This window comes from Clytia hemisphaerica, unplaced genomic scaffold (genome assembly GCF_902728285.1).
Source record: "Clytia hemisphaerica strain Z4C2 unplaced genomic scaffold, Clytia hemisphaerica genome assembly, whole genome shotgun sequence".
NCBI classification, from domain to species: Eukaryota; Metazoa; Cnidaria; class Hydrozoa; order Leptothecata; family Clytiidae; genus Clytia; species Clytia hemisphaerica.
In genome coordinates, this window is record NW_027103994.1 from 410,175 (window position 1) to 471,122 (window position 60,948).

The following is a 60,948-nucleotide window of genomic DNA, read 5'->3' on the forward strand; positions in this document are numbered from 1 at the left end:
GGTTGCTTGACCAAGATTGGGGAGGCAAATCAAAAAAAGGCAACCCACAAGGATTGGAGAAATACTTTAACAAAATTTAAGCAAAATATTTGTGCTAATTTAGGTCCGCTATTGTGGCTAAGAGTGTGTTGTGTTTTGTGATGTGAAATGAGGGAAAGGGATTCCAGATTGGTTTAGTCCGTCCACAGGTCCATTTGAATTTGGATCAAATTCTACTCTAATAAATAAACTAGTCATAGCTTTCACTAAATGCCCACGCAGAAGATCATGTCATGCACTTATAAAGCTTTTAATGCTTTAAAGATTAAAGTAGTAAAAATAATCAGAAATAATTGATTGATTTAATTATTGAATGATTCATTAATTGATTGAGGCATATGCTTGAAAAAAAAAATATATTCCATTAACACAATACTTGAAGAATTCATACAGCTTGATAATTTGATCAAATTTAAGGAAAAGCTTCTCAAAAATATATTTCAAAAATTATGGTATCATTAGCTTACTGGTTTTCACATCTCCTGTTTGTTTTTTTCTCCCAGTTTCTTTCTTACAACAATATATGTCATGATTATAATTCACAATAGACCTTTTCTGATAATGCCGCAGACATCTTAGATTGTAGGCAAAATATATAGCGGTGAATAAATAAACAAGGCAACCAATCAGAAATAGCTTGCTTTTTTCATTGACTGCTATAATTCAAAAATTCTCTATTTTGCTACTTTGCCTAATAAACAATAGTCAAGAGAATACTACGTATAAAATTTATCAAAAAGTTCTGCGCCATCTTAAATTGGGTGAAATAGAAACCAATCCTAGTTAAGGCCCGGGCTCCTCTTGTGTACGCTGTGATTGCACTTCTCAAGCAAAATCTTCTATGTTGTTGGTCAAAAGAAAAATAAAGGAATGCCATAGACCGTTTTTTAAAGAGGCAGCCATGTTGAATAATTATGTACTCCAGCATGAAAACAATGATACAGTCATGCATAATTATGCATGATACAGTAATTATGCATGGCTGTATCATTGTTTTTATGCTGGAGTACATAATTATTCAATATGGCTGCCTCTTTAAAAAAAGGTCTATTGTGGTCTATTCAGACTTGCAGTCGAGAAAAGTTGAAATGCGCTTCAATTTTTTTTCAAGTGCATATAACTTTTTCATGATGCAATCTTTTCTCCAAGCTGAAAGGATCGAAACCATTAAGATGATCGCAGCGCAGACAATGAAGAGACGTGCCTCCAGGAAGCTAGACTTTATTATGTTTCCGTATGAATGTCTGTGTATCTAGTCTAACCACCGTTAAATGCCTTCGGGAAGGTCCCTCCTAACTTGGAAAGCCAGAATTGGAGCTATTTCACCAAACCACTGGAGCGTAAGTTATTTAGAAAAAGTTGAATATGCGCCTGTATGCGCATATGTAAAGTTAAACGATTGTTAACAGAAACTTTTTTCAGGTTTTTGAAATAGATTTCACCAAACTGAAAAAACTCTAAGTGACAGAGTGATGTAAATCTATTTTGAAGACCAAAAGAAAAAGTTTGTTTACATTGATTGACATTCAACTAAACATTCATTCAACCACTTTTGGATTCAACTTTACATATGGCACCATAATGCATACATTCAACATTTTTGTACTTTGCCGGTATCTTGTTTTACAAAGTTAAGAAGGACTTTCTCGAGTTATGACCATATGATGGTATTTAAAGCTCAAGAAGCTCTATAAACAATAAAGCTAGTTATTGATATAATAACAGACAAAGATAAATTACAGTTTGAACAAAAATATCAAATGTACGTACATTAAAAAACTTGAGCAAATTTCTTTAAAGATTCCAGAAAAAGAATTGAAATCATTGCTGAAATGAACTTCTGACTAAATTACAGTATTTAGTATTCAGTTTCAAAGACAAGAAACAAAATTTGACATACAAAACACTTTTTCCAGTCAATGAAAATGAATCAGCTCATCATCATAACCAGTCTGCCATTTTATTTGTTTTGATGATTTGCACGCAAGTAATATTGTAATTCGTGTTATATCATACACTATTATAATTTGCATTTATAACACTCGCTTCAGCTTTTCAAAGCTAAATCAAAGCTAATAAATTTGTAATATGTAATAATGGTAATAGCATATAACGTAATATGAAAATATGCAAAACCGAACATTTACGGAAGAGACTAACTACGGGGATGCTTGCGCGACAAAACACAAAAAAACAACAAAATTTCGAGATTCCAGTCCAATATGTCCAATATCTATGCGTGAAACTATGAGTGCCTCCTCGTCGCTACGCTCCTGCGGGGGCAATGAAACTATGAGTGCCTCCTCGTCGCTACGCTCCTGCGGGGGCAAAAAGACATTTGAAAGTGCTTGAGAGAAGGTAGCACTTTTTTGTAAAAAGTCATTTTTGCCCCGCAGGGGCTTTTGTTGCTTCACGTAGTGGGCTGGTTCGCCAGAAAATTATTCATGTTCATGTTCATGATGTTGTTTCTTTCGATTCTAAGCGGGCCGCCGCGGTTAAAGAATGGTCGCGCGCATCTATCGTTTTAATTATTTTGTTGCGACTTGTATTGATTCTCACGTTTTAGTTCTTACAATTAAGTAAACAATGGATGGCGCATAATATGAGCATATTTATTTTTCTTATAAGCACCTACTTTATAAGAATCAAATCAATAACTCTTGATAAATTCTTTCGGTAATTAGCTCTTACAAAGTAAACAAGGGACAGTGTACAACTCGGTGCACAATATGAGCATGTTTATTGTTCTTATATTATAAGCATCTAGTTTATAAGAATCAATCAATAACTCTTGATAGACAGCCATATACTTTTAGGTAATTAGTTCCTACGAAGTAAACGGAGATATCAAGATATTTTACAGTGTGCGCTAAGCTGTAAACTTCGTTCTTTTTTGTCAGCCAATCAGAGAGAAGAAAAACATTTGACTTTGGTGTTTTTTTCTTGTGTAAAAATATTTTCGATATTGTGTTGCTCACAATGGTTTCAAAGGAACGAGACAAGCGCTCAGCGAATAGAAATTTCTAGCTGTCCACTTATTGGATTGCGCTCCAATGAAACGATCTGGTGAAATGTGGCCTTCATACGTTCATGTTCGATTATGAATGCGTTCGCGGGGCATTCATAGCGACAGCTACTTACTAGTTTAAAGGAAAGTGGATGGACTATAACCACAAACAAGTTCCAAATAGACTGACTAGAGGTTGAGCTGTTTCTGACCCCATGTCACCATACACTACTGTTTGGGAGCTAAAGTGGTATATATATATACTGTGTCAAAACTGATCGTTTGAAAAACATGGGTGTAGTTTTCTAAAATTTAAGAAAGTTTAGCCGAGAGTTAAGCACCGCAGACGATTTTTGGAAAGTCTCTTTATGAAGAAAACAGCTTGGAAAGGTTTTAAAGTTACAAAACTACCAAAGTTTTACGAGTAAATATCGAAATACCGAAGCATTTTTGGGCAATTTACAGTCACCGGCAGTATTTCAAATACCGGAATACCGTACTTTTTTTCTTAAAATACCGAAATACCGGACAGAAAAAAGACCGATACCATGTCACCGTAAACCTTGAACCCCCCCTTCTTCATTGTAATTTTTGAATCTTCAGATTCAGAAATATGAAATGTGAAAAATTCACTATGATCAGAGAGAGCTCTGAAGCAAAACACGTAAACATGATACTATAGGTTGGGGCGTACGGTATTTTGGAATTGCGGAAATCGACCCTTTTTTCTTCGGAATTTCGGTAATCGGGCAAAATTCCTTGGTATTTCGGAATGCTAAATTGGTTTCGGTATCGTAAATCCATGAATTTTTGCTTCGAAATTTCGGTATCATAAAGTATTTATCCCCATTTTTCGGAATTCATAAATGAAAAATTTAATTTGAAGAAATTAGTCAAAACGAGGAAAAATACCTAAAAAATCGATATCGGAATTGCAAGTATTTTCTTACGGAATTTTGGAAATTTGGCAAAATTACTCGGTATTTCGGAAATTGCAAACCCCGTTTGGGCTTATTTTGGGTTTTTCTGTTTTTGTATGATGGTAGACAGGCAGCTGACGACATCTAAAATCTGGACGACTTTTGGACAAACGTCGAGTTGATTTTTCTTGTTCCCATATATCTACTGATCCTAAAAATTTTACTCGGCGTCCGAAAATTTATTTAACGGACATGTCCGTTAGTAATTTGTCAAATGATGACGTCACCACCAAAAGTGAAAATTTGATTTCAGCATATAATAATGATATCTATACCATTCGACGCATTTTTCGATCTAGATTCTAAATCACATCAGTCTAAATAGGTAAAAATTTAGATTTCAAAAGTTATGACTTAAATTTGACATATGATTTTGGTCAATCATACCCTCTCACCCCCTAAAAATGTCAAATTTCAACGTCATCAAATCGAAAAATAATTTACACCATTCGAAAGCTCATCAAAAACTATATAGAAGACAATTAAACGGGTATATTCGATTTCTCAGCCTAACTCGAGAAAATTGAGATCGTAATTCCTTATAAAATGAGGCATTTTTTCAAAAATGACGTCATAGAAGAGCTAGGGACCTCAATAACTTTTAATATTCAAATTTTTACTTATTAAGATTGATGTGATTTGAAATCTACATCAAAAAACGCTTCGAATGGTATGTAAAACTTTGAAATTTTGCAATATTAATTTTTCACTTTTGCTTGTGACGTCATCAATTAATAAATTATTCTCGGACACGTCCGGTAAAGATTTTTAAACACGCCGAGTAAATTTTTCTGACTCTCTAAACTATAAAGATTTCTAAATAAGTACTCAATATTTGTCCCTCGAATTTTCACTGATTCACTTTTTTTGATGTCATCAGCTGCCTGTCTATATTACTTGTGCAAATCAAAACAAACAAAATGGCAGACTGGTTATGATGATGAGCTGATTCATTGACTGGAAAAAGTGTTTTGTATGTCAAATTTTGTTTCTTGTCTTTGAAACTGAATACTAAATATTGTAATTTAGTCAGAAGTTCACTTCAGCAATGATTTCAATTCTTTTTCCGGAATCTTTAAAGAAATTTGCTCAAGTTTTCAAATGTACATTTGATATTTTTGTTCAAACTCTAATTTATCTTTTTGTCTTTTATTTTATTAATAACCGTTATTGTTTATAGAGCTTCTCAATCTTTAAATACCATCATATTGTCGTAACTCGAGTCCTTCTTAACTTAGTAAAACAAGATACCGGCAAAGTACAAAAAGGTTGAATGTATGCGTAAAGTTGAATCCAAAAGTGAATGAATGTTGAATGTCAATCAATGTAAACAAACTTTTTCTTTTGGTCTTCAAAATAGATTTGTCTCACTTAAAGTTTTTTTTTACTGTTTTTCAGTGTGGTAAATCTTTTTCCAAAACCTGCAAAAAGTTTGTTTACATTCGTTTAACTTTACATGCGCACATTCAACTTTTTCATGCAGTTGTGATAGCCTAAATAACTTTCGCTCCAGTTTGGTGAAATAGCTCCAATTTTGGCTTTCCACAAGTTAGGATGGACCTTCCCAAAGGCATTTAACGCTGGTTAGACTAGGTACACAGACAGTCATACAGAAACACCATAAAGTGAAAGTATATATAGCTATAAACTCAAAAAGTCTAGCTTCCTGAAGGCACGTCTCTTCATTGTCTGCGCTACTTGGAGAAAAGATTGCATCATGAAAAAGTACTGTGCACTTGAAAAAAAATTTAGGCGCATTTCAACTTTTCTCGACTGTACGTCTGAATGGACCACAATGGCATTCCTTTATTTTTCTTTTGACCAATAAAATAGAAGATTTTGTTTGAGAAGTGCAACCACAGCGTACCCAAGTGGAGGCCGGGCCTTAACTAGGATTGGTTTCTATTTCATCCTATTTAAGATGGCGCAGAACTTTTTGATAAATTTCATACGTAGTATCCTCTTGACTATAGTTTATTAGGCAAAGTTGCAATAGAGAATTGTTGAAATATAGCAGCCAATGAAAAAAACAAGCTATTTCTGATTGGTTACCTTGTTGATTTATTCACCACTGTATATTTTGCCTACAATCTAAGATGTCTGAGGCATTATCAGAAAAGGTCTATTTAGTGAATAATAACCACGATATATATTGTTGTAAGAAAGAAACTATGAGAAAAAAACAAACAGGAGATGTGAAAACGGGTTGGTGTAATTTAAGATGCACGATCTAACGATTTGCGATTCACGATGCGCGATCCGTGCATAAAATATGTTAATTCATGCGTAATCATGCAAATTATGATTAAATATTTAGACAATTTACAAACTTTCATTCGCTGAAACTCAATTATTTTTGAAAACATCATTTATGTAAGATTATACAAATTATATTTAAAGGGACCCCTCGCTTGTTTGTGATCTTTAGGAAATCAAACTATATTGGTCCAAAAACCCCTAACAGCATATTCAAAGAACATAAAACTTACTGCTAGTTCCTGTAGAGATATCGAAAAATCCCTCTGAAAACAGTATGGCGTCTCCGTCTGACTGAAACCAACACAACCAGGGCTCATTGGGAGTTCTGAAGCCGATACCGATTCTCCATAAACCCGCAACTCGACACCAAGCAAAGGGTTTTTCTTAGGAGAAGAGCGCGGATTCTAGACTGTTCGAACTAGAGCTGGCCTCTACACTCGTACTGTAATTTTCCGGTGCATTTGTGTCGACAACTTGGTGCGACAAGAGCGCGAGAAAATTCGAAGGCCTTCAGAAGTCATTTGAAATTTCTGAAAGTTGAGTGAACATCAAAATTTATAATTTGTAATTATGGAGCGAAAAAAGAGTTTTGCGTGCTAATACTTTGGGAAGTTGCTTTTCATATGATTATGAAGTGAGTGTCTTGTTATCATTTTTAAGCGAGGGGTCCCTTTAAATCAGTCACAGATTAAAAGAAAGTGAAAACCACGTGCATTCACTTTCCACAGGAAAAAGTCATCAAATCACACCGGTGTGAAAGTGAAAATCACACGGTGTGAAAGTATACATTTCACACTGCTATCCCACGCGTGGGAATCGGTTCGTTTTTACACCGGTGGGAAACGCAAAATCACACCCCTCAAAATCACACGTGTATAATTGAATTTCCGACGTGGTTAACGCAGGTTCACACGCTTTAAACATTGTGTGCTGAATCGAACAATACACGTGTTCGTCGCGTGTTAAATCGAAATTCCCACGTCGAATTTCGTACTTCAGGCCCTCTCTCCTCGCGTGTTAAATTGAAAATCCCACGTCGGATTTAGCATTTTACACTCGCTTATCTTATCGAAAACCACACGCCGAAATTTTGATTCCTCACCAAGTTTTTGGATAATGGCTTTGATTTGTATTTGATAAATTGTTAAATGTATTCGATCATTCGCGAGCATTGGCTCAATAGCTCCCATTCGTTCTGTTATGTATTTGCGCTACTTTGAGAATCCCGGCACTTTTGTCACAACAGTGGAGCTGCACTAGAGAGCCAATTTAATGACCTCAAACTCGTCTCACCGATCCACTGAGCCCTTGCGACGCAAGTCCATTGCGAACGAATGAGGACGCCCTTGCGGGACGCCTCACCTTTAGCGTTGTGTTACACACTGATCGAATACACCCTTATAATGTTATGATTTGAATGCAATCTGAACAGTTTTGGCCCAATTTTCACTTGTGGTTTTCTTTACGCATGCGTAGTACAAGGGTGGGAATTGTACCTTCCCACCGTGTTAATTTGACTTTCCCACCCGTGGGAACTAATGACTGCGATTTCTTGTTTCTATCTTGTCCTTCTGCGTTTTTAGAGTTTTGTATTGTAAGTTTTATACTTCTTGGACTATAGTTGCCAGCGTTTGACAAAGTGTTAAATTGGATTTCACACACCGAAAATTTATAGAGTACAACATACTGAAAAATTTTATTTGCCTGCGGAAATTAGAAATCACACGTGTGATTTCGATAAAGCCTTTTCAGTGAAGTTTAAAAGTGTTAAATTGGATTTCACACGCCGAATTTAAAAAAATAAAAATAACTATTTGAAAAATTCCGCAGTGTGATATCGGAAATCACACTGTCAGAAAAATGACACCTTATCAGTTTATAAAATCACAAGCAAAAATTGATTTTTGAAAATTACGACGTCGGAATTTAAGTTTTCCCACCCGGGTGATCTGGTGACTTTTTCCTGTGTTCTGTACTCTTATCTCTCTCTTTTTCATAACTTGAATCAATAGGGGAATTGTTTACCGAAAGAAAATTCTTTCTCTTAATAGAGCACCAGTTTTTTGCTTCGTACATTACGGTCCGCAAAACATTTGTTTGCCAATATATTCTTTTATTTGCTTTAAGAAAGAAGTTCCTATATTCGATTAAGAGAGATCAAAAATATTTCTTGTGCATTGATTACTTACACTATCTGTCTATTGTAAGATTATGTTCACAAGGTAGCTTCCATTATCAACATTATGATTATGTAAGTTAGTTTTTTTCAGAATTTAACGGTCGTAATTATTCGTAGTTCCATTACTTACTCATTTATTTTTTGTTGCATAAATTTACCGTGGTAAACAAAAGCGAAAAAAGATTATGCATTGTTTTAGAACTATGTTATATAATTTTGTTTTATAATAATTATTAGGAATAATCAGCATACTTTATGCATGGATCGCGCATCGTGGATCATAAATCGTTAGATCGTGCATCTTAAATTACACCAACCCTGTGAAAACCTGTAAGCTAATGATACCATAATTTTTGAAATATATTTTTGAGAATCTTTTCCAGCTTTTCCTTAAATTTTATTAAATTATCAAGCTGCGAATTCTTCAAGTATTTTGTTAATGGAATATAATTTTTATTCAAGCAAATGCCTCAATCAATCAATCAATCAATCAACCAACCAATCAATCAATAATAAAATCAATCAATTATTCCTGATTATTTTTTAATGTTTTAATCTTTAAAGCATTAAAGCTTTATAAGTGCATGACATGTTCTTTATGTGGGGGCATTTAGCGAAAGCTATGACTAGTAATAATAATATAATGCATGATTTTTTAGATGGAGCCCCTCTATTAAACCTGGGTTTACACTTTGTTCCCGACTTTGTTAGTTATTAGCGAGTTTATGTATGTGTGTTTTTCAGCGACGGAGACGGTAAGGTTCTAATTTGAGTAGATCCTGACCATCTGAGGACGACGGTAAATCAGCACTTTTACCGTCCTCGATTTTGCGGGACGGAATACACGTATTTCCTATTAGCACATAGCGGATTCATGTAAAAAAGTCACGAAAAACGTCGAGAAAGTCTCTGATTGGCTGAAATATTGCATATACAAGCATATTTTTCAAAATGTCCAGAGTATGAGGTAATCTTTGCATGCCTCCGCCAATCAAAAGTTTGTTTACTCGACGTTTTTTCGTGACTTTTGCATGAATCTGCTAATAGGAAATAGGTGTATTGCGGGTTAATCCAAACCGCTTCAGTCACTCTACCGTCCTCAAAAGTGCAAATACATAAACTCGCTATTGGCTAGCAGCAGATAGAGCAGTTAGTAGGGGGAATTTTGTTCGATTTTTTGGAATCGCTTGACTGTTTTGTTAGAAGCACTTGTTATACATTTTTGGAAAGCTAAGGGGTAGGGGAATCGAAATTACTATGTTTCCAATTTTTTTTCGGACACTTTGGTGTGATTTTCGGACAAATATGACGGTCTCAGGCAAAAATCATAGGGTTAAAAATTAATGAAAATTTTAGCTCGAGAAAACAGAGACCTGTTGTATATTTTTGGAAAGCTCTCAAAAAATTAGAATTAGAGATATATTGCAAGTATAGGTGATTTCTGTACCTAACTCGAGATATTAACCCTTGAAAACCGTGTTTTCAGCCAGAAACAGCTATTTATTTCACCCAGTTTATGCGCTTTTTAAAGCTCAATATCTCGAGTTAGGTACTGAAATCACCTATACTTGCAATATATCTCTAATTCTAATTTTTTGAGAGCTTTCCAAAAATATACAACAGGTCTCCGTTTTCTCGAGCTAAAATTTTCATTAATTTTTAACCCTATGATTTTTGCCTGAGACCGTCTTATTTGTCCGAAAATCACACCAAAGTGTCCGAAAAAAAATTGGAAACATAGTAATTTCGATTCCCCTACCCCTTAGCTTTCCAAAAATGTATAACAAGTGCTTCTAACAAAACAGTCGAGCGATTTTACAAAATTCCCTCTACTAAGTGTCAATTTCTACAAGAACATCATCAATAGACTTCGTTTGACGTCATTGACGTCTGGGGCCGACGAAATATCGGATCATACATGCACAACACGCAATTTTCACACAGTTGGGCCCAACTTGAATACAATCTAATATTTGTAATTCGTTTTATAAGGACTGACCTACATCCATAAAGATGATACATAGCCCTAAATATAATATATTACGATCAGATTGAAGCCGACTGCCAATAGTTTCAGTTTCTGTCTGCAAATTTTTTGAATATAAAAGCTTCCTTTCTGATTTTGCTGAGTTATTGGAATGAAAATGATGACAGTGCAAAATGTATTTAGATACTTGTAGCTTTAACTCACTGTATGTACAATACTTGTTGTTGTTGTAATGTTTATTGTTGTTTATTCATTATGACACATTGTAAACTTCCTTTTACTGTACATAGTATTTTCATTTCATGTCCTTTCGAGCTCGAAAGCCCTTAGGGTTATTTTTCGTTTAGGAGATTTTTAAATGTACATAGACCTGAAAAAAGAAAGATATATCATCATCATTTCCACTCATTTATTGATGGATGGGATGGCGGTAGGTAAGAAGATTGATTGTGTTTTGAAAGGCTGAAGTAGTGTGAAAAGGCAGGACCCTGCCGACGCACCGGACTGTCCGGTGTATATTAATCCGGTGTATTTTTCCGGTGTTAAGAAGTATCCTTTCGTTACACCGGACACAATAAGTCAGGTGTTAGTCTGGTGTTGTGCATACAGCCGGAATTTTGGACGCCGGACATTATGAAACAAAAATTAAGAAACACTGGACGCACCGGAGTCATGTCCGGTGGGAAAAAAATATCCTTCTCCGACACCGGACATCCTGTGTAGAAATTGTCCGGTGGTAGAAAATTTCATTTTACACCTCAATTGAACGGAATTACGATCAAACCAAATCGAACGCAATCGACCGATTGAAATTTGATTGTCGAACGCAATCGAATCTCATTCGAATATTACCGCAATTTTCAGATTCGATTGATATTCGATTGTGTTCGATTGATGTTCGATTGCGTTCAATTGCGTTCGATCGTCGATTCATTGACCCCCGGATTGTTCATCGCATAATTTCTACGGGAAATCAAAAGTAATTTCATTCGGCTTGTGATGTTTGAGAGCTTGGATGTTGGAAAGCTGCAAGAATAAAGCCAGACATTCTCAATCGAACGGAATCGACGATCGAACCAGTCGACCAACAATCGAACCAATCAAATATTACCCAGAATTTTGACGTTCGATTGCGTTCGACAATCGAATTTCAATCAGTCGATTGCGTTTGATTGAGATCGTCTGGTTAAGTCCGGTGTGCGCCGCGCCGGCAGGGTCCTGTCGTTTACTAATTGATAAAATCAATTATCGATTAAAATGGATAGCTAATTGATAATTAATCGATTGATTAAATATCAATTAAAAACGATAATCGATAGCTAAGCGATACTCACAATTTTTCAGCACTCAATTAAATTATCACCATAGATTTTAAATCGATAATACCGATTAGGGTGGGAAGGTGATGGCGGACAAGATTGGAGGAAATTGTGTTTTTGAAGATGTAAAAGTTGGATTTGAAAAATTTTGGCCGATAAGAGCAAGGGGGGGAGGGGGTCTGAAGCTTATCGGCCCAATGCCGATAAAAATTTTGAAAGTTTTTTGTCAAAGACCCCTTACAAAGTTAATAATTGATATAATATTAAGCAGTTATTGGACAAAGTGGAAACCAATATGTAAAAATATTGCCAATATTTTTCATATTGGATGAGACTGCGTCCAAATAAATGGTTTATTATCTGTTCATCGCTAAAATACTTCTAGTTTTCAAACATAATTCCAATCTATGATCTATAAAGCTCGTGAATCTGGCTTCTTGGTAGTTTTTTATTCAAAAGTTTTATTTTTATTTTTATTTTGTGACGTAACGTGTCAAAAAGAAGATGCTCAATTGTCATCATTGAACTCGTTGTGTGAAGTCAATTTTTGAAATATATAGCCTCCATGGAAGCTATATATTCGAAAATATTGGGCAGTAAAGAAGCCAATCAAATGTCGCTATTTACCCGTGTCGGATAATAAATGATTAATATCGACATAATCAGATAATTGACAAATTGATACCTTGGCCCTATCGATTTTTAATCGATATCGATTTTTAATCGATAATATCGATGAAACTTCTAATTGATATAATCGATATCTTATATCTGGTCGATATAATCGATGTACTCACAATTTTTTAGGCGATTAGCTACCGTCAACTGCTCCAACTTGGGACGAGTGGTTGCAACATGGGACTTGTTGATATCTGGCCTGTATTTTTACTTACTATTAAATCTCTTTGACAACAAATTTGTTTTGATAACTCCACCAAGTTTATCAATCATACTTCATACTTCACATAATCTGTCATAACATGTCACGATAACTTTCACTGATAGCGCGCCCTTTTTAACTTTTGTTTTCATTCAAAATGACCTGACGCCGAATGGAGAATTAGAGAATGACCGCCGCCTAACCGCCTTACGCCTACCGCCCACCGCCCACCGCCCACCGCCCAATGGGATTAACAAATAGCGAGTGTGTAACTTGTCGCGCGAGAGTGACGTCAAACCCTCCATCGTTTTGCCACTAATTTGGTCTTCTTTGTTCCAGACACTTGCGCGTGTTCCACTACGGATTTTTTCATATTTCAATTTAAAAGCCTACTCGGTGCGAAAGAGAGATTGTGTATTTTTTAATACGCGATCCATTAAACTCAAATCCAATGATTTTGGTGGAATGGCTGTCCCATGTTGCGTCAGATAGTCCCAAGTTGGAGCAGTTGATGGTATCGATTATCGTTTTTGATCGGTATTTAATCAATCGATTAATTATCAATTAGCTATTGGATTTTAATCAATAATCGATTTTATCGATTAGTAACGTCTGGTTTTGTCTTGTGTTATTTTTAGAATGAACTAGATTTCTTGAGAATAGATTGAATTGTCCTACAGTGATAGTGATAGTATCTAGCTAGCTAGTATCCAAGAAAACTGGTGGCAAATGCCACCCCCCCTCGAGTGGAAGTTTTTCACAGGGGTGCCCCCCTCCGAAAAACAAAGGGTGCAAAAAGATGCCTTTGGTTATTAATTTTGGCGCCCCTTTGCTCTTTTACAGCTTAAATGGGTGAATTGCAGAAAAGTCATACAATGTCCCGTCCGCAATAAAAGCACCATTTATGCTTACAAATCAACATCTAGGAACTAGAGAACCCCCTTTTCTTTGTTGTGACATATTGAATGCCTTCTTCTGTTAAAGACATTTTTATTGCCTTCAAATAATCTATTCTGAATTTTTAAACTGGTAAAAACTAATATGGTCCAAAAATTTGTCCTGTCCGCAAGGGCAGAAAATTCTTTTTTAATTTCTCATTTTTTGAGACATCTTTAATGTTCTAACTGTATCAAGCCAATAAACTATAGGGAACAGCGACCGTAGTACTGTGGTAGAGCATCCGGCTAAGGTTCGCAAGGTTGTGGGTTCAACCCCCAGCCGGGTCATACCAAAGATTCCCAAAATTGATGCCTCTCTGCTTGATGCTCAGCAACTAAGAGAAGGATCAAGGGAAAGTGGAGAAATCCAGGGAGAAAGAGTGGCGCCCTCCCCTACCTTCAGGTAGATAGCTATCAAAAGAGTAGCCTTCGGGTCGCCTCCGACTGCGGTCGCAGACTTACTTATAGGGAACTACATATGCTTTTTGCAGCAGTATATATTCCTTTTCTTGACATTACATGTACTGGCTATGAATTAAAAACTTTTTGTCCTATCCGCAACAAAGTGTCTATAACACTCCAAGGAAGGCTATTTAGTGAAGTTCACAAAAATGTGCTACCGGATAACGGTAGCAGAAACTGAATCTTTTTAATTGAGTTTTTAATTGAGGCTACCTTACCACCAAGAACATTATTTAATCTGTCTTATATAATGTAAAATTGGATTTTAAACCTTTTTTTGATGTCCTAAAAGGCATTTTGCATTTTTAAAGTCATTACTTCAGTTCCAGCCAGTGCAGTGCTATAATACTTCATACGCCTACTTGATTTTGAATGTCATTTTTTTTAGTTTTTTAAAACATATAGATACAACTTCAATAAACTAGAAAAATTCATCAATCATAAAATGACTGGTAAGAAAAAGATCTATTTTTTGAAATATTGTTACTTGTTGTTCATGTATAAACTTTTCTTATTTTTTCTCAATTGAGAGCATTTCTAAAATGCTACTAAAGTAACTTACTGTATCATTAGTATATCTAATTTCTTATATATTTTATTTTTGAAATATGTTTTTTTTTCTTCAATAATTTTCTTTTTCTTATCTTATCCATTTCAAATAGAAAGAACACCACAACATATGACAACATCTGCTGACCGATTCTGGTTGCGCATTACAAACACATTGCCTGCTAAAGAAATAGGATCAGAAGTCTCGTAAGGACAAACTTTTGTTTTCAAGTGTTAGTTGAACAACGAAACCATTGAAGTTTTTTTTTTCAAGATGCTTTTTGGCATAGACTTGGACCAAGATTTTACAATTTAAAAGTTATTCTAAATAATGGGATCTATATTCTAATGTGCCTTCTTTCTTAAACTAGAGACTTTTTTCATGATATCTCTCAGATCGATCAATTTTCAATTTTTAGTGTAAGTAATCCAAAAATGCATCGCAAATTGCGAAATACGATACGCTAATTCGATCCCTGTTTCTAATGAAATAGCACTTAATTATCCTGTTACGTTTTGTAATTTGTTTTATAGATTGGGCATAATGGAAAAAGCAATGAACAGGAGAAGAGTTGGCATTAACGTAGGCCTCATTTTGTTTTCATCCATTGCTGCTTTTGCGTATGGACGTCAATTCAGCAAAGAACGAAAAAGTAGAGCTCAACAAATCGAAGAAGACCAATTCAAATAGATTATTATTTTTTTTGAAGTATATGGAAATAAGTACAAGATTTTTAGCTACCAGACACAGATTGCTAGCAATTCAAAAGAATTTTAGCTGACTTTGAATGTTGGAATTTTCTTAAATCAACGAAGTAAATCAATAAAAATATTATGTACTATGTGTAATTCAAGTTTTAAACATATTATTTTTCTTGTATTTTTAAATCTTTAAATCAAATGCAGAAAAATGATAACTGCGGTGTGAGTTTTTTTCTTTTTTGTAAATACGGACTAATTATTTTTACATTCAGAAACTTAGAAAACAGAATATTTCAAATATAGACTCTGGGTTGTTTTTTTACATCCCTTTTTCTTTCAAAGATGCTCAAAATTAACTAAAACTTGGTTTTCATAGAAATAAGCGTTCAATTATTATGAGCCTGACCTATTTCCATTTTTTTTTTTCAGTTGAAAAAATTAAACTAAAAATAATAATTATTAAAAATAATAATTACTGAAATTACATATGTCTCTTAGATCAAAGGTAAGATCATCATTCATCTATCATCTTTTAGGAAAACACTACTCCAGCAGATGTATAACTTCTTATGTATTTCAATGTTTTTTTTTCAGGTTTTAGGTGCTTATCGTACTCTTTTACGCACAAGGCAGATAGTGTTTTCAGGCGATGCAGTCGCATTAACAAAAAGTAGAGAGAAAATAAGAGACAGCTTCCTGGCTAATAAACATTTAACCGCATCAGAGGATATTTTACAACAGATTCAATGTGCTAATGAAACAAGTGATTTCTTGCTTCAAGGAGTTGTTCAAGGGAAGTTGAACACACAAGATAACACATACAAAGTCAAAATTACTGAACATACAAAACTTCACGATAATGTCCCTTTAAAAGAACAGAACAAAGTTGATCTCAATAATTTTGAAATTCCACAAAAATTCCGCAAGAAGAAGAACTGAATATCATAAGATGAACAAAGAGAATTTATTTTGAATGTGTAAATAATATTTTATATGAATGAAAAAAAATCACTTCTAAAAACAAAAACTTTGTTCCCGTAGTCCTAAAATAGACTAAATTCTTGTTGATGGAAACTGTTGATATCAACATCAGTTTAGTTTCCTCCTGGGTTGGTTCCACCGCAGAAATTTTAGACTAGGCCCAGTTCTCAACCCCCATCTAAAGATGTAAAATCCCTTTTACCCCCCCCCCCTTTTGCATTTTCTCTCCCCAGAAGTGTCTATTTTTATACTCTCTGCCCCTTTTCCTTGGCCCCTTTTTCTTGGGGCCAATTACTCTTATACACCTTTGAAATTTGCATTACACACTAAAGTGTACTTCTTTAAAAGAAAGATAAACAGATGACTAATTATCCAAGAAAGAGAAACATCTACCATATGTTTTTTGTTGAAAAGGTCTTTCCCCCGCAGGGAAAATTTTGTTGCACCTTTTTGAACCCCCCCCCCCTGGATGTCAATTTTTCTGTTTGCCCCCAGTTTTGAAAACTTTTGGAGCACCCCCTCCCCCTAGCATTACAGAATCTGTAAAAAAGTTAAGGTAAGTTTTGTGCCCAAATTGCATGACTTTCAAAAAACAAAATATTGTTTAGATATTTTGGTTGAAAGAATTCCCATCATACAGTATTGCAATGATTTTAAACTCTGTAATATATAAATATTTTGAATAATTTGAATTTGAATTAATTTGATGGATTTTCTTTTTTGTTTGATCTATGAATATTACCTTAAGTGAATTAAATTTCGCGTGGATTAATTTTTCGTAAATTTTGACCAATGCCTTGGGGAAATGAAAAAAAGTTTGATGAAAAAGCTAGGCAGATTTCCCAACAAATTTTCAATTCTTAACTCGCAAAAAAAAGTCCAAGCGAAAATCAATCTACGCAAAAATCAATCCGCTTAAGGTATTCTGCTTTTTCCAGACACAATGTATGTAATTTTTGGGTTTTTAAATTTATTGGTTTGATATTGCATAGTGTTATCATCATTATTTTTATTTTTACAGTAAAAAGATAAATAAAAACATGTCACAATTTCTGGGTCAAGTTGTTGGTACAAAGATGCAAAGGACTGTAAAAGTTTGTGTCAACAGTCTTCAACTGCACCCTGTGATATTAAAGGTAAGATTGTTCTAATGAGCCTTGATGACCTCTAAGATGGATTTGTGTCTCAGCAAAGTGTAAATAGAGACTTTCTGCCTCAGGCTTTAGCAATTACAGCAAAGTGTTAATAATCTGGGCTATGTTATTGTGTAGTGTCAATTTTCTGTTTGAGAATAAAATTGCTTTGATCGCTGTCTGATTTAACAATCATTGTACCATTTCTTATGAGGTAGGCCTGCTCTTTGCTATTCCATCTAAATACTTTGTACTATTTTTGCTAGGAATGTATGATTATATTTATTTCCCAATAATGGATATTGATTCAAAATTACTTGAATGTTCAATTCCTTTTATTTAGTATTGGAACCATAAAAAGATTTATTTTGCTCATGATGCTGAGGAAAAATGTAGAGAAGGAGATTTAGTCCTCATAAGACAATGCCGTAAACTCAGCAAAAAAAAGTCATACAAAGTCATTGATATTGTTGAAGCAGCACCTGTCCAAACTGCAGATCTAAAACAAGCCACTGGAATTTCACAGTCTGTATAATGATCCTACTATTTTGAATTTGTCTGATGGTATTTAGGGCAGTGTGACTCTTTCAAAGCCGCTAGGTTCGATTGTTGCAGGAATGTTATCTTTATATTACTGGTGCTGTAAACACTTTCACAGATATCAAACAGCGTTTTGATTCTTACAACTACATTTTACTATAATACGGTCAATACTGTTTAAGCTGAAAATGTTGGTGTTGGTGCGAAGATGTAACTAATTTTGCTAAAATTGAGTAGATTTTTTATCATAATTTTTTTATGAAGATTTATGAGCTTGTGTAAATATGAACTATACAAAATATTATCTGCATTAAGTCATTAATTACTTTTTTTTTGGTCAAACCTTGCCTTTAAATTTAAATATTGTATAAGCGTTAAAGGGACATAACAGTACTTGCGAAATTTGTAAACAAACTATATGCAGCGGATACAAAATCAAAACAAATGTCACATGTCAATATAAAAAATTAAACCAATTATGGCTAATTTTGATTGTTCAATGGTTTTACAAGTTTGTTTTGGACACATGATTTTAATTGTTCTCTTTAATGACACGTGGTTCGCGCAATGTTTACATTTCACTACTTTTATGGTTCTTTAATTGCATTATCTTGTCAGAACATTATTTTGGGACAATTTCTATTTCCGTATTTTTCTTTTAGAAATTATATTGAAAAAATCATTAAACGAGAAATAAATTACAAACCAAGCAAAAATGGATAAATTTAGTAAGAAATTATCACTTGGAGGATGGAAAGAAACCATGCAGAAAACTCAACAAGAATTCTCGACAGGGTAAACTTCACAATTATTATTATCGCCTAAAAGTAATTAGAAGTTTTCCTTTTTCCCAAAGTGTGTTTTGCTTTGTTTCTCAGTGCCCTTTTTATTATGAATGAATGCCCTGAAAATTTCAATATTCAAAATAATGAATTTTTTTACAGACTTCATAAGGGGGCGGCGTACGGGTTTGATGGTGTGACGGTATAAACCCTTTTTTCTGTCAGTGTTTCAGTGTTTCGGTGTTTGAAGAAAAAAGTGACGGTATTTTGGTGACAAAAATAAGGATTTTACCAAATTTTGCTGTCGATGTTGACGGTAATCCAAGAAATATGCGTCGGTATTTCGGTGTCTGCTACCCCCGTACGCCCCCTCTCATAACAGGCAGGGATTAATCACCTTGCTCTACCCTTACCTCTACAACTTAATGTAATCACCTGTATAGTTGCAATTATTATCTAAATTAATTGAAATCCATTTTTATTATCTCAGGCTACGAAGTTTTACTGAGAAAGCAAAGAAAGAAGCCAAGATTGCAAATAAAAAAGCCAGGTTTGCGAAAAACATATTACTCAATGACCCTTTTGCCTTTATATTTTGCACAAAGCTCTTGCTCTTTCCTCCAAGCAAGCAAGGCACCCTCAACAATTAAAATTTGACCACTTTCAGAATAGTGAAATAAGCTTTAATAATAATTCAGAATTCTATTGTAATTTTTGTAACTTTTTTATTGCCAGGAAATTAATGGAAGTTGAAGACGGGGGTGAACTGAGGTATATTTACAATGAATAAAAATGTTGTTGTCTACAACTAAATAAAAAGTTATTAGATTTTATGCGAATTTGATATGAACATTAGTAACTTTGAGAATCTACAAAGAGAGTTTCACTGGACAAAAAGTAAACAATTTGAATGCTAATTTATAGGCTGATAATATCATTAGAAGATTTTTTAGAAAAATGTAAAAAGGAGGCAGTGAATGATAAAAAAGACATTTAAATTCTCTTTTTAGGAATGAATATATTTTATCAGTCAATTTGAGTGCTGGCCATGACTTGTTCAAAAAGTAAGTCTTTGAAACCCAAGAATGGACATCTTGGACTTACTCCACTGTTAAATTAAGTCCTAAAATATTTCAATATACCAACATTTGAAATGTTATAGTGCTGTTTATCTGATTTGCATAGGTAGCGTTTTTTTATAGGTAGGGGCAGACTGAATAAGAAGTTCGTCTGAGGAAAAAAATTAAAAATATCACTGTGGCTAAATTGTTGTGTTGGTAACCAACAGGCTCTAAGTTGGTAAGGAGTCGGTGTTTCTCCAAGAAATACATACAGTAATAAATCATCTCTTTCAAAATAATGTAATTTATTTTCTACTGTAGATTTCAGAATAACTGGGCCACAATGCACGAAGAATCTATAATCAATGTGGAAAAATGTGATGTGAGTTCTTAAAATTCTGTTGTGTTTTCATTTCAATCAATCACAATGTTATTTAGCTCGAAAACTTATTGGGCTGGTTTATGATGCTTTTATTACAGTGGTTAACATTTCAGAAATCTTAGGTAAATCAGAAATGTTCGGCTATGATCTCCATAAGCGGAAAAAAATTTACAACTCTCCAATCAATTACCATATGAGTTTTTTCTATTTTTCAGAAAGTAGATGCTACAATCAACTCGTTTTCACGAGACTATTACAAATCTAAAGACTTGTTGGAAGAATTTCAAAACAACCTTGTTGCTCTGCCTGAGGTCTTGTCTAAAGTTGAAATTGCTCAACGTCGCATCGGTATGTGTACACTCAAAGAAATCCTATGACATTATCTATCAAGGTTCTGTGATAACCAATAATTTATTTGTCAGGGTTACAAAAATATAGAGCACACTCAACAGAAGTGGAACAATAAAATTTAAACATGGTATTCAATCAGCTATTTTTCATGTATATGACGAAGCTTTTCATGTTTAGTTAAGTTTCATGTTTTAGTTAAATTTCCGCCATTATGGAAACAAATGTCTGATCCCTTACACAAATCGAACATTTGTTTCCATAATGGTGGAAGTTTTTAACAAAACATGAATCACCTCTCTATACAATGCATTTGAAATAAATAATCACCAGATACAAGACGAAGCATGAAACTGCCATTAGCAGGTTAAAAATATTTCGTCTTTTGTTTTTTTAGTCGAAGAGCTTGGAAATATCGTGGAAATTAGAAAAATGTTAACTGGATTAATCGAGAAATTCAGATGGCTTTTATGATTCGATAAAACTTTTACACTTTAGGAAAACTCAAAAATCACGTTTGATTTATTGCAAAATAAGAGCGAGAGCTATATGAATTAATCTTTTTTGTAGATGGCTACTCTATCTCAGTCTCTGATTTTCCTATAAAAGATATATAATTCAATTTTTTCTCATCTTCGTTCTTTTAGATTCTATTGCAAAACAAGTGAAACAAATCGAAAGAGCTTTTCTAGACTACGAAGATGCGTGTGACAGATTGGAATTAGAAAAACAAAAGAATGAATTGAAAATCAAACTCAGTCAATTGGTGGAGACGAAACAGTTAGTACAACGTCCCTTAATGACATAATATTTTTATTTTTTTTATTTGTGGGCTTGTGTGGAGGTCCATGTGGTATAATTTGTTATACCACATCCCATTGAATTTCAACATAAACCACTGTCATCGATTACTTATTCGGGTCAAATTCCTTGTTCTTGGAAATTCTTTGCCGGAGCTTTCAAGGAAAAAAAATTCGATGGATACCCTACAGAATGATTTCACATTAACATCATAATATTATTTCATCATAACTTCAAAGTTAATGAAGATCTGACCAGTCTGGTAAGCACTGAACGTTTTTAAACAAATTTATTCAAAAACTATATCATGCCTATTTTCCAGTGCCGAATACACCCTTAAGAAGAGTATAGTGGAAGGCAAGAATTCACAGGCCTCTAAACAAGCAGCAGACAAAGTGACGTCACCTTCCAGAATCATTGCCGGTCCGAAGAAAACGAAAGCGAAAGTAGAACTAGAAAAGAGGTCCTCTATGGAGAGACAAAAAGCATACCAAGATGCATTCATGGAGCAAATGAATCAATACATACAGCATGGTGAAGTTGAAAGTAAGTTAGGATAAGTTTTAAAGACATATCGAGTGAATATCAATGGTAAAAATCAGTTCATATAGCTCATATATATATAGAAGAACAGAGTTTGTGTTTTCTTTGAATATATAATAATTGATTCATATTGAGTCACTTTTATTTGTGTTTAATTTTACTTTTTGGACCTACCGGGAGGTCCTTTAATTTGACCGTTGTCCGTTCGTCTGTTACAAGCTTTTCTCGGGATTGGCTCATTAGTTTTTTTAAATTTTTTGCACAATGATACAAAATGGCAATGCCTGAAAAGTAACGGAGCCCGATTTTTGAAAAAAAATTTTGGGGGGCAAATTTGGGCCAAAAACTACCTAAAAATAAGGTTTTTTGGACTTTGTGCAAAATTGCTTCATTAGTTTTTCCTGATTTTTGGCAGAAAGATAGAGTGCAAGGTACCCTAAAATGTGGCTGAAGTAATTTTTCTCAGAAAATTTTTTTTCGTCGTCAAATACGGATTTTCGCAAATTTGGGCCAAAAGCTACCTAAAAATAAGGTTTTTTGGACTTTGTGCAAAATTGCTTCATTAGTTTTTCCTGATTTTTGGCAGAAAGATAGAGTACAAGGTACCCTAAAATGTGGCTGAAGTAATTTTTCTTGGAAAATTTTTTTTCGTCGTCAAATACGGATTTTCGCTTTTTTGGGGAAATTCCCTTTTACCATTTTCCTGTTAGCAGCTCTTCTAGGGATTGGCTCATTAGTTTTTCCTGATTTTTGGCAGAAAGATAGAGTGCAAGGCATCCTAAAATGTGGCTGAAGTAATTTTTCTCGGAAAATTTCTTTTCGTCGTCAAATACGGATTTTCGCAAATTTGGGCCAAAAACTACCTAAAAATAAGGTCTTTTTTTGGACTTGGTGCAAAATTGCTTCATTAGTTTTTCCTGATTTTTGGCAGAAAGATAGAGTGCAAGGTACCTTAAAATGTGGCTGAAGTAATTTTTCTCGGAAAATTTTTTTTCGTCGTAAAATACAAATTTTCTTTTTTGGGGAAAATTCTGTTTTACCAAGTTTTGGTTTTACCATTTTCCTGTTAGCAGCTTTTCTCGGGCTTTTTATTTTATTTTTTTTTCATTTTTTGCACAATGATACAAAATAGCAATGCCTATAAGTGACGGAGCCCGATTTTGAAAAAAAAATTTGGGGTAAATTTGGGCCAAAAACTACCTAAAAATAAGGTTTTTTGGACTTGGTGCAAAATTGCTTCATTAGTTTTTCCTGATTTTTGTCAGAAAGATAGAGTGCTAGGTACCTTAAAATGTGGCTGAAGTATTTTCTAAGGGAAATTTTTTTTTGTCATAAAATTTTCAAAAAAAGACGACCAAGTTACACAATGATAAAAGAAAATAAATCAGACGTTTTTGCATTGTTCTAAAACTTATTGTGTTTGCTCAATACCAATAGTAAAATGAAGAATACCTACTTTTATCTGATTTTGATCAAGGTAGGTCCATTCAGCATGTTGCTTGTTCTCACATTGAGTTGCTTCTTTCCTTTTGGTCGATTTAGATCATGATGTGCATTTTTGCTTTTGAGATACTTCCGAAGAATACACCATTGTCCCATTTCTGTTTTTCTGCTCCATCAGAATTATGTACAAATAGTTTAGATCTTTTGTCATCATTTGATATCACATACCTGGTTTCCATTTTATGAATATTCATCCTGACCATGTTGTGTTGTTGTGTCCTCTTGTTGGTATTGTTTTGTTTCTTTTTGTTTATTACATTTTTTGAATAGTTGAAGGTTCAATACTTCTTTGACTATATATATATAGTCAAAGAATTATTGAGCCTTCGACTATTCAAAAAATGTAATAATTGGGGGCTGCATTTTTCAAAAAATACTGGGGGCTAACTTGCTAGGGGGACTGAGTGTTGTGTAAAAGAACTGGGGGCAGAGATGATAGATTACATATATTTAGATTATGTTAAAAATCTATGGTGTGGGGAAGGTTTAACCCTCTTAACTATGGGTTTTGAATACTTGATGGAGGAGGCCTAGCTGCTAAATGGATTTATTTTCCTTGGGTTTCACTTCCTCGACCCATCAAGATCTTCTTTTAATCAAGGATAACGCTTGTTTTTTACCCTCAATAAGTGAAGTAGCCTCTCCCATAGCTTGACCTCATTGTTAGCATAGCTCCTTCACGTGTTCAAACTTTGCATATTCTTTGATTTTCAGAGCCAATTGCTGGTTCCGCAAACTCACAAAATGTGTCCATGGACTTTGAGATTGGCGAATCTGATTTTTCAGCACTTAGCGAATTCCTTGGACCAGAGGTAAGATTTTATCTTGTCGAAAATAAAGGGTGTCGTCATTTGCATTGAATCGTCCAGCATTTTTTTGGGTCTACCTATGGCGTCCTATAGTTTTAGGACCTCAAAGATTTTCGTTTGTTTTTTCATTACTTTTGATTTGCTGGGTATACCAAAATTTAAACTTGGCTCTTCTCGAAAAAATAATTTTATGATGAAACAATTTAATTTCAAATGAAATAACAAAGGGAACTTTTTTTAATAAGAGAGCCTGGAAGCTAGCTGTAATTGATTTTGCTTTTCATCAAAAAAAAAAAGGAAAATAAGGAATTGTGAAAAATACTTGATAAACCATTGAAAATAATATTTGAAAATAAATAAATCAAATTTCAAAGTTCAAATTAAAATTTCGAGAATGGATAATTTTATACTATGTGTTCACTTGACCATCGATGAAATTCTCTATACAAACAATACGCCAAATGTCACAAACCCAAAACAATCTCGAAATGCAGAAGACACAATTATCTATTTTTCAGCCAGCATTCTTGTGTCTCTTTTCTCAACATTGGCCAACTTTGGATTGGTTATTGGTTTGACAAAAACTAACAAGGAATTAACATTGTCTCAGAAACTCTATATTTATTTATCATTAACGGACGGTATTGTTGCTCTAATCATGCCTTATTATTCGTCCCTTGAGATGTTAAAATTTTCGGATTGTTTGGCGCTTAATATCGGAACAGCTGTATCAATATACGCTCAATTAACAAGCTTTGGAACACTCATCACGATCTCATATCTTCGGAACCTTGCCATTCGAAGACCATTTTACACTGTCCCTCAAAGAAATGTTTATTATGCTCTGATTTGCTGGAATTTGTTTGCGGTTTTGGCGGCTGTTAAGGCGTATCTCACATACACGTTGCCCTATTTGTCACAAATTCATTGGCTTCTTGCGGGCCTAATAACAGGACTCGTCGTCACTCTGGCTACCATTTTGAATATTTGGTCCAAGAGAATTTTGGGAAAACGGTCACGTGTGTCGTCAACAGACATCGAAGTACAACAACACAAACGTAACAAAGCAGCCGTTAAAATCTTGAACGTAATATTGCTAATCTACGCTGTTTGTATTATGCCGTTCAGTATCTATATGATTATACTTGGTGTCGTAATGGTCGAGTACAAGGGCAAGGAAGACTTGTTACGCTTTGTTTACGGTTTATTTTCTTACGTGCACCTCCCGATTTTCCCATGCTCTGGTTTAAACGCTTTGGCATACTCACTGAAAGACAAAAAGATCAAGAATTATTTTAAACGTTTATTACGATGTAGTAAAAAATAAAGTGAAAATTAAGTAAAGCATTTGAACAAAAACTGTGTTTAGGTAAAATAAAGCTGGTTTTCATTTTTGAATTTCTGATTAGTTCGATTTTTTTCAGATTTCAGCTCAGCCTTGGCTGGATATATTTGGATTCTCGAATCTTCGAAATCTAGGTTCCTATCGGGATTTGTTGTTTTATTTTAGAAAATTTTTAGTTTGAAAATTGTGAATGTCTCGTTTGAACTTACTAGAAATTTTAGTGGTTGGTAGCACTCCACTTGATTGCAGGATGTGTGAATTAACGACTCACACTGGTAAATTTTGGTTAAAGAAGTCCATTCGTATTGATATAATATGTTTTTTATGTTCAAATTCGTCATTTCCTTCTTCTCTTTTATTCGTACGGCGACTCGGATACGGCACGCCGAACCGGGTTCTAGGCCAACTTTTCAAACTTTTCAATATTGCGTCTTTCCTAATCTCTCCTCTTCTAGATTGTGCTTGATCAACACTTTCTTCTCTTTTGGTTAGATGACGGGTGACTTAAGTAGCAGAACATGCTTACTCATGGCCACACCTGATGCCAGACTTCGGTCTTCATCTATCCACACTCAATTAATTTCTCAACTTTTTTTATGTTGACTTACCGGTTTTCTCTTCGCTCAATTTGTCTAATTGTAAGTTTGTTTGTTTTTTCGTTTTTTAGTCGCGTTTTGACGACCATAATACACGGGTTTGGAATCAGCTCTTTGTTTATTTTTTTTTATAAGTAGGATCAAAAAAATACAAGAAAACAAACTCTCTGATTGAGCAGTTTTCAACAAGCATTTGATCCTCCCCAGGAATCAATTTGTGTCTAGAAGGGTGAATATTTTAAGATAAGTGATCAAGAAAAAACGAAAAATCTTGCTTTCAATTTTTGCTCATTTTTCAGGAATTAAGTTCGTTCAAGAAGCAGAGTGCAAAACAAAAACCAAAACACGAGAAAACAACCCCTCAAGTGAATACCAACACCACCACGACGCTAGCCGAAACAGCTGAAAGCTATTCTGAGATGTCTCCTGAAGATATTTTGAACAGGGAGCTAGCAAAAGGTCTGGATATTAGTTCAACCTGTGACGGCGTCAAAAATGAAGAAAACAATGAAGGAAATACAGAAGATTCACCAGAAGATTCACCAGAAGGTTCACCAGAACCACAGCAAAGTAACCAAAAGATTCATCCAGAAACTGAAAGTAATAAAGAAGACGCTAGAGAGGAGAAAAGTGATAATTCAGAAACTGCAGAATTGATAAACAAAGACAATAGTGTGGAGGATCAAGATGAAGTTGGTAATACTGATGGTGGTGGACCAGTTGTTGCTGAGGATATTGCACCTGGTGGCAGTGATGATGAGTTTTATGATGCAGATCCTTAAGGTGGTGGTTATGATGAAATAGTAAGATAAATCGACACATAACTTTCGACTCAGGTACCTCGATGTATTTGTCCTATTTTGAGCTTAGCCTTGCCAAAGTTTTAAATACTGTCCTTTATACTCTCAACCACCCATCAAAGTCTGCATAATATTTTACCAATAAAAATCTCGAACATGCTTTTTTCACGCTTTTAATATTGATAAAAAAATGATTGCCACTATTAGAGCGATGATAAGTGGACTTGATGATTGACCAGAAAAAATGACGGGTAGATTTTTCTCTTCTGTTTTTATGCGTGCTGAAATTATTAAAAATGGAAAAATTCTTTTGATATTGAAATTTTACCTATAAAAACAGCCATCATCACCTGTCTAAAATTTTACTTGGTATTTCCTTAAAATTTAATTTGCCTCAAAATTTAATTTGCCTCAAAATTGTTAATTCACTCGTTGGAAATTCTTGGGCAAATTTGAGGTATTTTTTCTGTTTGCCCCTCATACTTACTTACATATCCATAAATTTAGTTTAGTCTCGCCAAGTAATTTGAAATTTTTTTCTTGTGTAAAATAGGGGTAGTTTTATATTGGACTTTGCATCGTGTTTGACGCCTTCAAATTTAGAATAGTTCTGTTCGATGTTTCTGATGCACACGCTTTATTTTGTAAGAACAAGTGAATTTGTTGAGACTCGGGTGTTCTCAATAGACCTTTTCATAAATTACGTTACCAACATCACTTGCCTCGTTTTGAAATTATTGCCAAGGTGATTAACTCCCAACGGACTACTTTCTATTCATAAAAAAATTATTTAATTTCTCAAGGGATATGATCACCATTGAAATTGTTTGAATACGAGGCAAGTGTTGTTCGTGATGTAATTTATGAAAAGGTCTATGTGATGTGTTTTTCAGGCTTTAAATACGTTCTTAAATATGCTTTCTTACGCTGTAAAGCTAGCGGCATACATCAGCATGTTTTGTATTTTAATATGTGCCATTTATGAGATTATTATGAGTTAGATTATGTTTATAATTCAAATTCTAAGGTTATTGAGCCTCAAAAAGTGGATAAATATTCCAGACTTTTGACCCTTTTCGCGAAATTTAAATTCTCTAAACATATTCCAGAAACTTTTTTATAACCTTTAATTAATGAAGCCAACATGAGCCATACGGATGAATTTTGAATTTTATAATTAGAATTTTTCAGTTTATATATTAATTTATACATTATTTTTTTTATCTTTTATTCTTTAGAAATCTAGGAATTCAGAATAAGGTTAGGTTGGAAGGATAATTTTGTTTTCTCTGCTAAAGAGGGTTCTGTTGAAAAATTAATGATGGACAAAAAAATAAAGAGAAAAGGCTTTTAATTTGATTTTTGGAAACTTGCTCTTAAATTCTTTAAAGGCAAGAACTAGTTTAACCCTTCGACTAGTTAAACCCTGGGGGCAAAGAGCCCCCCCCCCCTCCAAAAAAAACTGAAACTTTTGATAATTTTTGAAATATTTATACAATTGACTTGACATTTTTTAAATGTGCACCAAATATGAATTTGCATCTTTGACATTATTGATGACGTCATCATCATTTGAAAATGCCGAAAATAGTACCCCCGTACCCCCTCTTTTTTTTTTTTTCATTTCTATTTTTTTGCTCCAATTTTGTGAGGCGACTCCTACACGTATTTTTTGGATACCTACTGGTATCGTGTATTTTACCGACCAAAATTGTCCTTTTTTGCCTTAATCAGCCCTAGGCTACTGCATCTAGGAAAAATGCTATAGGTTTGAAATTTCGACAAATATTTATAATAGTAGGGGGCCAGGTCTGGGGTCCCGTGACATCTTTTTTACGACCTACCCATTTTTAGTTTATTCCAAAGAACAGTATATTACAAGATATTTTTGAGAGGGAGGAAGCGGATTAGGCCAGGGAAAACTTTTTATGACCAAAATAGTGACGCCATAGGCAAAACCGCAAGGGAAAATAAGGGGTAGATCCTTATCTACCAATGATCAAAATTTCAAGGTCATTAGTACATTTCAATCTTGAGATTTTAAGGGGGGAGGGTCAGCAGTTTTTTCATCTACCCACCTGAAGAATGGATTATCTAGACATCGAAATTTAACAAACCATAACATTTTCGGTCAAGGTCTTTCGCGAGGTTGATTTTTCTGAAAATTTACCCAACAAAATGCGATTCTCGGCACCAGATGGTCAGAAACTTAACAAAATAACCCCATTTTCTTTATCTACTTTTCACACTAAATTTGTTGGTGGCATCGGATATTTCATTTTCAGAGAAAAAATCTTTAGAAAAGGGGGGCTTGATGAATTCTATCGATTAATAAAAATTTATTCAATGGAAAACTGCATGAGATCAGAGAGGCGAAGTTTTTTTGTCAATTCTACAACGTATTAGGAGCATGATAATAAAATTTGCCTTGATCTAAGGCATAGATTTATAAAGCCCGAAGAGCTAGATGGCGTGCTTTAAGCTCTTCCAAGCAAAAAATGAAAATCGCAAAAAATATTGCAGCTTTTGTTTTCGAAAACCCGCAAAGCTTCTGATTGGTCAAATTGCTGAAATTTTATTGTAATGTCACGTGACTTAGGTAGGATTTCGGATTTTTGTTCAGCAAAAGCACGATATCTAGCCCTTCGGGCTTAATAAATCTATGGTCTAAGGGGTACTCTACGAAGTAACACAATTCAATCTCTCGACTGATGGTCAGTTAAAATGTCCTTTGGTCAATTGGTCAATCTCCATCTCTTTAACCCATCATATGAGAAAGCCAACTGCATTTCTTTCATTATTTATCATTATAAATTCATGGTATCATTTAGAGCTAAGAACGAAAAAAAATAAAAAAAATTTACCGAACAAGTGACAAAACAAAAAAATATGACAGATTTTATGGTATGGTATATTTTGTTTTATTTAAAGTAATTTACACTAAGTTTAAGCATATAAACGTTTTTCTAACCTATAAAAACACACTATTGGAATCCCGACATTTTATGACTAGCTCCGTATTACAAACAACGACTTTTACATTATATACCCTGGGTCAAGCTATATCTGCCATTATTGATCGGAGTTTTCAGAAAAATAGTACCCTATATGGTAGCACTACTCGATGTGGGTCACTTTTTCACTGTCATTGAGTAGTGGTACCCTTAGGGTACCATTTTCGAAGTCTCCCTGTTCTTCCCAACTAGTATTTTTTCCAAGAAAAAACTGTGACTGAATTCTCAACCCTTCCCCATGACTTGTGTTAGTAAAAATAGGTACTCAGTAGTTCAACCTCTTAGACGATCTTATCACTAATGTAAAAAAGGGAATAATTAGTTCCAATAAAGGTAATATGTTAACAATTCTTTTCATCTTTCAGACTGGCAGCAATTAAGAAATTCAGATCAGAGGATTAAATCAGAATCATGCTACCTGCGAGTGTGAAATAGGTACCTTGGTGACGGTGCCCCATTTTGCTTAAACAGGTTAAAATTTGAAATACCCTTTACTTTATACCCTCAATATGACAATAATACCCTTTCGAAAAAGTCTCAAAATCATAATCTGATTGAACGTTTTTTTTTCTCTAGTACTTCCTAGTACTTTGGATGAGGGTCAAGTATTCTTAACTTATTAACACTTGACTTTTTTACAAACATGAGAAATGATCAATTTGAGAGTTTTGGACTTTTGAGTGAACATTTGGGTTAAAATTACATTTCTTCCTCAAAGCTTTCAATTTATCTCTAACAAAGAAAGCAGTTTTCTTCTGTTAACCAAATACGAAATAACTTATCAAATAACTTATTCTTATCAAATTCTGTGAAATTCACACTAGAGGGTATTCTTAGGGTATTCTAAAGATTTGGCCAATTTTCACCCTGATATTCTTATAGAAGATATTCTTATAAAAAAAGCGTGAACCAGCCACGTGTGGTCGAGTCCCACTAAAGATGCTACAGATCCTAAAGGTTAGCCTATTACCTAATGGACGGGGTTGGTGGGATTAGCAGGGTAGGTAGAAAAATACAATAAGACTAGGGAGGGGAGTTTTCCTTAGTGGAAAGCTTGTAAAAGGCGACTAACAAAAAAAAACTACTTCAAAATTTCGCTGCTCAAATAAAAAAGTGAACCAAGGTTTAGCATTTTGCTCTTTAAGTTCCGTTTTCTTTTTACTTTCTGTTATTTTACCAGGTTAAATTTTCTTGTAGTTGTTGTTTTTTAATTTTCTTTTGGGCTGAAATGGAATGAAATATGAGATTGGATTAAAGAAAAAAAAACTAATTAGTTGAATAGTGCTTAAAACCAGAACCTGTTACTCGAACTTTCCGAACCGACTTTTCACTCAAACTTATTGAACCCCGGAGGGGCACTCGATTTCTAAACGGCGGCATGTGCCGCCGAAAATTGCCTTTCAAAATCGGACCCTTATGCAGTTCTTGAGCAGTGAAAAGGTACCCTTACAGTGCATTTTACCGAACGTTTCTGACCCTTACAGTGCAGCTTGATTTCATATCTTATTTTGCTGAAGCCATCTGAAAATGAGTCTGAGATGTCGACACAATAATGTGAATTAAAACTGTAAAGATACACCAGATTTTTACTGTCAGACTTGCAATTAAGTAGTTCTCGAACACACCCTTACAGTGTATCCAGCTAAAAGAACACCCTTGTAGTGCACTCTATCAAAGTACACCCTTACAGTGCATTTCAAGGGTCTCGAAAAATCGAACCATATGAGTGCCCCTGTTCGAGTAATAAGGTCTGAAAAATTTGATTTTGGAAGGTAGAAACCAAATGTCAACTCATTAAGAAAATACAAGCTTTTTTTCGTCAACCAATATATATTTTCTGTTTTTTAAAATTTTCAATTTTCGTCAAAAAAGTGATGTTACTACATAATACAATGTCGTCATTAAAAAAGAAAAGAAAAAGAAAAAGAAACTGTTTATGAAAAATCCTCTTCAAAAAGTATGTTCGCTTTAAGCTTGAGGTACCTTTGAACTTTATGTTTGTTCGTAATATAAGAGACATTATATTCCGACTAGGCTTAAGGGGTTCTTATCCAACGCTTGCGCCGAAATTGAGCATACAGTGTGTCCCAAAAAAGTAAACAAATTATTATATTAAAGTCATCATTATATATGCGAAGTTTTATGACTTAGTTTACTTGTTTACTTTCAATCTCCAAAAATTAATTTAGTCATCTTGGGAATTGAATATCTAATGATTGAACAAAGAATTCTAATCTTCAATTATTCCATTCCCCAGTTTAGATGACGAGTTTTGTGTTTTGAGGATTTTCCTTTATATAAAAATATGCCCGCTTTTTTTTGGGACATACTGTACATTCTTGTTCTCACTCGTTATAGAGAGACGAAAGCTTTCCAATAAAATTTAAGCTTCTGCGAATATTACTTTTTGAAGGATCTCCTGTTTTTATAGTTTTTAAAATTCAGATACCATAATATCGAAAAATATTCATGCACATTTCTATTTACAATACAATAGTTCTATTTATACTGAGACGATTAATTTGTCTGAGACGAGCAATTTAGAAAATGAGCATTATGGAGGAGTGTACTTTTTATTCATGTTTCAATAAATAGGATTTCCTCCACAGATCACATTTTACAAACTACTCGTCTCAGACGATTTTTCCGTCTCAGTATAAATGGAACTAATGTTTAAAAAAAGTGTAAAATTGGTTGTTCTTGTTTAATAAATTGGGAATAAATTACTGCGTGTCTTTAACTTAATAATATAGCTCATAATTTCTACGACTACTAATTTTAATAATACCTTGAAATTAACTCATTTATTTTTCTACAGACTGTGCGAGCATTTCAAATAACAATAATGGTGTCATTTTCAATGTAATAACAGATAGCTATTAACTGATAACAGATTTTCAAAGTATGAAAAAGTAAGTTTGTTCAATCCTTATTACCATACTGCATTAATATCCCAACTTCGTGTTTCAAATCCCCATATGCCCTAACCTTTATATGTAAACCCCACCTATCGCCTCCAATTTTAAGGAGACCCAAAATTTTCACTTTTAGATTTAAAGATTATATCCAAAAAGATATATTTATTTACATCTATCTATCTACATATATTGAAAGTTCTCTAACTACTTAGCTCATTTCCCCTACAGCTTAAGAGAGCCTGTCTACAGAGCATCCTCGAAAGAAATGAGAACCTGTTTTTAAAGTATCCTTTAATCACAAAGACCAGATATTTCAACACGTTTTTTACATCAAAAAGGTGAACCTGTATTTCAACCATCCTTGGAAGAAAAATGACCAGCTGTTTTTCACACATCTTCATTTTCAGCTTCGTTTCGGAATAAACCATGTGTGATGCCGAGAGCGCCACCAGATACAAATCGGATGAAATTATCTCCCACTAGTGGACCCATGGCGTATAACGACTTCCGGCCGCGGCATTCATACGTCAAAAGGTCAGTGTCTAAACAGTTTGTTTTTATATTAAATTCTTCCTCTGGATCCTCGCGTAGTAAATGCTCCTCTTTGATGAAGTCCAGATTCGGTTTTGATCCAACATGGATGATGACTCGGCTCACGTGAACTTTGAACGAGGCACCGCCCTTTTTACCACATGGCTCAATAAGTACTTCCTTATTGGGTAAGATTTCGGCCAATCGGTGTTGAGGAAGTGGCGTGTAAAATTCACATTTTGATTTGAGCTGTATCAGCGATTTTAATTTCAAATAGTCTGCGTAGGCAGACGATAATTGGTTTAGAACGAGATTAGGGTCTTTAGGCGAACGTCTGAACACGTGTATGACTGGTATCTGTCGTGAGATGAGGTAAAGGACTGCGTCTGCTGCAACTAGCCCACATCCTACTACAACCACAGGGCATTTGTGTGTCTGGAGTCGATCGAAATCTGGGAAGTGGTGATGTACGAAGGTGAAGTCTTCACCAGGGATCTCGAGTTTGCGTGGATTATTGAAAGCTCCGGTTGCCATAACAATGTTGTCCGCTTTCACGGTATACGTTTCACCTGTTTGTTGGTCTGTATATTGAACGCCTTCCACCGTCCATTGTGACGTGTTGGATAAGCTCTGTGAGATGGATTTGACGTAAACGTTATCAACGAAAAATGATGATAAGCCCATATATTTGACATAGTCGGAATAATAAAGCCCTATATAATAAGGGTTTGTACGCTCTGGATGTACACCACCGACGCTGGGAACTTTTGGTAGATTACCAAGACTCAATTGTTTCTGTTCATACCATTCATTGAATGTATATCCAGGTAATTCCAACCAGTTTGCCAAACTAACAGTCAATTGTGAGTTAATCATATTATGCCATGAACCACCCGGTGGACCAAATCCAAGAACAACATGTCGGACTTCATTTTCGGGTAAATATTTCCATTCGATAACCGATTCGGGTTTGGTCAACATATCAGCATTTGGATGGTATAAATGGTCGAAGAGAATTGATACAGGATTCATGGTTCGTGAATCGAACAAACCTTCGCTCAGCCATTGTAAATCCTGCGGAAATGAAGAGAATCAAATTCTTTATTACATAGAAAAAGACAACTACAGATGAACATTCTTCAAGTGATATAAAAATCAAATATGAATTTAAAAAGTTCATTGGCGAGCCCTTCAGAAATCGAAATTATGACCTCTTGGAATTTCATCAAAAGTTTGACTTTTAGAGGCTCCTTTGGCTTTAGTTTTTATTCACAACATTTCTTATACATTCCAAAAATGAAAAGCAACGAAAAAGAAGTTATGGCCCTGGTATTTTTACACTCGTAAGTGACAGCTAACATGTACCCAATACCAAAATTACCACAAACAATTTCAACTGAATTAAGTTAATTTAATTATCAGCTGTCAAGCAAATAATGATACAAACTCAAATAGGATAGAGGATGCAGATGCAGAACGGTCTAAAGTCCACTACCCTAAATGTGTGTGCTCTTTTTTGCCCTCATACGGAAACCATGTGAGCATAATTTGGAAAGATCCCATGAGAGTGGTTTCTACATAAAATACTGCTCACTTGGAGCGAGTGGACACATTAAAGGGAATCATTTTCCACCTATAAAAACCTACTCGGGTAAGTTATGGCATGTCTCAAAAACTGAAAATTACCATAATTTTTATCGCGAAAATCTGCGAAAAAAAAAACAATTAGGTTACACATCAGGTCAAAAACATAGTACCCTTCATGCTCAGTCATTTTTTCGGTTGTTTTCTTTCAACTAATGCGATCTAAAAATTATGGTAATTTTAGGACATGCCATAACGATTACTAATAAAGGGATAGTTAGAAAATAATTTCTTCAATTATTTACCTGCAGAACAAGTGATTTGCTCATGGACACATATTTCAATCGTTCTTTCAACACCGGGTTATCCACAGGTTTTCCGTTATAATACGGCCAATGACCGGACAAAAAGTATGATAGGATAATTGCGGACGGTCCATTTCCTATAAATTAATAAAAATAAGTTTTAATAATTTTCAATGAATAGATTGAATGAAAGGATATCTTGTTACGGTCATTTTTTTCGAATTTTGGCTTGGATGGACAACACTTTGCAAGCCTACTACCCCAAGGATTCACCTGACATTAATATTCCAAGACCCTTGGATTACCAAAAGGTCAACTAACGTCAGATTTTTGCTTTTTTGTTACCCATAGGGAGATTTTTTGGTTTGATGAAAAAGGTACTCTTAACAAACCTCGTACCCAGGGCAATTTACACCACTATTTAACTTTACTGATAGACGTGATTATGATAATCGTTTCTATCGCGCTATCAATATCATTTAAAAGTGAACTAAAAAGGGACTGGGTTTGAGTTTGACTCTTAACGCTGGTTTCCCATTTAGCCTAAGAACATATCCCCTAAATAAACTAAAGACTTTAAAATTCTTCTTACCTATGATGGCTACATCATAATCTTTTCGGCCATGTGTATCAGGATCACTTGATAATCGTTTCTCTAGTCTCATAACTTATTCTCAATTTGTTTCTTTTTTTAAAATGTCAGATCTAAAAATGAAAGTAAAAAGTAGGGTTAAAACAGTAAACACTTTGATCAATAGTACCACCACGGTCCAGCCTTTATGACCAGTGTTAAAGGATCTTCTGTATCAGCCGGGTTGTCCTCTTAGATGCTTTTCCGTCTCAAAATTCTGTTTAATCTGGTATAATTATTTACCAAAATGTGCTAGTTTGCCTTGTAAAATCCATTTTCCCTTCCTTGCTTTGACCACTGTAAGATTAAACAAAAAAGTATGCGATACAGTGAGATTTACTGTCAGGAGTGAAATTGAAACTGGTAAAAGCAGTGAGTGGCTCAAGCTTATTCAGAATGAAACACATACAAAAGATTACACTATTTTTTAAACAGTCTAAATTTTCTCTAAAACCACCATCAACTTCAAACCCCGAACTCGACTCAAAAACAACCATACGTGCGGCCCAAAATTAAGCCTTTGAAATCGACCCTTACGGTTACGGTGATTTCTTGAGGATTTTTTCAGGCCAAATATGATCAGATTTCATCTCATCTTTACTGATTTCGATCCTTACAGTGCACTTTGTGAAGCTTGGAAAATATACCCTTAAGGGCTGCACGTATGGTAGGCCATTAACCTTGAACGCCTCCAGGCTTTAAACCCACCATGGAGTTCACCAAACTTTAATTATCAGTTTCGTAATGAATGTCAGTATTGCTATATGCTGATTTTCAAATTATACGTGCTACTTGTGTGCTAATTATCGAAAATTATCAAACTATTATAAATAATTATTATATTAGAATTTAAATTAAAATTTCATTTCATTTCTGACGATGAAATAAACTCAATTCTGTTGATAAGCCTGAAATTTTTTGAATTTCTTAAATTCCAACCGTCCATTAGTAGCCTAGGTAAAGCACTGATTTTTCATCATTTGATTTTTTTTAATCGCCAAATAAAAAAAAATCAAGTAGTCAATTAACCAATGATTTTATCTAAGGCAGCGTGTCCAGGAAACAGAATCTAACACCTCTTGCATTTTTAGTTGACGTCAACATTAACATCAAGATTAACAATTTCATGTTTCTCTTTAACACTATCTTCAAAAGATAAACATTACTGCGAACATTATTGCACGCAGTAAACTAAACAATAAAGCACACCCATTTACTTCAAAATTTAGTCATCAAAATATTACAAAGTCCAACAACCCCATCACGTAGTACCACCACATGAAACCCACGTGTTTGGAAAGAGATGCACCCAATCTGTTTTTTATAACTACGAAATCTTTTTACTCACCAAAAGCCAAAATTCAGTACCAAGTTATAGCTTAAAATAAAAGATATACTCACTCCCACGCCAAATGTAGTACCGCGAACTAACCTTTTTGAGGTTTGAAATTAGGCACCACCACCTGGCTATGGTTCAGTACCCTCTAACCTTCTTTCTGTGCCAGCTAGAAGAATTTCTTTCTTCTGATCATAATCTGCTTACCTGCAAAGCTCGGCTAAAACTGAAAGAAAACTTAAATTGAACCCCGGAGGTTCTTATATAGTTTCTTCTTCTAAACTAGCCATAATTTTCATTAAAGTGCCACCGCAGAAGAACGATCAAATAAGTTGTTGAATTTTGAAAGAAATGTTACTGATAGCCTTTACTTCTGTTAGAATGGCATCTCATCTGAAGCAAAATTTAGTCTACAAATATTAGCAAGTTGTGTCTATTTCATAGATATCTTCTTATAGAGATAAGATAAAGTTATTTATATGTTTTTTTTTGTCATCTCTTTTATTACCAAAATAATGGTATATAATGGCTTGTTTATATCATAGTAAACGCTACTGTACTAATCTGACTTTTTAATGTAATAGTCACGCGACAAGTTTTAGAAAGACTCAAATTTTCTAATTTGCTTTGCTCAGAGCGGTTAATAACTACTTGTGGTTTAAATAGGGAATTTCCCAACAAAAAAGGAATTTCCCTTAATTCGACTCCCTGAGGTAATAAAAAAAGACATATAGAGCTTTGAAAATGGGTAATCAGATCGTAACTAATCCGGAAAAGTGTTTTTAATGATGATAAAACAATAGAAATGCAGTCAAGCTAAGAATGTTACGGTACACCATTTAACCGGAACTAAAATACTGAAAAACGCGCGCAAAATTATGAGATGTTTGCCCAACTTCCTTATGCGTGAAGCTATGAATGCCATCCTCGGAAGCTTTAGGCTTCCTGCGGTGGCAAAAAATGCGAAAGAAGACTGACAATGCTACCCGTTTCTCTTTGTTCCTTCTCACTACCACAACTATTACAAGTACCCTGAATTACAAAACTTGTTCAAAACATGTCTCTCTTCTTCTGATAATTCTTTGAAAATATTACTTCCAAAAATCTCTTGAAACTCTGCGTCGCTATTTCTTCTCACAAAGGTACCACAATTTTCAATAATCTTAGACCATACCGGTTCCCTAATTTCATCCAGCAGTCGAAAAGGCATTACTTTTCATATCGTAATCTTCAAGTGAAATTTCCATTGATCCACTTAATTGAAGCAGCTTAAAAAAATCACTTGATTTTTCATATGATACTTTAGCTTTCATTTCTGGAAGAAGCAAGCGGTAACATATTTCAAGAAAGCAATCAACAGCGCAAGAATAGGTACGACTGCCAGTTGTCCTGCTTGAATTTCGGAAATGTGCAACATTCAATGCAGTGTCTAGATTAATCGCAAAGTCTTCCTCTGCCATACTGTGAAAAATCTTCAAATTATTTTAGGAGCAAAAAGCAAAAAATGTAATTACAGTTGACACTCGTGTGTGCATGTTTCGTTCATTCAATTTTTGACGACATTTTTGGTCAAAAAATTGAATTTCGATGGCAATATTCAATTTTCAATTTTCGAGTTAAAAAATTGAAAATTGAATTTTGATTGCAAATTTCAATTTTTGTTTTGTTTATTGCCAGAAATGAACTGAAATTTCCAGTATCATCTTTGATTTTCTAATATAAACTTCTTGCATTGAAAATTGAAAATAATATTTTCAAATACTGAAAATTGTGTCGTAAGAAATTGAAATTGACAAAACCAAACCGATTTTTTATCACGCTTGCTTTTCCACGAAAACGGATGCTCAAAAGTAGTGTTTCATCGGTTTTATTGTTATTTGTTGCTGTCTAGTTTCGAGGTCTTTTGCAGCTTAATTTAGTTTTGGGTTCTATAAATACATTATATGGCATAAATTTCACGCTGGAGCAATTTCCTTTACGTAATATTTAACTCTTCGGATACTCTTTGGTCTTTGTCTGGCCTTTTCTTTTTGACTACACTCTTTTTTATAAGAACAATTTCAAAAGAAGGCTGGAAATTGGCCTAAATCTAAGAACATATTAAGAACCCGGAGGGGGGTACTAGGGCAAGGTGGGTTACGGGGATGCTCCGCTGGTTAGGGTACCTTTTTTAACCTCCACGAGTCCCAGGTAGGGCCGCAAAAACACCAAAATAGAAAAATCAGTCCCTCGTAGGGTGCCTATTTTTGGAAAATTTGGGGAAAAAGTAGAAAATTTTGGAATTTTAGTCCCGTTCAGGGTCACTTTTTTCGCAAATTTCGAGTCCCACGTAGGGTCCATTTTTCGAACCTCAGCGGAGCACCCCCGTCGATACATTAAGAGAAAAATTAGACTAACAAAGAAGAGACTGAATAAAACTATTGTTTCCTTTGTCTTCTTTGTAACTGGTTGTAAATCATTTTCAACTTTCAATTTTTTCATCCGAGACGTTTTTTTACAAATTGGTTTGGTTTTGTCAAATTCAATTCTTCACGACAAAATTTCAGTATTTGAAAATATTATTTTCAATTTTCAATACAAAAAGTTTATATTAGAAAATCAAAGATGATACTGTAAATTTCAGTTCATTTCTGGCAGAAATAAAAATAAAATTGAAACTTTCAATCAAAATTCAATTTTCAATTTTTTGACTCAAAAATTGAAAATTGAAAATTACCATCGAAATTCAATTTTTTGACCAGAAATGTCGTCAAAAATTGATTGAACGGAACATGCCTGCATGGACACTGTCTAATTTGACGTTCTACTATTTGATAAGCCCGTTTTGGATAAAAATTTGAAGTCACTTTAAAGGTTTTGAAAAACCACTCTCTTATTTGATTTCTAGTAACAAAAAAAATGCCAGATATTTTGAAATTCAAATGTTCGATTTTGTTGCGTTCAAATTAGAAACTCAAAATTTGACTCCTCAAATATTGCAAATATCAAAGATTTCTTCCAAAAAACTTATATAAATTTTCAGCAAGATCTTCGGTTATTGTACTGATTCGACGTTCAAAAACCAATCGCAATAATCAACCTTCGCTTCGCCTTCTTCTTCCCGTGTTACTCTATAATTCAATATTTACTTTAGGGATTTGGGAGACTTTCTCAATATTCAATATGCTGTGGTATTCGATGAGAATCCCTTGAAATTTGAATTAGAGAGTGTCAACTACTGTATATATAGATTTTTGCAAAATGCAAACTTTCCTTTATGGAATTTCCCTTTTATAGGGCGCCTTGTTTTATACTTTAGTTCAGTTTCAAAAATTCTTTTAATTGTCAGCTGTGTGCTGTTCTGTATCAATAGTGTTAGAACGATGATGGAAAAAACTATATAAATAACTGTCAGACTGTTGTTCTGTCAGTCTGTGTTCTGTTTCGCTGGAAAATATAAATCAATCTCAATGTCTAAAAAGGATTCAAATTGTTTAGTTTTCCTTTCAGCAAACTCACACTGGATTGTTGGGTTTATAGAAAAGTAGTGCGATTGGACTACTGGACTGTGCTAATAACTGGAATAAAACAGATTTAAAGAAACAGGGAGAAATTCAAGATGTCTGCCACCATCACATCAGGTCCACCAACTTTCCTTTTTTATCGCTGACATTACCTTATACCTAAAGCCAGAGCCATCGGCTGATCGTTTGAAACATAGTCAATAGAAGAAATACCAGATAATTCAATTGACATTGTTTGAAAGCTCCGACACGATAGGAAGAAACAAACGTCCGCCGCGCAAGCTAAAAAAGAGCTATCCTGTAAAACACGGCTTATCGCTCTTCATTCCGGGAAATCAAATAACCGTTAATTGATAATGTTCCGCTAAGCGGAACTAAAATACTGAAACGCGCGCGCAAAATTATGAGATGTTTTCCCAACTTTCCCTCACGAGTGAAGCTATGAATGCCATCCTCGGAAGCTTTAGGCTTCCTGCGGTGGCAAAAATGTATATTTGCTTAATGCGCACTTTATCGCTTCTTAGAAAAACCTCCAGATAACAGCATTGGAACCCTTGCCAAATGATCTCGCTAACCAATTGGCTTGTTGGCCAATGTAATCAGACACATTTACTTCTTATAAAATTCCTGACTAAGTGATCCAAACAATCTGACTTTCATTTCACCAAGGCTATAAGTAAGTCAACCAAAATTCATTAATCATCTAAGATATTAAAAATTAAGAAGCACGGCAGGCACAAAACGTTATTTGAACGTTAAGCTAACGTTATATGAATGTCCTGAACATCAAATGAACGTTTTTTTAACGTTGGACTGGCTTTGATTACTCATCTAGAGTAGAAAATGTTCATATAAGCATGACTAATTGTAGTTTCCCAGGAAATCCATCTGGTTTTTCCTAATTACTATCTATAAAAATACCTAACAAACCATGAGAATTTTCTATCACGTATTTAAGTAATCTCTCAGTAGGAAGTCCTTTGACAATTTCTTTCCTGACCGATCTTGCTTGAGCGTCAATATGACGTCCATCTAATGTCCACAACGTCCAGATAACGTTTGATGAACGTTGAAACAACGTTGCCGTGTGCCAGATGAGCGGTAAGAACACCTTAGCTTCCTCTTATCTACACCTTAAATAAACTGCGGTCATTAGGCGTTTTACCTTACAATTCTGTGTCAGATCTTAAGTTTTTTTTAACTGGTCATTGAAAGTCTATAACCTGCACATCTATCATTGTAGCTATTGCATTGAGTTTCGATCATTAAAATGTACACAGCATTTTTCATCAAGATGAGACCGCAATCAATAGTTATGTTCAGTCAATCAAAGAGGAAATAAATCTTTCTTAGCCCGTAATCTTTTTTAGTTTGTTAAGCAAAACTTTCCCTTCTCTTTTATTTAGTTAAAGGTTTTGTTTTTAAATAAGAGTTTGACACGGACTTGGAACAAGATTGGTCTGAAAGAGAAAAAGAAAAAAAAACTTTTGCTTTAAATCAGCATAATATAACAATAGGCGAAACTGTCCTGATCTGGAATATGTGTCTGATATGAAACGGAAACACTTGTGTAAAAACAAAACCTTTAGGATCATGTTTAGCTTTAAGTTTTAGTATTCTTTATTCATTTTCTTTCTTAAATCCTTGTATCCATTTACTCTTTTTTATAAGAACGCTTTGTGTCTTTGCGGACTTTAGAAAACACGCAATTTCTTAGGTAAATGAACAAAAATTCTCAGAAAAAGGTGAAGATAAGAACATGTTAAAGATTTTTTTAGGCTTAAAATTCAAAAAGTTAAGAACATCTGAAAATTTAGGATGTTCTTATAAAAAACCGTGGAATGGCTCAAAAGAGTTTACCACAAAATCCGAAATTCAATCTCCAAAAAAATTTTTTTGTTCTGATTGTTTGGCTATCATCATTGCACCACTTTTTTTTCTCTGTTTCCAAATCTACACCCTCGTCAATCTTTGTCAAGTAAATACAAAAGCAATGCAAAAATGCCCATGGCGCTTTTCATATCAAAATACCAAGCTCTTTTAAACATGACCTTTTGTCTTTTGTTGAAGAAACTTTATAGTATCAGGCACTTTGAGAGTGAAACCCAACTCAATCAAATTAAAAATACGTAACATTGTATATGGGACCATTCAGACCTAATGTATTTTAGTAAAAATGTTATGCAAGTTAAAAATATCAATGTCTGATCTGTCGATGTCTATTTTTACGTAATTTTCATTTTCTAGAATTATCCAAATAATACTTGTTTTCCATACAAATATAATTTTATAATTTTGACAGTTTCGGTGATTGACTTTTTTTCTTTGCTAGATTTAAAAGATATGTTTGATAGCCCTTGTTCTTTTCTGTCTGTCACTTTGCAGGAAGAGAGATCTAATTTCCGAGCTGTTTGATCGAGCTTGATTCAAGTGTAAGATAATTGTAAAAAAAACTTCTTGGGTAAATTTCCTATTGATGGGAAATCTCACTTGAATGGTATCAATCTGTATCTACCAATTCATTTCTGCTGTATGAAATCGTATTGAGTCAAGTTTACCACAGTATAAATGTTGTTTACCATTTCCCTCTGGATCTAAATGCAAGAAAGCTTTCGCTAGCTCATTTGAATGCCTAAAACGGCTAAAAATGAACAAAAACAGCAAAAATGACAAACTTCACAGTGATGTAACTTTATTAAGAGAAATCTGAGCATATATTTGAAATTAGCATGGTTTTTATTTTTTTAAATAACCTGATGTCATGATTTTTAAAACTGTAGAAAAAGTCTTCATTTTTTTCATCTTAATTTCCCAATTTTCAAAAATCTTTCATTCTTTAGATTATTCTCCTTGGAAATATCTTTCCAACGGTGCATAGCTTTCTAACGTAACATAAGTAGGTGCTGAGAAAATGCTAAAAACTAAAGTGTCCACATTATTATAATTTTAAGACAGACTTTAGATCAGAGCATCCCTTACTTTCTACCCAACTCGGCCTAGCCACCACGCTATAGCACGTGATTCCCCTATCCTACAGTAAAATAACCATCCGTGGCGTAACTTTAGAACACCATGCAACCAACCAATCAAAATTCAAACTGCAACAAATATCTCTTTAAAAACGTCTTGAAACCTGTAGAGTGCCTCACTCCTCAACTGATCGCCCAATCAAAGAAAAAGTGGCCATGTGCTTTTTCACATCTTTTATCTTGAGTTGACATCTTAACATTCCTGCTGACATGATCTTTTGTCATTTTAAATAATGCATATTTTTCTATAAGAACATAACATTTCGAGGGTAAAAGCTTAAGAATATCCTAAGAACATTCACTTGCTTTGCAGACTCTAGAACATGTAACCAAATTAATCACAAAATAATGAAAATAAGAATATTTTAAGGTCACTCATAAGGCCCAAAAACTTTAGAACACCTGAAGGCGCCAAAATGTTTTACTGTTCTTTAAAAAAACTACATGTCCATACAAAAGGAAAAATCATGTAATTTTAATTCACCCGAGGCTTTTAGACAAACGATTGGTAAAATTGCGAAAGCATGTTCGCAGAGAAAAATTTGAAACTTGTACAAACCGGTTTTTCCTCTTATCTAAAATTGTACTATGGTCAGACTCATTGTTTTTCTTTAATAAGGGCCATTGTCCATGATTTTGCTTGAGTGACTGCTAGACACTTTGAAATACACGCCTGATTTTTTGAAAATATAAACAAAATCTGACTTTTAGACCACTTGTAGGACTAAACTCCGGAAAACCTATAGATCATCAAATATAAAACAGCCCCGATAGGATTTTTTTTAGCCAGCCTCGATGAGGACTAAAATTCCAATGTAATTTTCTTTTGGCTGGTGACTTAAATTCATTGTTTTCAAGTCACAAAATTAAGTGGGGAGGAAAAAAAAAAGCATAATATTTTGCAGTCAGGATTGATTTATGGTTTGGTTATTTTCAGTGGGGACAAAGATTAGAGTATGATTTTTCACTTGGGACGATATTTTGGTCAATTTTTCCAGTGGGAAGGGGTCTCAGTGGGTCTGCGAGAAGGGGTGTAATATAAAATATTCGAATATTCGAGTTAAAAATATTTTTCGGTCAGTTTGACTTGGCTGTTGTAGACTTCAGCTTTAATTCACAGGGTGGAACCCGGGAATTGGGTACTTAGACAAAAACGGGTGCTGGGTATATACGGACGATAAGGGATTATTTTCTCAACTTCCAAAGTCTCTCTAAGGGTTAAAAAAAATCATAAAATTTTAAAGTGAATGGAGAAATCTTCTACTTTCGAGAGAAAAAATTTCCAAAATTGTAAACAAGTCTTTGTAAGAATAAGGAAATTATTCGAAAATCGAAATCTTTCAAAAAATGTCTTTCTAAAAGGGTCGCTTTTTCATTTAATTTTGGTTTCTTTAAGGTTTCCCTAAGAATTAACTAACAAAACTAAACGTTGGTGGCAAGGAAAGAATCATAATCCTCAGTCAAACCAGGTAATATTTCAAATTGGATTAAAGAATTATGTAACAAGCAGTTCATGGTGTATAGTTATGTTATGTTATGTTCCTAATAAAATCACACAATAATCAAAGTACCCGCCAGCTAATGTTGTGAGAAATCGATAGATTGCTTTCACAGTGGTACTGGGTCAGTATCGTAGACAGGAGTGAAGGAACATTTGCTCAGAAGAGCAGATTTAAACGACACGGCAGTAATTATGTTTTATACCACGAATAGGTAGGTGCTTTGTCGTAAAAATTAGCTCTCCTACGCAGATCGTTCTTCACCCCTGTCTACGCTACTGACTATGTCCTGGGTCTGTTGAAAAAGAAATACTGGTGGTCTACAGATTATCTGTTTGTCAAATCTAAAGTCAATTATCAAAGTAATATTGATATTAAATTCGCAGCAGTTACTTGGCCCTTCTGACTGTTAAATAGGAAATACTTTCTCTTTCATTTCAATACATTACCGAGTTTATGTATGTGTGTTTTTCTGCGACGGAGACGGTAAGGTTCTAATTCTACTAGATCCTGATTGACTGAGGACGATGGTAAATCAGCACTTTTACCGTCCTCGATATCGCGGGTCAGAACTGCGGGTTATTCCAAATCGCTTCAGTCGCTCTACCGTCCTCAAAAGTGCAAATATATAAACTCGCTATTGTCAAAACAGCGGAGAAATGGAATTTTTATTTCGCGAATTAGCGTTTTTAGAGTGTAAGTTAATATTTAAAAAATCAAACAGAAAATTCAGCTCAAAATGACACGCCAATATTTTTTTCGAGTATTCTCACGCGATTTAGCAAGATTTGATTTTGCATAAAAGAAAAAAATTTGGCAATATTCACAGAACTCTGAAATTAATTGATCCAGAAATTTATAATATTTTAATAAAATAGTATGTTAACAGAACACAACGAACTAGTTAATTATTTTTGCTTAGAATTCCCGACTGTTTTATACTACGCATTGCTTTAACCTTTTTATATTCCCACTCCCTACATTTCACCAGAGACTTCGCCACTTTTCCCAAATTCCTGACTCCACGCTAATACAGTGCGTACCAAATTTATACAAGATAAATATGAAACTTAATAAACCAAGCTTTATTATTCGACACAACACTCTCAAGATATTTTTAATATGTGGTGTTTTTTAATAAATTAGCTATTGAACATCAGCAAAACCTAAGGGTCCAAAGCCCAAAATGATTGGCATCTCAAAACCTGTTTCAAACTTGTGTTCGTAAAAAAAGTAAGGGTCCTTCCACACGTGAGAACGTAAAAAGAGTCCAATATTTCAACCTCAAAGATTTTACCTACATCATTACAGATATTAGACTTGTTTTTACAAGCATTTTTTCAAGCTTTCGTGCGATCCCGTGATTTTTAAATTTTCATAAAATGAACCCAAAGAATGAGAGTAGTTTAGCAGTGTTTCATCTTGACGGAGATAGAGCTATTCCAGAAATTTTTTTTAGAATTTTCCAATCTTTCAGAAACCCCTTAATTTTTTTCTCATTTTTTGGACCACCCTGGATTTTTCACCTCGTTTTACAGACCCTGGATTTTTTAACATCATTTTACTGACCATTGAAAGAATCGAATTAAAGAATTTCGAATAATTTTATGTTCAAAACTCACCTTGCCTTTTTGGGTGAGCTATACTCTATATGTTTTTTTCCTACAAGCTACACTTTTATAAACATGCACAGGCTTAGTATTCGGTACCTAATCAATAGCTCTATTGTTTAAGAACAATAGAATACTAAGCATAATGCGAGCCTGATATAAGAGTAGACACCTACTTATAAAAAATGTATTTAATTTAATTTCTTACCGTATTCCAGCTGATCGCCGTAAATTTACCCGAAAAATTATTTCTGATTTTTACCTGAGTTGCAGTTGAATTCAGTGGTATCCCAGCTGGCACACAACGTTGTTTCAACGTTCATCTAACGTTATATGGACGTTGTGAACGTTTATCGTTGAAAAAACGTTGTGTGCCAGCTGAGATGGATTAACGTTAAACTTGAATGTCATATGCAAGCAATGCACTTTTATAAGCTTTAAATCTCTTTAATTTTTCACGTGAACTATATTAAATAGGGAGATAAGCGTCTTTCATACCGTAACCATATGATTAGATTTCCATTAGATTTCGCAATTTGTTTATCTTTGTTTATCATCCAGCTTGAGTTTATATTGAACCATTACCATTGAACAAATTCTATTTTCAAAACTTATAATCACAAGCGGAAAATATTTGTTTCTTGTCTCGAATTTCTTCTTTATTCTCTGTGTCACGTAAACCTTCTAGAATGTTCGAAAATGTTCGAGAATGTTCGAGAATGCCTTAGAATGTTCCAGAAGAATTTTCTCTTAACTTTTCCATAGCTTTGTTTTATAAGATCGTCGGATTTGGTCGCCGACATTATTGTAGTTTGAGAGGAAAATCACGGCAGAGAGTTTACGGTCGGGAAAATATATACCGCAACGTCAACGCGATTCCCATCTTACGATGTTAGTGGAACGTTAGACTATTACTTTTAAACAACGTTTCAGACCATCTATGGTATTCAGGAGACACCATGGCTTGGAATCATTCTTGTTATCGGGCGAAATTCTTATTGTTATGATGCAACCTTGATAGTTTCTTAGCCATCATAGGCAAAAGAAAACGCACTTGTTTACCCCCCCCCCCCTAGAGTTTAAGAAAGAAACGGTGGAGTGCATCTTTTTTTGGAGTCAATTCTGATAATTGTTGAAAGAATGTATTGGGACCATTCCAAATGAACAATCCAAGCAAATCTTTCCCTACTACTGTATACTCCCAAAAATAGATCAACTCGTACCCAAAATAGATCATGAATCAGATGATTGTTCCATTATAATTATGCCATTTGGGTATAACCACATAAATTACATCATTGTCAAGTGGTTGTTAAGGGCAGGAATGACCAATTAATGGTCTGTCCAAAAGGACAGTTCCTACCTTGTTTTTACTAAATTCGGAATTTCGAAATCCTTAAATTCCTCAGAAAAGAAAAATGGAAATGAACAGTCACTAATTCTGTCGGATTTGGAGCGCAGAATCTTTTTTACATCCTGTCTAGACGATGCTATCGTCGGTTTAGAGTGTCAGTGAACGGGGGAAAAAGTCAGGGCGTCAGGGCGGTTTACGGGAAAAATTGTGGAGGTAGAGTTTTGGAACACTATATAAACATCTCCGCCACTGCTTACTCCACACGAATTTATCACGTCTCTCCTAAACTATCCCCTTTTTACATCCTGTCAGTATCCTATCGTGTATTTCACAGACCATATCTTTCTATAACCAAACATCTTTACCAGACAAGGCTATTCTTATTTTTTTTGGCACTTTTAGTCTTAAATTATTCCTATTTTTAGGTCAAATTGAGGTATTTTAGGGGAATGGTACCTAATTTCTACTGCTTTGATTCACATAAAATGCTTGAAATTTACCAATTTTGTTCTTTGTTGTTTTTGTTGCTTTGTTCTTTAAGTTAAGTATGCTTATTTTTGGCTTCTTTGAGCCTTAGATGTTCGTATAAAAAAGCGTGTATACCACAGATTTTAGCCTGGGAATCCAAGCGTTAAACTTTCACAGTCTAGTTTATGATATTTCTTCTGTTTGTTTAACGCTTCTTGCCGCAGGTAACTCGCCTGCAGGGAGTTTGAGACATGCTATTTTGCATGTCTCAAACCAGTGAAATTGCTTGTTGTCACGTGATTTCTTTGGTAGGAAATCCTACCAAAACTTGTTTCACTTTTCGATAAAGGCCGCGGATCTAACCCTTCGGGAGTGTACACATGCTTTTGGAACCTTAACGCAGTCTATTATTCGTGATTCTTACAAAAAAATAATCGTGCAAAAAGCAATATTTCATGCTGTTTTTAGAATAGATTTCCCATGCGACCGCAATGAATTTAATCATTATCTTCTTAAGCAATTTGAGTGTTTTGATGTCAAAGTGGGTCATGACGTAGGGTGAATTAGCATTGATTGAAAAGTAATCATGATTTCAGAACGTGATAATATGTGGTTTTGTAAAAAATCAGGAGATTTTCATATTTTCTTGTCAAACCTGTTTCATTTGCTACGGATGCTTTAGTGAAATATTACACTGTACGAGTGGTAGATAAACGTTTTTATAAGAATATCCAATTTTTTGAAGCCTTCGGATGTTCTTATCTTTTTGAGTTTTAAGCCTAAAAATGTTCTTAACATGTTCTTATTTTCGACATTTTTTGAGTATTATGTTGTCCATTTTCCTAAGAAATTGGATGTTTTAAGAGTCAGTGAAGCCTTAAAATGTTCTTAACTTGTTCTTAACATTTTGATTATCGAAGCCTTATGTTCCCATATAGTTTGTTCTTATAAAAAAAAACGTGTAAAAAGGTAGTCATTTGTTACTGTATTAACCATATGTACATGATAAATGGCTAGGCTTTTATCAGCGTTAGTCGACGATACACTATCTAAAAAATAAGAATCCACATTCACGGAGAACCTTCCGTTTGAGTACACGTTTTTTATAAGAACAAACTATATAAGAACATGAGGCTGGCACAATTGCTCAATATCATTTACAAGTTGTTAAATGTTTAAAATAAGATCAACAGATGAAGGGAAAACAGAGAAGTGGCATGCACGTTTTTTATAGGAGCAAATCATATAAGAACATAGTATCGGCGGTTGAAATGTTAAGATCAAGTAAAGAACATTTTAAGGTTTGCGGAATCTGAAACGCCAAATATCTCAGGAAAATGGATAAACATACTTACAATATGGGGGAAATAGAGAACATTTTAAGAACATTTTAGGCTTAAGACTCAAAAAGGTAAGAACATCCAAAGGCTTAAAAAAAATTTTCCTTATAAAAATGTATAATTTGATATGGAAAAAGAAAATCTCTTCACTACAAATCTCTACGACACGTAATCGCAATCGAACGCAATCGACCGCAATCGACTAATTGAATTTCGATTGGCGAACGCAAAAATTAGTTCGATTAGCTGAATCGATCGTAATCGAATCTCAATTAGACACACCCGATTCTAAATTTTAAAATTTGGATGTTCCTTCCATTTAATCGAGCGATCGCGTTTCATTTCTTCCGATTTGTTCGATCGTCGATTCCGTTCGATCGAGATCGTTTGATTGTTTATCGTAACAATATCTATTTAATCAGGCTAGTTGATAAACAAATGCAAAGAGAATCTCATAATCTGTACAACCCTGGGTCATATATCCGATAGATCCCACCGAAGAAGAATCGGCAAACAAACCATCTTCCTAAAAAGATTTCCTGCGATTCCCTTAATTACACTGAACACATTTTGAAAACTTCCATTAGATTGAGCTTTGAACAATATGATTTTAAATCTCTAACCAATAAGACATCCCAATTTTGTTTTTTGGTTCGTATTTTTTTTCATCCCCACCGGCTTCCTCACCGCTTCACTGGGACAGGTGTCATTATCCCGACTCAAACGTCATAAAAAATTATCTGAAAGCCATATTCAGTCAGAAGTTGATTCTACCATAGGGTTTCATCGATAAACACCAGCAGAAGAACTGCGATGAAATAAAATCATTCAATTTCAGTATCGTATCGTTCCAGTTCTTGATCCTCTTCTAAGAAAAAACCAAAATGGTTTTCGGAAGGGAAGAAGTACTCTTACACAGATTTTAGCCATCAGGCGTATTTTGGAAGAAATGCGAAAACTTAACAAAGATGCTTTTATTTGCTTTGTTGACTTTAAAAAAGCCTTCGATTCCATATCTCGTGTAAAAATGTTTGAAATTCTTAAATTGTACGGCATTCCAGAGAAATTCATTTCAGCCATCAGGGCACTCTACGTGTCCACCAAAGCAAAGGTCATTACAGCTGACGGAGACACTGATATTTTTGACATTCATGCTGGAGTTCTACAGGGTGACACCTTAGCTCCCTTTCTTTTTATCATTGTTTTAGATTATGTTTTAAGAATTTCTGTTGACTTATCTAATGACAAGGGAATCAAAATTAAAGTTCCCCTGCGCAAGCGTAACCGCGGCCTTTTTCTGACCGATCTTGACTTTGCTGACGATCTTGCCTTAGTCTCTGAGAGTATTCAAAATCTTGAAAGTCTTCTTTACTCACTTGAAACTTCGGCCAGTCAAGTCGGTCTTTATTGCAATGCTGGAAAAACTGAATTTATCAGCTCCTCTGGGATTGTTCTCCCTTTAACTTCCAAGAATGGTGTCAATATCAAACTTGTGAAGGATTTTAAATATCTTGGCTCTCATATTAACAGCTCTGAAAACGATTTTAAAATTAGGAAAGGTCTAGCTTGGAAAGCTTGTAATAAGTTAAACAAGATATGGCACTCTAATTTGTCTAACGCTCTTAAACTTCAAACTTTTAGAAGTCTTGTCGAGCCCATTCTTCTATATGGCTCGGAGACTTGGACCATGACAAAAACCATGCTGAAGAGCCTTGATGGCTGCTATACAAATCTTTTGAAAAGAGTCCAGAATCTTGATTGGCGCAACCACCCAACCCTTCAAGAGATATATCATGGACTCCCAAGAATTTCCTCTGTCCTGACTAGCAGGATGCTCTCTTTCTCAGGTCACTGTTTCCGTGCGAAAAACGAAATGGTTTCTGAGATCTTACTTTGGTGTCCTGCGGGCACTAGGCGCTCGAGAAAGCGCACTTTTCTTGATACTTTGAAACGAGAAACAGGGCTAGAGATTGAGGAACTGGGCACTGCAATGGCTGATCGAGAGCTGTGGAGGGAGGGTTATTGTTTGTTTCCGACCTAGGTCCATTCGGACCTAGGTCGAAGGATGATGATGATGATGATGAATTTCAGTAGCGTAGCCAAAAGGGGCGCAAAATTTGTGTAGGAGAGTAGTTTTTTATGCCATTATAATTATCTCCTTTCCTACTACCATGAATAGATAATTACAGTGTCATAAAAATCTGCTCTCCTACAAAAATTTTGCGCCCCTCTTGGCTACGCTACTGAATTTCTTTGAAATTCTACAAAAACTTCCACAAATCAAAAACGTAATATTCAGCCATAAAACTTCTATTTTGAATCTTCTTCAATACTCCTTGCAAAAGAGAATATCATCTTCGTGAAAAAGTTTTCTTTTTTCATATTCTTCATTTTCAATTTTCATGAATTGAGAGTTATGAAGAAATGGTTTTCATCAATTATTCAAAAAAAAAAGAAAACTTTTGTTTTTCCTCCATCAGAAGTTCTTCACCATGATTTTATGATTATAAATTATGTAAATTATACCCGATCTAAAAAGTATCGAGAAATAATTTATGCGCCTCCTACTTATACCTTTCCTGCTCTTTTCATCATTCTGTAAAAAAACAACACTTTTCTATTAGAATATTTTATTAGAACAATAAAGTTAGCAAGGGAGAAAACTGAAAGTAATTCAAGGTCAATCAAAAGCCATAAAGTGAGGGTCAAAGTCATAAAATAGGGTATGATGCCTACTTTATTATACCTCAATTTTGTCAAAATAATGATTCGAAACTAAAGATCTAAATATAGGAACAAAAACTTTACTGTTTCTTATAAAAGAAACGTCTTATTGACTCGTCACCTATAGTATTGATTTCGATGTGATGATATATAGAAATTATATTTTTCTATTATTTATTGCACATTCACCAAACCACTTTTTTGTTTTTTAACCTTCTGTTTATTGTGTCCTAGCTTAGCAGAATACTTTTTAAGTCTTCGGATGTTCTTAACTTTTTGAATATTGAGCCTAACATGTTCTTCATATGTTCTTACTTTCACCATTTTGTGAGTATTTTTGCCCATTTTCCTCTGAGAAATTGGGTGTTTTAGAGTCCGCAAAGCCTTAAAATGTACTTAACTTGTTCTTAAGATTTTGGCCATCAAAGCCTTATGTTCTTATATAGTTTGTTCTTATAGAAAACGCGTATGCTAAGCTAACACAGCATGTAGCTTGTTTGGGCTTAATATTCCACTTAACTCAGCATAGCTTAATGACATTGCCAAGTTCTAATTACTAACAAGCCAAATTAACAACGAAAAAAGTCGTCAAAAAATCATCAAAAACTAAACTATTGGTTGGAACTACTCGGAATGACTTAATTTTTAATCTTGATAGTTTTGTCATTCTTGGTATCAAAAGTTTCTTGAATAATATATCCGAGGGGGGTGACCTTGACGGCCGACGGGGGCGTGCCACTTGCGTTTGAAAAATGGACCCTGTCAGAATGAAAAAACGAAAACTTTTTCCATTTTCACCCTGAAAATTGTCAAAAGTTACCAAAAGTCGGCTCTGTCAGATACACATCTTGAAAATTAGTAAATTTGGGACCCTGTCAGATATCTTCAGAGCATAAAAAAGGGACCCTGACCAGCGGCACGTCTGTGTACCGAATTTTACCTATGTGCTCCGAATAAATGACATTAAATCCGGAATCACAAAGATGTAAAAAGCGTTTAAAGTATTATATATAAGGGCCTGAATCTTTAAGAAGACAAATCAAGAAAGGAAATAATGGATAAGAAAGATTATATATATATTTTTTTGAATTACAAAAATACACAGAAAATTACAGCTGCAAAGAAAGTACAAAATGATGCAAAATTACATGCGATTAATAATAATTATCAAAGAAATGTTCATGTTAAAAAATTCGAAATTGATTTGAAGTAGCTAACAATTCTCTCTGATATAAAAGTGACGTATATACAAAATATTACGATTTCCTTAGCATACGATACACTGAACATTACAACTATTTTATTTACAAAAACATGGTACACGAAATAATTCATTTTTTGCACAAATCATCATTTATATGTTCGAAAAGCTCTTCACCAGTCTCAAAAGTTTTAGCGTTAACATCACCGAAACATCCCTCTATCCTCTTCGCTAAAAATTGCCGGTAGTATAAGTCTTGCTTTTCAAAATATGGACAATAATACCACGATTCTTCCCCGTTTAAAATAAGGATGTAAACATATCTTTTGTTCTTTTCCTTGTTAAGGGGATGGTTTTTCCAATTAAACTCAGTTTTACTCAAATGCCCGTCTGATGATAGTTTCATGCCTTTCCAGTAAGAAGAAAAATGAATTTCTAATGGTTCTTGGTTTACTTTAGAACGATGGTCGTTTACTTTTCTTAAAATGGCCGACGCCATTGGAACATAGGTAAATTTAATATTAACAACAGTAATGAATATCTTTCGAATCTCCTTCATACAATCATCAGTGAAAAAATTTGTCTTAGACACGACCCAACGGTACGTCATATCGTAAACATCAAAGTCTGGATTTTTTATGACATCAAATAGTGTCTTAATGACTGGGTGCTGCATTGAAACACTATACTCAATTCTTTCACGTGTTTCAATATTTCGATTTAATGGAAGCCAATCTATTGGTTTATAATAAGTGTAAGTCCTAAAAACAATAACTGCCCATTGTCTCTTGTCCTGCAATAACTCCAGATATACGAGCATTTCATCAGCAAAACGGATATCACGTTCCATAGAGACAATAGTTTGTTTAATGTTTTTGTCGTTTCCCATGATTTTCTCATCGTAAAGCTGCTTTATTAGTTCGGCGATTCTACGCAGTTCGTTATCAAATCGAGATGATTCAAATTGAAACTTGTTTGTTCGAAATTGAAGTTGATTGATATTGTAATTCTTTCTCAATCTGACTATGTCAAAACCGTCGAAGTAGTTCACCATAAAACATGCTTCATTGTCAAGTAAATCGTTTAATCCTTGCAAGAAAAAATGGTGATCAAAAGTAGCATGGAAAGTATCAGCAAAATAATCCTCATGAAAGGTTATGAAGGTGACGTTCCTGAATTCTGAACACCCTAACATTGAAAAGTCGTTGAAATTCTGCACAACACCATTGGAAGCTGTAAAATAAACACATGTTGATATCAAGAATATCAAAGTTACATGAAACATGTTTGTTTTCTTCTTATTTTTTGCCTTTAAACGTTTTCAGTGTCGACGATAGAGTGTTATTACTGCTATGCATTTAATCTCAGAGTTTTTTGCCTTATCTCTTTCACTTAACTAATTTATTTGATATAAATTAAATGAGACCTACCTACCTCGTTAAAATAGACTAATGATGCGATAAGATGGGGATAAGATCACGTAGGAAAAAGTCCAAAATGCTATTTCATGTCATATCTCATTTGTTAAATTATTTTCCTTGATCATTTTAGTAATCTGCATGATCTTTTCAACAGTATAGGTTATTTGCAATTTTTCTACTAAGTTTCTACTCGCAAAAGTTTGTACGCCTAAAGTATAAATATTACTGCTACTATGGATTTAATCTAATCTGAAAGTTTTTTTGCCTTCTCCATTTCACTTAAACAAAATAATTACTGTTAATTAAATAAAAAGGGAAAAATGAAATTAATCTGTTGCGTTTGCTTAAATTACTTAACTTTGTCGCTACCTCGTTAAAATAGATTGATGATGTGATAAGATCACGTGGAAAAATTGGCGAAATGCTATTTCTTGTCATGTCTCATTTTTGTTGAATTACATGTTTTTTTATAAGAATATCCAAAATTTTTGAAGCCTGCAGATGTTCTTAACTTTTTGAGTTTTAAGCCTAAAAATGTTTTTAACATGTTCTTATTTTCACCATTTTGTGAATATTTTTGGCCATTTTCCTAAGAAATAGGGTGTTTTTGAGTCCAAGAAGCACATCGTCCTTAGTGTATTGGTCTGGTTTTTTTAGATAATGCATCGCGCAGAAAGGGGTTTCCAGATCTTGTCATGTTTTATTTGATTGACGCGTTATTGACGTAAACCCCCGTCTTTGTCTCGGAAAAATAGGAAAATTTCAACTTTTACCCCCTGAAAGATCGAAATTTGGTCAAAATTGGTCAAATTTGTCCCGCTAAGGGTCACAAAATTCGCAAAATTTTCCTTTGTTTTCTCCTTTTTAGTCCCGGTAAGGGTCCAAAGTTCGAAAGTCGGGCGGCACCCCCCCGTCAGCTCGCAACCCTAGTACCCCCCCCCCGGGTTTTCCACCAAGGATTGGCGATCAGGTTGTACAGGAAAAATAAGAAAAATCTTTTATTAAACTGTTGCTTGAAAAAACTGGCTTTTAAGGGGGAGGGTGGGTCGTGCTTGGAGAATTTGGTTCTGTACGTCCTGATAGGTTCTGATGTTTTCATCAATAGAATCAACCGACGAAGAAAAACAGTTTAGGTTTCATTGATATTCGGTAGCCGTAAAAAAAGCGTATGTTTTCAAACTATACTTCCATAATTGCATTAAGTAAATAACGCTTCGTAATTATTTCTCTGAAAATAGGTAACAGTCGGAAAGAAATAGAGAAAACAGTCGATTTTGGTAAGAATTGGAATACTTTTGATAGAATACAAGGTACAAAAAGATAGAGAAAAGAATAATGAAATTGTTCGTAACATTCCCATAAACTTCGAAAAAAAAAACAATCCTAAATTCCGAGGGTTCTTGATACTTTAAAACTGTTTTCACAATATACTTTTTTCACGATACACGCTTTTTTTAAGAAGAATACACTTTATAAGAATGTCGACGATGAAATGGCCAAAAAATTAAGAATAATGCTAAATAATATCACCATCATATAATTTTGCTACTCAAGCTAAGAATGCCATTTCTAGAGCATTTTCGATTATAAATTGTCAATTACCCCCAAGTAAGGATCACTCCTTTCACAAAAATGTCAGTTTATGCTTGAGACGTATGTACTAAATGTTGAATCTAGTCTGAATTAGGATTCTAATTTAAGAATGCTGTAAGAATATTTTAGGATGATTTTCCCAAAAAAGTTGAGAATATCCATGATGAAATGGATATACACCGTGTACACCTTTTTCTGGTTAGCTGTTTCGTATAAAAAGTCACCAAAATTTCGAGTAAACAAATCATCCCATTGGTTAAAAGCAAAAACATGGTTGTCCTTTTGCGGGAGGCTAGGAACCTTTAGTGTTGTACTATTTGTTCGTGTTACCTATACTATAAATAAAAAACAAGTTACTGAACCTACTGCAGAATCTATTTTGTCGGCTAAATCCTTGAGGTATATGGCAACGTGGAGCAGTTTGGCTAGAGACAGATCTAACTCTTGGTATTATTGTGATCAGTATACCCAGTCTCTCCAAGCTTGTTTGTTTATTTCAGTATCGTTGATCGTGCTAGTGATGATTCTGTGAGTCTAGGTAGATCAGAAGCCTTTTGTCTGAGGTTTCCGTTTGATATCGATTCCAGTTTCCGCCAAATACTGAAAAATAGCGATTCTGTATAAGGAAACGTAAGTGATGATAATTTGGGTTTATTGACGGGTGATTCGTTGCTCATCATATGTGAGTTAAGGATTCTGGATTTGAGAAAATGATATTCTTTAGAAATAGAATTTTTAATGCTGAGAAGGTGCCTGTTGGTACCTGTCGGCTAGGATATTTTACGTTTACATAAAAATGATTACGAAGTTTTGTGTGGAAAATGTGCGTTGAAAATCTACTGTCCGTGTTGACTTGAAAAACTCAGTGTACCTGTCAACCAGTAATTTTGTATGGAGTAAACGAGATACTGAAAACCATAGGGTACCTGTCGGCCAGGAACTTTTTCTGTACGGAAAAGACGAAGCACTCTTGTAAAAAGATCGAAATAAAAAATTAGGAGCTGTGTGATGAACTGTCAGTCAGGAATTTTTGTTTCAAAGAAAAAAGTTAAAATCCTATACCTTTTAGAGCCTCATAAAGTGTAGTTCCGAAATATTTGGGGAAAACGAATGTCGGGTGTAATCTGTCAAAAGGGGATTGTTGTAGTGTTTTTAGGTTGAAAAGAAAAGAACAATTTTTCTTTGATGTAGAAAGATTTTAGCCGTATTGTCGTCCTTATCAAAATTTATGCACAAATTATATAAGGAATAATCTATTAATAGTGCTAAAGTATAAAGTTTTGAAAATTCGCATCAAGGTCTCTTTGATGATTGAGGACTGATGTAGAACAGGTCAAGGAGTAGTCATGTACATAATCGAAGAAATGTGTGCCGTTAGGGATAATTAAAGGCCAATAGTAAGCTGATTTTCATACTGGGACCATTAGTATTCCTTTTGCCTTACAGTCTCAACAATGTTTTAGTGTTTTTCAAATCAAGGAGATATGCGGACACAACCATTTGAATTATACTTTCCAGTTTGTTGTGAAAGTGTCGACATATGATGTTTATGGACAATTATTGAAATGCTTGGTATTGAAATCGTCGGCGAATCTGATTACGGTGATTAAGCCCAGCTTAGATTGCACGTGGCGGAATGTTTCGTTTTTATAGACCAGTTATCATTGTCCTTTGCTTTAGAGTACCAGTACATGTTGATCTCTCTAGGGCTCCAGTTAAGTTGGACTCTGAAATTATGTTTGACTGCTAAGTTTTAGACGTGGACGGCTTGTTAGTGAAGGTGCGGTTTAGTCCACCTCGATAATCTTTGCTGCATTCAGGTTGTCTGTTTTAATGGCTACCGTATTTGAGAAAAGATGCGCTTTGATTAACTCAGGAACAACCAGTATGGCTAAGAGCTCTCTAAAAGTGGAGCTTTTGTCCCATTTTTTGTGAGATGAATCTTCCTTTGGCAATTATGTTTCCTTTGTCTTGTAGTAAATAGCCTCTGTAACCGAATTCGTTTGCGTCGGTAAAAACAATTTTGTTTGACTAGGTTTGTGTTTTATAGACGTACCGTTAGATGATTCGAGACTTTTTGACCAGAATTCGAGTTCCCATATTGCTCCTTCAGGGAGAATATGTTTATTCAGCCATTGAGGATTTGCCTCTATGAAGAAGTATAAGTTCCTTGTCATTAATCGGGCTATGGAACCTAGCGCCGGTGTCATTGAGATGAGATGTCCTGTTATCCTGGATATGTTTTTTGGTGATGATCTCTAGTTCGTTATTGAAGATTTTATTAACTGTAAGACTTTTGTTATTTTCTTTTTTGGCTCTGAGAAAGTCATATTGGTTGTGTTGATGATGAAACCAAACCACTTTCTAACTTTAGATGGAATCAGATTGGACTTTTCGAAGTTGATTGTAAGAACTAGGCTAGTAAGATCTTGTATCACCATGTTGACTATTTCTGTGGATTCTTGTGTATGATTTATCTCCGCAAATACCATCGACTAAAACCACGCATCGAACTCCCATAGATCTCAATTTTTTAATGAGGGGCCTCAAGAGCTTGGTGAATGCATAACATGCTATCGAGAGACCAAATGGCAAGACTTTAAATTGAAAATACCTTCTTTTCCCTGATTCGAATTTCCAAGAAAATCCAAGGTATTTCCAGTGTCCCTTTGTAATAGGTACGTAATGGTAGCCTGATTTTAAGTCTAAAGTGCGCCGAAGTAAAAGTCTTTGTTCGAGTAGCTCGGCAACGGTTTTCAAGTTTTCGTATTTGAATTTTATTTACACGAGGTATTTGTTCACGTACAGTCTAAGACTAGCCTTAACTTTTCATTTTCCTCGGCGACTGTCAGAGGATTTACACAAAAAGATGGTGCAGAAATCCATTGGACACAATCATTGGCTAGTAACTCTGATATTGTAGACTTGACAAAATCAGGGAAATGTATACTTGACTTGTTATTTTTAGCAAAAATGGAGATTGCCACTATTTAAATGGTAGGTTGATGTCTATGTTTAGCACAAATTGAGAAGGATTAATCGAAAGCCAATTGTTGAAATAGTGTCTAATCTTCCAGGTGACTGAGGATGCGTTGTGCTGATATGAATAATTTAAAGAGGAAAAACTTACATTTATTTGATCAGGAAGGCTGGCTTAGAGTCGTATATTTTGATTTGGGACAGCTGAATGCAAGAAAAAAAATTTTGTTGAGTATGGTTGAAAAGTTTGTAAGCAACTTGTGGTTTGGTAAACAACGATAAAAGTTGAATGTGTTCTTGGAGCTGCGAAATTTAGAAAATTGAATTCGTAGAATCGTAGAGGGAAAAAATTTCCGGGAAAATTATGTTGCAAGTGATGAAACAAGACAAATCGTTTCTTGGAAATGAGAATTTCTAATTGAGAGATAATAAGATTATATATAAGGGCAAAAACACAAAGCCTGTGTGAAAGGATAAATTAATATATATTATACAGTATAGGTTTATCATATATGTTTACTGATAAAGTATTTGATTAATTTGCAGGTTATATCTTCAAGAATAATTTGTAAGATGCTTGTAGAGGCTCTTCCCTGTGCGATTCTTTTCTTAGTGGGCAATGGATGGCGTAATGTCCAAAACGTAGACAATTGAAACATTTAATGTCGTCAAAAGATTTCTTGGTAGTGGTCTGTTATTGTTATTTTGCCTATTATTTTCGGGGAAATTTGCTCGTCAGTTTAGATTTAGTGTATCTGTCCCTAATCTCTCTAGCTGCTCTACGAGCATTTTTCAACCTTTTATTTTTTCGTTGTCACTTGATAGGAGGCGTCGTCTTTCTAAAATTCTGACGCTGTAAGCCAGTCGTCTTGATCGCCTATCATAATTAACTTATTTCTGTCTTCAGGAGTTGAGGTGTGTTTGATTCTTTCACCTGGTCTGGTCCTGTCCAATTCCTCCTTCAGTTCATTTATTTCGGTCTC

At 34.4% G+C, this 60,948-nt stretch overlaps 3 protein-coding genes and 1 long non-coding RNA gene across 4 annotated transcripts; 3 read left to right on the forward strand and 1 right to left on the reverse strand.

The window, feature by feature from the left end:
• Nucleotides 1–15,788: 15,788 nt before the first annotated feature.
• LOC136811283 (uncharacterized) lies at nucleotides 15,789–16,240 on the forward strand. The gene is made up of 2 exons (XM_067067899.1): nucleotides 15,789–15,806; nucleotides 15,896–16,240. The coding sequence occupies exons 1-2, from the start codon at nucleotides 15,789–15,791 to the stop codon at nucleotides 16,238–16,240; spliced, it is 363 nt and encodes a 120-aa protein (XP_066924000.1).
• A 2,375-nt stretch (nucleotides 16,241–18,615) lies between these two features.
• On the forward strand, nucleotides 18,616–27,000 carry LOC136811220 (dysbindin-like). Its single transcript, XM_067067832.1, has 10 exons — nucleotides 18,616–18,750; nucleotides 19,228–19,287; nucleotides 19,473–19,508; nucleotides 19,748–19,801; nucleotides 20,120–20,180; nucleotides 20,396–20,528; nucleotides 21,176–21,308; nucleotides 21,652–21,875; nucleotides 24,090–24,187; nucleotides 26,425–27,000. Exons 1-10 carry the CDS (start codon nucleotides 18,671–18,673, stop codon nucleotides 26,905–26,907), a joined length of 1,362 nt encoding a protein of 453 aa, XP_066923933.1. The 5' UTR covers nucleotides 18,616–18,670; the 3' UTR covers nucleotides 26,908–27,000.
• Nucleotides 27,001–29,689: 2,689 nt separating this feature from the next.
• On the forward strand, nucleotides 29,690–32,865 carry LOC136811222 (uncharacterized). Its single transcript, XR_010847214.1, has 3 exons — nucleotides 29,690–29,829; nucleotides 30,305–30,410; nucleotides 32,758–32,865. It is a non-coding gene; the product is annotated as an uncharacterized lncRNA (long non-coding RNA).
• Nucleotides 32,866–33,133: 268 nt separating this feature from the next.
• On the reverse strand, nucleotides 33,134–35,984 carry LOC136811221 (oxidative stress-induced growth inhibitor 2-like). Its single transcript, XM_067067833.1, has 3 exons — nucleotides 35,870–35,984; nucleotides 35,278–35,414; nucleotides 33,134–34,462 (listed from the first exon to the last, which is right to left on the reverse strand). Exons 1-3 carry the CDS (start codon nucleotides 35,940–35,942, stop codon nucleotides 33,245–33,247), a joined length of 1,428 nt encoding a protein of 475 aa, XP_066923934.1. The 5' UTR covers nucleotides 35,943–35,984; the 3' UTR covers nucleotides 33,134–33,244.
• Between the last annotated feature and the right edge of the window lie 24,964 nt (nucleotides 35,985–60,948).

Excerpts from the sequence above, each read along its gene's own strand:
- LOC136811221 (XM_067067833.1), bottom strand. The coding sequence starts at position 35,942 with ATGAGACTAGAGAAACGATTATCAAGTGATCCTGATACACATGGCCGA. Across the intron at positions 35,415-35,869 it reads TTATGATGTAGCCATCATAG|GAAATGGACCGTCCGCAATT; the intron begins GTAAGAAGAATT and ends ATTAATTTATAG. Across the intron at positions 34,463-35,277 it reads GCAAATCACTTGTTCTGCAG|GATTTACAATGGCTGAGCGA; the intron begins GTAAATAATTGA and ends TCATTTCCGCAG.
- LOC136811220 (XM_067067832.1), top strand. The coding sequence starts at position 18,671 with ATGGATAAATTTAGTAAGAAATTATCACTTGGAGGATGGAAAGAAACC. Across the intron at positions 20,181-20,395 it reads TCAATGTGGAAAAATGTGAT|AAAGTAGATGCTACAATCAA; the intron begins GTGAGTTCTTAA and ends TCTATTTTTCAG. Across the intron at positions 21,876-24,089 it reads ACAGCATGGTGAAGTTGAAA|AGCCAATTGCTGGTTCCGCA; the intron begins GTAAGTTAGGAT and ends TTTGATTTTCAG.